This window comes from Drosophila novamexicana, unplaced genomic scaffold, assembly GCF_003285875.2.
Source record: "Drosophila novamexicana strain 15010-1031.04,08,12 unplaced genomic scaffold, DnovRS2.1 tig00000009-arrow-pilon, whole genome shotgun sequence".
Lineage (NCBI taxonomy): Eukaryota > Metazoa > Arthropoda > Insecta > Diptera > Drosophilidae > Drosophila > Drosophila novamexicana.
Genome location: NW_020824766.1, coordinates 889,603 through 959,929, shown reverse-complemented (window position 1 = coordinate 959,929; position 70,327 = coordinate 889,603). Strand labels below are relative to the sequence as shown.

Below are 70,327 nucleotides of genomic sequence, written 5' to 3'. Positions count from 1 at the left end.
CATACCCTTTGTTAAGCATTTTCCACATGCATCGGGTATATATGTATAAGGGTTAATTGCATTTGTGGAATACCAGCACCTGAACTGTATGAATGTGGCTTAATGCGGAAGCATTCGAGGCGTTCGTGGCGATAAAGCAATAAATTTCCGATTCGTCGAGTAGCCGACGCCCGATCTCTCCCACCCGCGACTATATGCATATAAATACATTTTGAATGTCGCACAACTGTGCAAAATAAGTAATGTGGGTGAGGTCAATGCGGCCAATGTGAATGTAAAATGAGGTGTGGGCGTGGGGGGGAGGGACAGGAGCTACGTCAGCTGGCAGCACAGTGGGCAGACTGCCAAGTGTGCCCAAATGCGCGGAAGTGAGCCAAGTGGCAAGACTGTCGGCCAACCAATTATAATTGTGCGCCAATGGCAAAGAAATTTCATCATAAGCCCAGCCGATGATGCCTCTGGCTGACCCTGTGCACGGGGCAGGCAGCTTTTTAGTTTAAAAATAGCCCCAAAAAAATAATTGTGGGAGCTGTGGGACAAAGCGAAAGTGAAAAGCTGGCCTCGAATTGGGTCGAATTGGGTTAGTTGGGCCAAACTAGCAGAGGGCCCCAAATAGCCAAATCGATATTTAACTGTTATTCATGCAGCGCTACTGACGTCTATTGCATTATATAAATACGCATACGCCCCGTGAGCCTATTATGCCACCTAGATTGGGCGAATCTCAGACGCAGGACCGCGAATTGATAACAACTTTATCCTTTGCCTGCCTCACATTCTGGCCTAGACGTCATTTCTATTACATGTTGTACTTCTCCCATCCGCATAAGCATACGCATACGTATACGGATACGTCCCCGCTTCCTTGTCCGTGCCCCTGAACAGGAACTTGTCAATTGCAGAAGGTCCTTATGAACAAAGACGCTTACCCAGAATGCACATGTAAGACGCACCTATGTTAACCTCTCCTTACCTCTGCCTTAGCGCGTTTCGCTGGAAGGAGCCGCCTACGTTGGCTGATTATGTCTTGTAAGAAATGCAAAACCCCTACGGAGCAAAAGGAACTGCGAGCTTAAATCAAGCAAATTATGTCTTAAAAGTTAGGTGAAATGAACTAGATATACTTTTTCGATACGAAGCAACTCGATTCAAGTTTGCTTTAAGATTTGTAAGCCTAATTAAGCTTAATCAGAACTAAATTTAGAAAGCACCAGGCAATGCACTTAAGTTTTCGATCTCTTGCAGTAAGAGATCTAGCATGAGCATACTTGTTCTAAGTAATTTTCAACTTAAATTGTATTTTACAAAATTAATCAATTTTAGCTTAAATTAAATGAACTTGGGTTTATCTTAAGTTCTTATGAATACCTGTGGTACGTTATTTAAAAAAACTCTTATTTTTTGTTGTTGATTGAAGAACTTAGCTAAAATTAAGTTTGCATTATGCTAGCTTTAAGAACTTTTAGCTTGGATTATTTACGAATATTTTTCTTTAGACCGACTTTTTTTCACTCTAAAGAAAGTTTTTTGAAGATTATGAGTACGTTTGAACTTTAAACTAAAGATAAACTTTAAACTTAATTTGAACTTCAAACTAAAGCTAAACTTAAGATTTGAGGCTTGCGATGATTGGGCAGCTTGATTTAGTCTGAAGGGCAGCTAATCCAACAAGACGTACTCCCAACTACCAACACCCTTGCATACTGGATGCCACTTTATAGTATACCTATGACCTTGAAGTAAAGCACAAGTCAGCCCCCCGCAGCTGCCGCATCCGCAAACTGCATTTGCATTTCAGCTGTCGTGCATGAACCTGACATTGAACGTGAATGTGTGTTGGCAATGAAATTTTCCCAGCGACTTCCGTGTGGCATAGTTGCCACCCCCTCTGGATGTGGGTGGGTTGGCATTTGTTGGCAGCTGGGTTGTTGGCTGGTGTAAATTGGAGGTCAGGTCAGGGCCAAGCCACTTGACATTTTTCCGATAGCAGCACATAAATAACTGAACAGCTGTTCGTGGGTTAAACTTTGGGTCACTGGGAGGCGCTTGTAGGTTAATGTGCCACAAGACAAGCCTCGCTAGCGAAGCAGGGGGATCACAAGTCGCATACGAGCCAAGTTATTGACCCAAGTCAAGGGCGCAGGCGCAGCCAGGCCAGGGCGTTCTTTCCTTTTAGGCGCGAAAAAATCCTCCTCAAGCTAAACAAAAATAGCTTCGTATAAATAGCGCCCTTGTCTCCCTCTCTTACTCGCTCTCCCTTACTCACTCTCTCTCACTCGCTCTCCCTCTCTGTCTCTCTGTACCTGTTCCTGCTGCGCCCGCCGCCTGATTTGTATTTTTATACTTGCAGCGCGTTGACAATATCAAGGTCTTTGCGTTGTTTTATTGCCCGCCTCAAGCCTCAAGCAGCCCCGCCCACCGCCCTAGTCCCTGACTGCGCGCTGCAGCTGCAGTCGCAGTCGCAGTCAGATCCCTGCGCGAGAAGCCAACGACTTTTGCTTGTGGGTCAATGGCACTTGCAGTCAAGAGTCTGGCGCTCGCGCTCGCTCTCGTACACGCTGGCGCTCTCTCGCGCTCGCTCTCTCTCTCGCTCGCTTAACCAGTTCTGTTTTGCTGATCCAGCTAATCGGCAGACATCCTCTCTTCGCCCTGCCCTAGATTGCGCTCTTGGGCCGCGACGGCTTGATTCAGCGCTTCTTCAGTTTGATTTTATGCTCGCTGCTTCTTGTGCATGTTATCTACTCCATCCCTTCCCTTCCCTTCCCTTCCCTTCGCCACTCCGCAGCAGACACTCTTTGGCTGCTCTGCATGCTGCTTTGCCAAAGTTCAAGGTCTTTGCTGCGCAGTTCATCGTCTCCGTCTTCGTCTTCTTCTTCTTCTTCTTCTTCGGCGTCGTCGTCGTCTGCGCAGATTTCGCTTCAATTTGCTTTTGTTTTTGATTTCAGACCTTTGTCTGCCCATTCTTTGCGCTTTGATTTCGTTTTCCCCTACTCTCTCCTTGCCAATATAGAATTCAAAACAAAACGAAGAAAAAAAACTTCCCTTTCTGTTCGCTTGTTCTGCTCTGCTGCCCGGATTAATTATTTGACTCGATTCCAGCTTTATATACATATGTATGCATCCTCCTCTGCCTCCGTCCCCTGCAATTTGACTTTCGAGCCTCACTTATTCTCTGGGTAATTAAGACGTTTCCGGTTCATGACCTAAATGTGGTCTATAGGTCCGCAAGGGTGACGGCAATAATCAATGAATATGCAAACTCCCTTGGGCGGACTGCGATCGTTGAGAAATGTTTGTCCGCTCAAGAGGGGTGATCGCCTAATAGAGAGGGAACGCGCATGACCTGATTTATTATGGCATGAGCGAAAATGTCCGTCCTATAGAGGTGTTCGCCTGACAAGAGTGTCCGTTAGAAGAGTTTTCATTGAATATACATATATGTATATAGTCAACATGTTTCAGTTAGCCGAGATTTGAATACCCTTACATATACAATATTGTCATTTGGGTTATGGGTTATGAATACTCTGAACATTCAAAACTCGGGTAATTAATGATCTCAACATTCAAAAATTTGGTTATAGACGTTTAAGTAGCACACGAGTGTTACAAAGTCTAGTATATGATATAATACAGTGATGCGAGTCTATTGATATATGTATATGGGTTGATTATATTATTTTCCGGTTCTATTCTAGTTATGATTTTTAAAAAATGCGGAAATTGTTTACAGAAATGAGAGGGATTATAACCAGGCAAATTTCAAAGAAATGCATATTTCTAATTGCAATTTATATATGTATAAAATGTATAAAATGTTAACCTTTACATTTATTAAATACTTCATCCTTTACAATTCGTGTGATACTTTCCTTGCTGATATCATGTAATATTAATAGCAAGCTACATCAATCAAAAGGCAATTAGTGGGCTTTTACCTCATACATATATATGTAAACACCTATATATATATGTATGTCAATGAATAGGTATGAATATTTCAGCAGTAAATTTGAAACCTCAGCCCACAATTTGCCTGACAGCCTTCGAGAGGGGGGTGGCACATCAAATATTGCGGTCGCATAGAGGGAACATTTCTGTATCGTATTTAATATGAAATGTGAAATGGAAATTCAAGAGCATCTGTTGAATGTAATTAAATATGTATACACAAGTACTTGAATAGTTCCTGTGCACTTTCAAGCTAACGGATAATATTCCATTCAACTTTTCGACCTTCTCTGTTATCTGTAAGCCATATTGCGAGTGTCTCTGCGGCTTACGTAGAACACTGCGTGACCATTTGGGGGCTATCACCCGAACTCGGATGACTCAATGGGTTGAGAAGAAATTTTAAACTTTTGCCCAATGACTCAGAAGCGACCTTCAGACGCTCGAGGCAAAAAAAAAAAACAAAACTAAACAAATAAAAGAATAAGAGAGAGAGAGACAGAGAGAGGGGGTGAGGGGAAGGGCGAGAACTTAGCGCGTATTATATTTGTAGTTGGCAATTGTAATACAGTTGCCGTTATTCAAATCATAAAATCAAATGAAATTATATAGCGCCTGGGATTACAGAAGACCTCGTCGCGTAATCACAACGCTCGCTTGGCCTAGTCGCAAGGCCCGTTACTCAGCCTCGGTAATTGCAAGCGGCTGCAACTGTTTAAAAAACTAACAAAACTAACGGTTAACAGCCGACTGAGTTAGCTGAGCAGCACGCGGGGTAAATGGGCAGAGGGGGGGGGGGGGGGGGGAGGGTGAAGCGAGCTTGAAGATTTCAAGTACAGCACGTCACACTTTGTAACTGTATCATGTAACTGTAATTGTCATCAAATTCGATTTTCGCTAATTGTCACAGTTTGTCACAGCGCTCAGTCTCCAACCCCCCCCACCCCCCCGCACATACCCGTGCCCACAAGCTGAGCGGCGCGGCCTTGCAGGAAGTGTGCTAGATTTTTACGTTACGTTACGTTACGCCTGCACTTGTCGTCTAATGTGCACGCCCGCGCGCTCTCTCCGCTCCCGCTACCTTCTATTTAAAAGCAGATAAATTTGTATCTCGCTCTCTCTCTCTCTCTCTCTCTCTCTCTGCCTGTCTGTGTGTGTGTCTGTGCTCGTGTGCTTTCAGTGTGTCACATTTTTGTTGCCGCCTTTTGCTTTTATTATTACTCGTATTATTATTTGTTGCTATTTCTCTTCCGCTTCTAATGCCGCTTGGCCGCGTCAGACGCTAAATGACCTTGTGCTTCGTTTTGTTTTTGTTGTTCTTTTATATTTACTGCTTTTGTTCTTATTGTTGTTGTTGTTGTGCTCCCACTTGTAATTCGCATATTTATACAGCACACATTATATAATTGTTTTTTTATTTCGATTTTTGTTGCTATTCTAAACTGGTTTTGTATCTGGTCTGTTTATCCGTCAGATACACCTTGCACCTTTTTAGCGTTTGGCTAACTGTTTCCCCAACAATAAGGCTAAGTAGCTAGTTAGCCAGTTAGTTAAGTAACTTCAATTGGCGTTTCTAACGCCTGGCGTGACTTTGTTTTGATTGTTTCGTAATTGTCGCTAAATAGATTAAGTATCTATCTATCTATATACATACATATGTTAGAACGTTTTTTATTTGTTTAACACAAAAGTGAAATGACATTTTTTGTTGTTGCTGTCCAAATCGAATGCATTCCATTCCAATTGTCATCAGATCTGTAGATCTATAGCTATTGTGCACATAGTTGCATTCCGTTTGCATAACCCCAAGGCCTCTGGACATTGTGATTACTAATTTAGTTGCATAATAGGTCATAATCAATTACTTTCATTAGTATTTGGCAGATGCAATCCTCCGATTTAAATACGATTATTACCTATTCGGGGCCAGGGCTATATAAACAACTGTTATACAATCGCTCGAATAGATTAAATAATAGCTAAATATTATTATTAAGCAATATTTTGAACAGGGTTGTCACCCGCCTGGCGACTGATGTGAATCTTATAAGCCGCAAAATGGGTTTCATTGTTGCCAACGAATCAAATGAAAATTAATTAGAACGCAGTATGCGAAATCTCTATATAAATATGTATGTCTATCAAGTATGTGCCTATATATACATATATGAACAGTACTAGGGCAACAGTTTTCCAAGTGCGCATTTTTGTTATAAATTGTTTATTATTGCCCACTGTGCAGCAGAACAGAAGAGACAACCTGAGCGTATGACCCATAAATTAACACCTGTACACAAATGTGGGCTATTTTAGTTATTGGAAAAGTTTTAAAAAATGCTCTGCATTTGAGAATCGCATAGAAGAGTCCTCAGCATTTCTCTCTACGCCTGTCTATGCAAGGGAATTATTGTTGGTCACTTTAAAGGCGGAACTAAACTTAACTAAGGTTAAGAAGAATAGTTAAATTTAATCCCAATATACATTTTTACTCTTAAATTTGTAAATAACAATTTGCTGGCCTATATCAGGACTGAAAATATGTGCTTATATAGAATTGTTTAAGAAATAAAAGGCTTGTAAATATTTATATTGTGTAATTCACTTTTTCAACAATAACAAATGCATTAAATATATAACACTGGAGTAGGTGGGCAAGTCGATGTTATTTAATTCATTCACATGTATATATATTATTTTTTGTTATGATTGAGCTTTTCTTTGAATGCGACTGCGTGGACAATTGCTGGCATTCGTTCGAATAACAAGAGTGAAAACAAAATGCTTTTGATTGGAGCACATATATAGTATACGTATTCAGATACATTCAGCGGAATTAAGTATACGCACACACACATAGAGAGAAAGAAAGAGCGAGAGAGAGAGGGGGTGCGAGAGTGAGTGGGGGCCACAGCTGATAGACGAGTGTTTGAGATCTATCAGAGAGACGACATAGTGTGTGCGTGACATTGACATTGAAAATATGCTACGCTTCGATTGCATTGAGGGGCTCTTGACTATGGCTGAGATGCTGCCTGGCCGCCAGGTAAGAGATGCCAAAGCTGAGCAAACACAATTTCAGAGCGACCGGCGACCCATTTAGAAGCCCGAACATAAATCTCGAGCTGCCAAAGGCTCAGGCACACTTGGCCTTGACTTTTATTTACTTAACTTTTAATAAGCGGCCAGCAACAGCGCCCAGACTTGTTTATTTATTAGCCAAGCGACAGTATGCCAGATAAAAGCGAATCAAAATAAAACAAAATCAAATAAATAAATAAAAATCAGTTGTCCGACGGGCCATATATGCATATTGTCGTATAGTCGAGACATTTGCCAAAAAGGCGAAACCCAACCAAATGATATCATTACGCTGCCCCACTCCCAGCTCTCGCTCTTAACAGGGCCTCTCTCCGCGCTTCTGTTCGGCCACGAACAGGTTTCCAGTGTAGCTCAAACAAAAACACAACCGAAATGAAACAACACACGAATTAATCACAGCCAAATCAAACTTAATTTGAGCGAAATTAAATGAAATTAAAAACAAAAAATTGAATTCAATTTAATTTCAACAAATTTTGAATGCATTTTGATTGGACGAAAACGTTTTCCTGATTCCCCCGGATCATGTATTCAAGACAACGCAGACAGAGCGGATATTCCACGTTGAATCAACAATGCAAATTTTGTGCTCGCTTTTTGAAACAAACAAAAAGTATATTAAACAAATTACACGCATTCGATATATATATGTATATATATACGAGGAGCACGGCATTAATCTATATGTTTATATATATAAATATATATTTATTATTAAATAATAAATTTATATTAATTGCAATTTAACACGAGAAAATCTATGCATAATTTGTCAAAAGTTATTTAAATAAATATAAGCAATTATTAATTAATGCACATTAAATATATATTTATAATATATTTTAATGCAATATAAATATAAAAAAAATTTAAATAAATATATATAATATATTTTGAGAAAATTCAACTTTTATTGTATTATTTTTATAAAATATTTGGCAACAAGGAAACCTGAAGTTGGGCGAGTGGCAAAGGCCTTGCCTAGAGCCTCTGGAGAATGTGTTTCCCACAAAAAAGTATAAGACAATGCCAGAAGAGCTTAACTAAATATTAGGGTATTCCCGCTTCGAGCAAACGCATTCTATTTTTAGCTGGACAAGAATTGAGAATTAAAAGCTGAGCGCGCCAAGTTTATTCCAGTTGAAGTTCAAGGTAAGAGCGGCAGTCAAAACAACAAAAAAACAACAACAACAACAAAAACAACAACAATAAAAAACAGACACGCAAAAGAATTATCGTATATACAAAATTAACACACAAACAAAAAATGCGCAGCCTTGACAAAAAAAAAACCAACAAAAAAAAAATAAATAAAAATTGGAACGAAAATCGAGTTGAATGTATGTATATGGACAGTTTGTGGACGCTGGGGGCTGATGGGCGTGGCGCAGAATAAAAACAATTTAAAATTTAAATTGATAATTAAATTGAAATCAAATTCGAGGCGCAGTTCGGCAACGTTCTAATACACGATTATATATATATATATATATGCATATATATATTATAATGTCATTAGAATAAATGTATATAAACAAAATCTGGGCGTGATGTAATGCGAATTAAGCGCTAATTTGAAGCCTATTCAAAATTCTGACTGAATGCGAAATGTGTACAAAATATTTATGCGCTAGAGGGAGGGTTTGAAGAGAAACAGATTTAAATGCTACGCGCTTCCGTTTGTATCTAATACTTGAATACATACATATCTATGTATCTCTATTAGATTTTATGACCTTTTGTAACTGTAAAACTAACTGTTATTTGCCATATAAAACAACACGTTTGTAAGCTGATATTTCTAGTTTCCACACACATGCATCGAGATATGTTTCAATAATATATATGTATAAACAATAAATGTGAAAGCAACTCAACTTTGGCCAAGTAACTGCTCTGCAGCTCCATAAACTGGCGATTCACTTGGCTGTCGAACGCTTCAGATTGCGCTACATAATACACAATTATAGATTTACACTGTGCTACAGGGTGTTTCAAGCATTCACAGTAAATTAACAGTCATATTTTGACATGCACATAAATTGACATAATAAATGATAAATGATAATAAATGATAGTGTTAAGAGTCCGAAAGAATTTTTGAAAAACCTCCAAACTTTCTCAGAAATACAGTTAACATCCACTTGATATTAACTTATTTTAAGAAATAAGTTTCCTTCCAAAAATTAATTACTTAATATTCAGATGCTCAAGCAGCCACTCGACTAATTTAAACAAGTAAAAGGTTCTAGTCGGAAGATCCCGACTAGGGGATACCCTGAACCCTCATCTTCCAACATCAAATGCATATATATATATTCTATTTTAGAAGCTATATGTCAAGTTTGGTGACTCTAGCTCTTATTATTTACCAAAATTGCCCAAAAAATAGGATATCGATATAGATATCGATTGCTTGGAAACGGAGTAAGTTATCGATTATCGGAAACTCGATCTGCGTGGGAACTAGGAGCATCTACATCTAAAATTTCAAGTCTCTAGCTCTTATAGGTTCTGAGATTCTTGCGTTTATACATACAGACAGACGGACAGTCGGACATGGCTAGATCGACTCGGCTTTTGGATTTGGATTTTGGTTAATTAGGGCCCTATATATATAGATTATACTATGTAAATGCTTCGTAACTGAATAACTTTGTAGGGCAGTTTTTTTCAGAACAAGTCGAGCTATCGACTTGCCGAGACAAGTCGCGTCCAGGGTCAACGGGTTACAGTTATATTTGTATGTATGTATGTATGTATATAGTATATAGTATATAGCGTGTATTTGCGGTCAGCTATTGGTAAATCGAGCACTTACCCAGATCAGGAATGGAGCTGGACGGCTCTTCGCCATTGCTGCTGTTATTGTTGTTGTTGCTGTTGTTGTTGACGTTGTTGTTGTTGTTGTTGTTGTTGTTGTTGCCGTTGCCCAGGCTGGAGGCATGCTTCACCTTGGGCGGCGGCGGCGGCGGTGGCGGTCGCATTGCCGAGCTGCCGCTCAAATTGTTGTTGTTACTATTGTTGTTGTTGTTGTTGTTGCTGTGAAGATGGTGTGTCGGCAACTGTTGCTGACAACCATTGCTGTTGCTGCTGCTGCTGCTGCTGCTGCTGGAGACAATGGGCGTGCGAAAGATGTGCGAGGACGTTGACGACGCGGATGTTGCTGGGCAGGTGGAGGAGGCTGAGGCGGAGGCGGCGCTGCTGGAGCTGACATTGGTAATGACATGATGTTGTTGTTGTTGCTGCTGCTGTTGTTGTTGTTGTTGCTGTTGTTGCTGCTGAAAGTGGTTGGCCGCGATGACGTTGACATGACGCGTGCTTGTGCTGACCACAAACTTGCGAGCAGCAGCTGTGGGCGGCGTTCCACCAATAAATTGCTGCTGCTGCTGCTGTTGTTGTTGTTGTTGGTTTGGTGGCGGCGGCGGAGTCTGACGCTGCTGCTGCTGCTGCGATTGCGGCTGATATTGCACATGTGCCGACTGCTCCACATAGGCGCGCCTGGGTATTACGGGCGAGACGGGCGCGGAACGCGAATGATGATGCAAGGGCGGCGGCGATACGGAAAGACGACGCGCACCGGTGGAGCAGCCGCTGCCGGACAAGGACTCCTCATACAGACGGCCATCGCGTATGACGCGCACATGCTGCTGGCCAGTCGATCTCTGCTGCTGCTGCGTCTGTTCCTGCTGCTGCTGCTGCTGCTCCTGCTGCTGTTGATGATGCAGTGGCGGCGGCGAGTGGGCGTGGCTGGCGCTCAGACGTGGCTGCGGCTGATAGTGGCTGGCGGAGGGGCTGGCGGAATGGCGGCGCGAGAGATGCCCATGATGCGACTGCGTCGCGGGCAGCGTGCGCGTTATTATGATCTGCGGCGCGGCTGCATTTTCCGTGGGGCTGCCCACGCTCTGCGTGTAGATGTGCTTGATGGAGCTGCCGGCGGCAGTTGCCGAGACACGCCCCTGCTGCTGCTGCTGCTGCTGCTGCACATACTCGACACGTGGCGTCAGTATCACCTTCTGTGTGCCGCCAGGCGTGGTCAGGCCAGTGGGCTGGCGCGGCGGCACCGTCTGCACCTGGACGTGCGTGTAGCGCTGCGGCGCTGTGACACCTGCTGCCCCTCCGCCTGCCACACTCCCACTACCGCTGCTGCCACTTCCGCTGCTGCTGCTGCTGCTGCTGGGCTCTGTGTGGCGCCGCTCCTGCTCCTCGAGATGCAGCATCTCAAAATCTATGGGCTCTGTTTTGATTATCTTTGCGCTGGGCGCGCTGCCAGCTGCTGCAGCCGCGGCGGCAGCGGCAGCTGCTTCCATGCACTTGAGTTTCTTAAGCATGTTGCAAATTAATCAATCTGCGACTCGTACAAATATATAATATCTATATATATATATCTATATCTCAATCTATACGTATGTGTGTGTGTATTTCGTTTGGAAAGTTGCGCTTGTTGGATTTGATCCTGAATCACCTTCACCTTCGGATTTGCCTCTGCTGTTCTGCCTCTAAGTATTATTTCTGCTGCTGCTCCTGCTGCTCTGCTTGTAAAAATCAGTCTCTTCTTCTTTACACTTGTTGCAAATATATATATCCACTAGGTTTCTTGGTATTTTTGTATTGTTTGGATTATCAAAATGTTATCAGCCTTCAAGTTGCAAAGTTGTTTTCATTTACAATAAAGATTCGTAGTTCGTTTTATGGTATCCTAGAATTTTGTTCTTACTTTTCTAGCGTTGTCCTTAAACCTGCCCAGAGCTAGATGTATATATACGTATATATATGTGTGTGAGTGTGTATATATATATTTAAATATCGTGAGGCCTTGTTGTGATTGAGAATGTTTTTTTGGATGTTCCAATATATTAATTACTAATAATACTTGTTCTTCGTTTCCTTTCGACTCCCCAGCAGCTTTTTGTGTTGATGTTGAGTATGTTCTAGGTATTTTAAGTAGCTTGATTAACAAAGAGGAAGAAGAAGAGGAAGAAGCATAGTTAGTATGAATAAGTTGCAGGCATATGCCTTGATTTTAAATAAATATTTTTACGTATTTAGCTGTTGCCTGATTCAAAGATATTCTTTAATTCTTTTAAATTGATTTTCATATTTTTTAGGCAATTATTTCAAATTTAAATATAAGTATAAATAACACATGTATAAATTGAAATATTTTGCCGTTAGATTAATTCATTGATTCTTCAAAATTTAGTTTAATTTTTGTTTAAATATATATTTTAAATTTAATAGTAATATATTTAGTTTATTAATAAGAAATAAAAGATTTGGTTTAATTCTTTCAAATTTATTTCAATTTTTCTTTAAATATATATTTTAAGTTTTATTTAAATATATTTCGTTATATTTATAATAATTAAATATATTTAAATATTTTGCTGTTGATTGAATCAAAGATTTTCTTGAATTTTTGCAAATTAACTTTTATATTTCCTTAAATATATATATACATATATATACTAATTATCTGCCAAGGCAAGCACACTTACTTTTATAAATAATTTAAAGACCTGATTGATTGTTAGCTTGATTGATGAGTTGTTGATTGTTGAAAATTGTTGAATAATATGCAAAATGATGCAGTTAATTATATTTATGCTCCGATATTTATTGTTGAATACTTGTATTATTATAATTAATTAATTATAGATACGTATAAATTAGAGTGTCGAGATTACGAGTATGTTGAAATTATGACAATTTGTCAGCGCTTGTTAACATTTTAGTTAAATTCATTCACTTAATTTATCGATTAATATGTATTTAATATATGTTTGATTTATCTCCAAAAATATATATAAATATATATATATTTTATGTATGTATGTATATGTTGTACAGGTATATATTAATATTTTGCACATGAAACACAACGCAATAGTTGCCTTTTAATTAATATTATTTAAATTTCTTTTGTTTTTGTTTTTTTTTTTTTTTAGTATTTTTTCACCTGAGCATTAAATGTATTAATATTGTTGTTGTCAAACTCTGCTTGTACACCTTTATAAAAATATATATATATACATATACGTATATACATATAAGTGTGTGCATGTGTGTGTGTGTGTGATCATTCATTAACTTGCAATGGATTTTCTTGTTGCATTGCAATTTCTTGCTCCTTGGCTCTCTTCAGAAAGAAGGAGAGAGCGAGAGAGAGAGAGGGCGAGAGAGCGCGGCTTTTAGTTAATTATGTCACTTTGTATATTAATCATTTGCATATCGCGTCGTTCTTGTGCAACCGTTAGATTTGCACTGTTGTGTTTAGCACTTATGTTTGACATTTGACCTGCGCACCTGGCGTAGAACTCACGCATTTATTTAATAGGTACAGCTTATTGAAACACATTGCTATTTGGCCAGATACTTTTACAGAAAATCTGCAGCTGTTTCGTTCAGCAGCATATTCCAATCAGAATCTGATTTAGTTTTGCAGCAACAGCTGGCCGCAGCTGCGGCCGCGGCGGGGCGGGGCGGTGCGGGGCGGTACGGTTCACAAATTATGAAAAGTGAGTATTTAATTTTGCGAAAAGTCAATACGTTGACAACGGCAACACTGGCAATGGGGCAATGGGGCTGACACTGACATTGAGGGCCTAGGCGTCGTTCAAGAGCAAGGTGAGAAGCAACAGCGGCAAGGACGAGGACGCTGGCGAGGACGAGGACGAGCACGAGGACTTGAACTGGCAACCAACAGCTGTTCGGCTGGGCGGCTTACTGCGACCGTTGGGCGCTGCACAAGGACAAGGACACAGCGCGACGCGAACACGGACACGGGCACAGGCACAGGCACATAGACAGAGACGCGGACATAGACAGAGACAGATCCAATGTTAAGAGCTTGAAACACTTTTGCATTTACAGCTATTTATTTGCTTGCATGAGAGAGATTATTGGAATTTGCATTAATTTGCATGCATTTGTTGCACTCTTTGTCAGCTTTAAGTTGGGCAGCAATCAATTAATTATAATTTCAATAAGCGACGGCGATTTTTTGGTGTTTTTTAGCTTGATTGATGGACGCGCCTCGAATTCGCGACCGCTGCGTGCGCCGTACTTTCTCTGACTGAAATTGAAAATCGCAAATGCCTGCAAAGGCGCGAGAGAAGAACGGAACAGAACAGAACAGAACAGAGCAGAGCAGAGCAAAGCAGAGCAGAACGAAAAAAAAAAAACCTGCTGAGCGCAAGTGTGCGTGTGTGTGTGTGTGCGTGTGAGAGTCTGTGTGAGTGGGCGAATAAGCTGCACAATGAAAGTGAAAACCGTTCGTTGTCGTTGTGTGTGGCTGCAAAGTGGGCACGTCTGTAAGAGCGAGGAAGCGTCGATAGCCGAACGTAATGAGCAGGAGAGAGCGAGAAAGAGAGCGAATGCGAGAGTGCGCGCGTGTACGTGTGTGTGCGTGTGTGAGAGAGCGTGAACTTGCGCTAACAAATGAGGAAGCAAAGCTGTAAAGAATACAAAAAGCAAAACATAAATAAACAAAAATAAACGCGAATGAGCAGACGAACGTCAAAACACGCACAAACCAAGTTTGGGGTTAACAAATTATGGAATGAGTAGGGTCCACAAATTTGACGGAGTTACGCCAACCAACAGGGGGTTGCTTACAAAAACAAAAAAAAAAAAACAAGAATATTTTAATCATGAACAGGGGTAGTTCTCTGGGTTGTTGTGTATTTCAGGCGAAGTTTGAGTGGGCGGCAACTTCCGCCCAAAAACAACAAAACAACAGTGCGTATGAGTAATGTGCGTAAGAAGCTACTATAACAGACAGACAGAGTTACGCATTGAGGTAGGTTCGTGTTTTGGCGACTTAAGGGAAGTTGATTTGGCCAAAATTGGCACATTCTATTTTAGGCTGCAGTCGAAAGGCTTTCCATATGAGAATTTTTGAAAGAGTGCAAATTTAACTCTTTTTTTGTACAACGAGAATTTCAAACACTTTCTCAATTGGCATTGTCAACACCTTTCGGAGCACGTTTCGCATGTGATGCATTCGCATTAGTCAACTCATAAATCATACAAAAGCAACAAACAAGGGCGGCATGAAAAGCTTCCGTAAACGTCAGTTTGTCAAGAGTCACAATTTAACCCCAAACACAAAAAACCGCAACGACAAATGAGCAATAAAATAACACATGTGCATGTTCAAGTTGTATGTGTGTGCGCGTTAACAAGCGCCAGTGACAAAATTCAATAGCAAAGTAATCAGCGAGCAAAATGCAATCTCATAGATGCAGTCTCATTGCAGCCATGTGGGGAAACAGACATAAATACATGCGTGTGTGTCTGTGTGTGTAAATAATGCAAACACAACAAACGTATTGACCTTAACACTGAATGCTCATTGCTGACAACGCCGCTCCACATACATAGCGTGAAGAAGAACTTGAAATAGAAATGCAAAAGCCAGAGAGCGTGAGAGAGAGAGAGAGAGCGTGAGAGAGTGAGAGCGCGTGCGAGCACAACTATAAAGCGCAAAGCTGCGAGAGAACGGGAGAGCAGCTGGCGCGTGTTTAGTCAAGTTCACCAATACCAAGGCAAGGTTAACAGCGGCTGCCGCTGTGTGTGTCACTGGCGCACTTAACAGCGCGTCTACAGCGGCGCTACAGTTGAGCGAACAGCGCCCTGTTAAGAACCAGACGGAAAGAGATTCAATGCTTGGTTGCCCGGAGATGGTTATGCGGGGGTAATTGGAGTTGCAGCCCGCCCCATTCGGGCCAGACATTGAAGGTATGGGGGCCTAATGAGGGTTGCAATGTCTGGAGTTCTGAAGTTGTGCAAAGTGGGCGCCATTTGTGGGCTGGCCTGGAATGAGTCAGACATTTTGGGCAGACAATCTAAACGAGAAACGTCCTTTCGGAACGTCATCTTAATAACTCAATTGAAATGATCTTGATATTGAAAGGTCAGCTTGATCGACAGCGTTCAGGGTCACTGATTGATTGTATCAAAAGCTATGCTTATCCCTAAACATAATCACTCCGTTGGATTTGAATAGCACAGTTGAAAATACTTCTATATACATATCTAGTTTATATACTTTTACTTAGTTTTAAATTTTATGTTTGGCGGAATCCTTTTTTTATTTTGCAATCTCTTTTATTATCCATTCTTCGCAGTACATATTCCAATTGCAAGCACAGTTTTTAACGGTGCTCGTTTTGATCAGACGATCAACACACACACACACATACACAGACGCACGCGTAAATACAGTTCGACCGATATGCAATTAAGTATAGATTTGCCACTCACAACAAATGAAAGTTAATCTCACATTTATATGCCGTCAGACTAGAGAAGGCAACAACAATAACATTCGGAGCGCATCTGTAGTTAAGAATTGGCTGGGAGAACTTGAAGCTGCTCGCAGAGAACCAAATGCAGAACAAACGTGCGACATGACGTCGTTAACGCGACTGAAACGAGACAGAAATTTGCAAAAGTGAAAAATTCTACTTTCAATATGAAAACTGAACTGCGAATTTGTGCAGCAGCGTCGACTGCGGCGGCAGCAGCAGCAGACACCATCAGCAACAACAGCAACAGCAGCAACAACAACGGCCTCTGCTGGGCGGGAGTTGTGCACGGAAGAATGGCCAAAGCCCAAAGCAGAAAGCTGAAAGCGCACTGTGGGTGTGGGTAAGGTAGGTCGTGGTATGGGAATGTCGCTCAGCAAGAGAACGAGAACGTTAACGAGAGCGCGAGCATGAGCGTGAGAGAGCGAGTGTGAGAGCGCATTGTTGCGACGCTGCCGTCGGCGAATGCAGAAAACAAAGCGTAGCCCAGAGAAGTCAATGTACAATACGTTGGGGGTGCAATGAACAAGGGACCGATGATGATGACGGCGACGAGGACGGAAGTGTTGGGCTGCAGATTTGCGCTGTTATTATACCCTAAGGCAAACAAGCTAAACGGGTATATTGAAAATAAACAACTTAAGTTTATTTTTACTGTTTCTCTTTTTTATATTTGACCAATGAATATTTCATGTGAATATGCTGTGAATTTATAAGTAGGGCATCTCGTAGTTGGTCAATATTAACAGTAAAATACATATTAAAGCGATTAGAGGAAATCTCACAGTTGCTCAATAGTTATAATAGAGTTCATTTAGAGATAAAAATAAATTTAAAATTATGCATTCTTCGAAGGCTAGAAACCGTATTTTGGTCCAGGGAATCTCGCAGTTGGTACGCATAGATCTTAAAATGCGCAGTTGGGTTTGGTTGAGTCTGGAACCGTTGTTTTTGCCGTTGCCCCTTTATGTGTGCTTTTTTTTTTGGGGTTGCAAAGTTTGGCATAGAATTCCTGGAGTTGGCGTAGCACAGAAATTACAAATATACGTATAATTGCAAAAATCTAAGGTGGGTGGGGCATTGTCTGTCTGGAGTTGCAACCCTCGAGCAAAGCCTTTTCAACGCGCGTCTTCCAGCTGTGAGTGCAGGCAGGTCTGCCCTAAGACGCAACCCCTGCTCCAAACTTGTTTAGTTAAGAGTTTGCCTTGTAGCGAAGAGTTTGTCCTTAAGCTTACGGTCTATGAGATGGGCTTCATATCCTTGCGCCAAATTTGGAAACCTCCAAAGAAATAGGCGAGGCCAGTGCAGCTAAATGCTGCAATCGTAAGGCTATCCGACTTTTGCCTCCATTCACTGACATTGGCTTAATATCATGGTCAATGGCAATGACAAAACCATGAAATACGCCCAGCGCGTGGCAGGGGCAGCCAGACGACACCCCAAATAGTTGTGGGCTAGGTTTGGTGGCAAGCTCGCTGCTCCAAAATGCAACTTGCGCGCTGTCTCTCTCTCTCTCTCTCTCTCTCTCGCGCGCGCTCTCCCATTCTCAGCTTTGAGAACTGCAGTGCAAGGCGCATGTTCCTAGCCGCACGTTGCACATTGCAAAATCCACGAAGGTTAACAGTTTTCAGGGGCACTCGCTACAACTATGCAAAGGACTCACTACCAAGGGCAAGGACACGCAAGCATGCGCATTTCCGCATGCACAGAACTCGTTGCATACATACAGGCGACGCACCGCGCCGCGTCGATGCCGGCCTCCAGTAAGGACTGGGCCAGCTCCTCTTTGGGACTGGCTTCCCCCCGCTCTCAATGCCAAGGTCTGTGTTCACTGGGCGCTGCCTGAACCGGGCTGCCGGCTCTTCTGCAGCTGGTGCATGCTGCAAATGACATTGAGTGGGCGTGGGCGTGGGCGTGCGTTTGGTAGGGCTGAGCTGCGGTCTGGCTGCTGGGCAGGCGGCATTAATCTATTGTGACCATCAACGAACCCCTTTGTCCTTAAACTATATTTTATTGACAATTGCTTAACATTTTACCCTTGGCAATTCACGGCAATTGATAAACATTTCATTGTTTGTCAATGTATCCTTTTTCTGTATACCAATAAATTGGTATGTTAGACTATTACATTACTAAAAGTATCAGAAAATGTTACCCATACCTACATTTATGAGAATCGTATAGAAAAGCGATGTTTAAGAGAGAGAGAGAGAGAGAGAGAGAGAGTGAGAGAGGGATATGGAGATGTTTTTATAAGAAGCCTATGGCATATTTCTCATTCTTCCACACTCTTTTCATTTATATCTCTTTTCTTCTAGCTGGCTCTCTTTCTTAAGAAAGCTTATGATACGTTGGTAGAGAGTCTCGAGTCTCCTTCTAGCTACCCCACTCTCCTTGTTTTCTATTTTCTTAATACTTATGAATAATACTATGTGAATTTCATAAAGTATCTTTGGGCTTGTACCATTTGAATAATACTGATTGGTATCCTATGTACAACATAATTTGTTGTATAATTGGCATTATGTGAATCGAATAGAAAGGCGTTGCTTAAGTGTGAGATATAAAAATGCTAAGCTGATAGACAGTGTCGAAACATTTATCATTCTCTCTCACTCGATCCTTTTGACATACAAAAAATAGGTTTGTCTTAAGGATTCAAATTATTTAAACAATCCCTGTGAGGTACTTAACGTATATGCAATATTCTAGCAAGTGTCAAAGGCCAAAGGCCTTAAAGATTATCCACTTTCTTTTTGGGTTTCCCTTGGGAATCGTCCACATTACATTACGATATATTTATAAACTATTTACCAATGTCGCACAACTTTTACGAGGCAATCGACGTTCCCCGGTGGGCTCTAATCAACAGATACAGACAATGGCCTGCGAGGGATACCCCAAAGCGAAAAGAATCGTAGCCAATTATTAGGTCAATGTGCGTGCAGTGAACCGATTTTTGGGGCTAATTCAGCTCAGCCCCAAAATGTATGCTATAACTCAGTCGCCGCAGCAGTTCAATGAAACAAGGCGACGCCACTTTGTTTTATTTATGCACAACCCCCAAAAGGAGCCTAGCCGCAGATATAGGAGCAGCGCCCGGTCAGTGACTCATTAGGAGCCGCTGGGAGCCAGAGGCGTCAGCCAGTCCTGGTGTTTGCCAGGACACGTTCGGGCTGTGCTTTATTCACATGCGACAGGCGCACACAGAAAAGGTGCGCACACCGTGAATCATTCGCATTCGGCTTGAATGAGTAATCTCTTGTGGCTTACGCCGAGCCGTCGTCGACAACCTGTGTCCATTGCACCTGATGCCCATATGGATGGCGATGTGGGGTACAGGTTAAACACAAGTTCAAAGTTCGTCATGGCTCTGCCGCTGTGTACATTAGTCATGAGCATGTGTTCCGTTCGACATGCTATGACAACAATAAAATAATAAAAAAGGGATAATCCGTTTGTTTCAACCTCAACGAGAGAGTTCCAGACAGCTTTTATGGGGCATATGTCTAACATTGCAGATTATGACAGTACTTATTATTTAATATAATTATCCTTCAAAGCGAACAAATCAAATTTTCTGATTTTGATCTTTGTCAAGCATTTTGTGGAAACGTATCAAGAATTTAGAAAACCACTTTGAATCAAAAAGAAAAAAAAGAGTTTGAAGTAAGAAGAAAAATTATCTTGACGATGAAATACCCTGGATATACAAATACTTTGAATAAATACTTTGGACATAACATACTTCAATTCGTTAACATTATTTCCGACCAATTATGTCCATGGGTGTTAAATAATTTTAAATATTACGAAAAACACTTCGAATCAACCGAAACAATACAATACAAAATTTTAGGAAAATGAAATTGCCTAGTAGATGAAATACCTTTGTCAAATACCCTGGAAAGCCTTCCTTGATTAATATGTACTTGAAGAGGCTTAAAAACTGAGATACAAATCAAGAGAAGCTTGTAAATTGATATATATAGATGAAGAATATATATTCCTTATTTAGTCGGAGAGCTCTCTTTCGTAAGCCTCAATGATTAACAACAGTTAATTGGGAGCAGCAGTCACATCCATTTGCAACAAAGAGCTGGTCACACCCCGCGACTTCTTGCCGTCAAGTGCGGGGCAAGCTTCATTTGTCTGTGCCACAAATTCATGGTTTATTGACCTTCATGCTGCACATTGCGTCACCATATGCTGTCTCGTCTGTTATCTCACAAAATCCATCAAATTGTCAGCAGGCCGGCGGTGCATGCCCCACCAGCCTGGCCCCTTGGCTGCCACGACATTGCATTAAAATTAGCGAAAGTTTATGGCTTGGTCGGAAATTGGGGGTTCGAGTTGGGCTGTCGCGACCGTTTTGTTTTCTGGTTTTTTGTTGCACAATTTCAGTTAGTAGGTGGACGGGGCAGGGGGCTTATCGCGATGACTGCCTCGAAAAGAGGGCTGACCGGGGGTTGCACAGTTTGTTGGCGTCGCGTTGCTTATTGTTGCCATTAAGGGGTTATAGAGCACAGCCCTACTCTGTGTGTGTGTGTGAGTTTGAGAGGTTAAAACTGTGCAGAAGTAACATTCAAAGAGCGAACGGTGGCCTTAGCGATAAATTTAAATAACAGCAACTGACAAGGTTACCCACCTGATCTAATGTAGGAATACATTTGGAATACATTAATGAAACAGTTTTGAATACCCCTTTTCCAGTGTTGGAAATGTGCCAATAAGTGTGAAGCATGTCTCCAAAAAACTTTTCAACACATTTTCAATTCACAATTGTTTTTCACCCATTTTTCATAATAGCAAAGAGAATTCTATTCAGGATTCTCAGACTAACAATGGCAATACGTTGATTCCAACTTTTAGTACTTTATTAGATATTCACAAATAAGTTGAATATTTCACTGGGTTACATTTTTAAGCTCAACGTGCCACGGGCAAGTCGGGGGAATACTCGCTGGTTATTTTTAAGTTGTCAATCAGTTTATATAGAACCTAATTCATTTACAGCTTTTTTTTAACCTTTTTATCAATCAATATGTACAGACACATAGCCCAGCAAAAAAGGAATCAAATGCTCTGGCATGGGTTTAAGGCAAGTCGTGGGTGTTTTTCCTTTTTTATTCCTATGTCACACGTACTGACAGCTTAAATTATATATTCCAAACCGTCAATTGCCAAAGATTTAGCGCACCGCGTCCCCTCTAGCCAATGTGTACACGGTGTCCCGGAAACTCTGGATCGCAGCACCTGGGACTTTGCCGTTTTGTGTCAAAAGCACAACAAACCGACAAGCTGCACGATATGCATATGTGGCGTCTGCAGGGTAATTTGTCATTCGTGCCACTCGCCGCTGTTGGCAATGGGTAAACAACAACAGTTACAACAGCAACAGCAACAGCAGCAAATTGCCAGCCAGCGTTACCTGAAGAGGGTTGCAACTGTAACTCACCTTACCTAGTTCCAATTGGCATTACACATGACAATTGCAGCGATTACAGTACTTTCCTCCATTACCGAGAGTACTTTCTCCCATGGAATCGCTTAGGAGCCAACATTACGACACACACAAATACACACACACACACACAGAAAGAACTTTCTCTATTACGACAGGTAAACATAGAACTTAGAACTTGCTTAGCAAGTCGCCGTTGCCTTTGAAGAAAATATTAATAACTGGCTTTTGTCTTCCAGTTGAATGGTGAAAAACTTGTTTTTCCTCAGTTGCATTCAAATGCGAAAATGCATTGATAGAACCGGAAAATAGGTGGGCATACCCATTGCTTAAATACCCTGTCAATGTTCAATAATACAAATTTACAATGAGAACAAACAAGAGATAAGGGTTCCATTAAAACTTGCAGGTGACTTTTGGGATTAAACCAGAAAAAACTCCGATGGGAAAAGATGAGATTATGGTAAAAAGGTCTTAGAAGCGGAAAAATAATTATAACAATAGAAAGAATAACAAAGATAAAAGAATCATAATAATAAAAATAATAAATGTAACAACAATGAAAGTTCTAATGCTAATGCTAATGCTAATGCTAATGATAATGATAATGATAATGATAATGCGAATGGTAATGATACTGATAACGATATTGATGATGATATTAATAATAAAAATAATAATAATAGTAATAATAATAATAATAATAACAAAAATATCAAGTGTAAATAAATCGATTTATTATGAAATAATCCGTACACAAAACCTTGCCCATCTAACCCCATTTGAATTGTATTGTACAGGGTATATGTTAGCAGCGACGTGCAGCATGGCAATGACCTTAGCCTGAGACATGCAGCCTTAGCCTTGAATCTTCTAATAGTTTCCAGTGTGGTTTGTTGGCTTTTCTTGCACCAGGTGAGGCCCCTTTGTGGAAAACTGGCCAAGCGAGTGAAATTACAAGTGGAAAACCAGTTGGATAACGTGCACGAAAAGCGCTGCAATCGAATGCAAAGCTTTGCCGTCTTCTTGGCAGCCATGCCCTCGGTCAAGGGTAGAGCTCTTGATGCAACCATGCCGGGAAGCCGCAGATCAGCCAAACCAACTATCAAGTCCACATTTTGATGAGCAATTGTCTGGACAATGACAACAACAACGTTGTGTAATTTCAGTGGCCGCACAACTAATGCCAACCAACCCAGCCACCCCCCAGCACAAGAGAACAAAAATATATCGAGGAGCTCCCAACTAACTCAGTTGCACAACTTTTACTTTGGAGACGACAGACGCCAACATTGTACAATTTTTCTATATTTTTTTCGTTAGTTTTCACTTGCCACACAATCAACTGAGGGGGAGTGGGTGGTACGAAATGAGTCAACGGCAAATGTGCAAAATGCAGCAGCAAAAGCAGCAGCAGCAGCAACGTGCCGCTGAAAATCTGGTACGGGTAGGTCAACCACCAGACATTGAACCCAGCGCCAGCAACAACAGCAACAACAACAACAACAACAACGCTTAAAAGAGCGCATAGAGTCAACAACAACCCACGTTCCAGCGACAAAAGCATGCAGAAACAGAGGACTGAAGCAGCAGCAGCAGCAGCAGAGTCGCGCAAAATATGTTGCATGCAACAACGGCAGGCGCATGGAGCTGGAGAAGGCAGCAAACACGAGTTCGAGTCGTCGTCATCGTCGTCATCAGCGCCGCATTGTGTGCGAGTTTAGTGGGTTGAGTGACACAGACACAGTTTGCTTTTGGCACGGGAGCGGAACGGGTCGAGCCGAGCTGAACGAGTTTTTTTCCCTCTATGTTGCGTTTGCTTTTTTGGTCTGACTCTTCTTTGCTGTAGTATGTTGTAATATGCGCGGCAAGTGTTGCCAGTGCACACAGTTCTTCAGTTCTAGCTCGCTTTGCGTTGTTACGCTGTACAAAAAGAAACAGTCTGGCAACGCTGTGCGAGCCCTTGCTCCGCATTGCATGTGCGGATGTGCGAATGTAGTAGTCGACGTCGTTGCCAACGATTAAATGCAGAAATGCGCACACAAGCACACACACACACGCTCACAGACGGCATGTGCTATGTGTGTGTGTGTGCTTTGGTGTATTTGCTCTGGTGTGCAGCGCGGCGAATGAGAATGCGAGTCGAATTGAGTCGAGAGTAGAGTAGGACAAAAGGGAGACACAATTTTGGTAGCAATGACCTTCACCGCGTTGTTCAAGTTGTGGCGTGGCGCATGCTGTTCTTGTTGTTGCTGCCGCTGCCGCTGTTGCTGCACAGGAAAAAGATAAAAAGATATAATAATAAAGTGGTGGGGGAGGGGGAGGGGGGCAATAAATGATGCATAAGGCGTCGCAGTTGGCATCGCTGTCGTTGGCTTGGTGTGGGCAGGCCAAGTGGGAGGTGATAGTTAGGTGTAGCATTCGCTTTTTACTCGTTCTCTCGTTTTGCTCTCTCTCCCCCCCTCTGCCACCGTCGCACCGCAAACGCTTTTCAGAGTGCACAAATTAAACATGCGATAGATAAAAGAGCTTTTGTGCTAGGGTTCTGCGGGGACTCCTATGGCTGCCATTGAAAATGGAGAATGGAGTTCATGACCAGATCTGCTTGCTTGCTTGCATGCATGTGTGCGTGTGTGTGCATGTCTGTGTGTGTGTGTGTGTGTGTGTACATGTGGCGTAAACTTGACACTGGCGCTGACTCTGAAGTTGGCTCTGGCTGTGGGTGTGCATGTGGGTGGCTTTGCCCAAAGGGTGCGGCCTGGCAGCACTGCGAACAGTTCTGGTTGTTGTTTTCACGTTTTTTGTTGTTGTTTATTTTTCGTTGTTGTGTGTTGTTTTTTTGTTGTTTTTTTTTTGTGAAAATTGCTCAAGTGCGACGCTGCAGACGTTGTTGGTGTGGGTTAACTTTTGGTATCATTGACCTGCTCCGCTCTGCACTCACAATGCCACTGGCTGCGGCTCCGGCCGTGGCAGTGGCAGTGGCTCCGTTTTTCTGTTTTGCTGCCTTTTCTGCTGCTGCAGACAAAAAAAAAACACACACACACACACTCTGATACTCCACCCGGGTTAAACATGTATTTGGTTGCATGGTTCGCCGGCTTGTTGGGGCCTGAGCGGGCGCTGGGCGGCGGGAGGCATTGGCAAGATAGTCACGCTGAGACGCCATTTTGGAAATTGTTGCCAACACAACAGTAAAATTTTGTATGTACGTCAAATGTGCATAGCTTGGCTCTGTCTATGTGTGCGTATTTATGTATTCACCACTTTACAATAGGTTAGTCTGTTATTGTTCTATTGTGCATGCATGTGTGTGTGTGTGTGTGTGTGTGCTTGCGACTTTGTATATCCCTGCAGACTTATGTATGTGTTGAAAGTTTTCGCTTTTCGTTGCTTTTCATTTTAATTGTGATGCACTTTTCATCATTAAGTGAAAATCTCTATGGCTGCATTCAGTTGAGATGAGTCTCTGGCGTGGGTGGCAACTCTTACAAGCCTTTATAGTGTTTACTAACGGCAAAATTCGTTTTTGAATAAATTTGTTTTTCTCCACCTAATTAAAAGATTACAAACTTTTATCTGGAAGTTAGTTTATTTGCTTTCTCTCGATTCCAGCAAAGGATCTACCCTAACACTGTGGCGTACTTAGTAAAAAACATATTCCTTGAATTCTTGTTCCTCAAACATGTTCTCCAATGTCTTAGCCAGAAGATAACCCGTATTCAGTTGCGAATTTCCTCAACATATATTCTCAAAGATATATAAATATATTTGCAACTATGAACTTACCCAAAATGCATCTATAAGTGGGAGGGAGCAGTCTTTTATGTATTTACACCCCTAATTAGTAAAAGAAGTAATAAAAAACTAGAGAAATTTAATAAGAGCTAGAGAAAGAAATCAAGATAACTTCTTTAAATAATCTGAATATGAAATACTATAAATCGTATCTAAATTCATGAGAATCGCATAGTAAGGCACACATAAATAAAAGCTTCGTTGAATTTGATGGTAGGGGGCGGAAGCGTGTGTTGTCAGAACAGAGTTGATCCTGCTGGCTCGTCTTAGTAGACATTGCCTCTAACATAGATTTGTTGTGTTTATAGATCAAACCTCGTCAGAGATCATAAATTCTACATCCGTAGAGCTGTAAACATCTCAAAACATTAAATACATAAGCTTTCTATCGTATCGGGATAAAAAACCGCACAAAATGGACAACTTCAACGTTCCTAAAAAAATAAATCGAAACGTGATGAAGGCTCTATCTGTCCTTGAGGGCAAATATTCCATATCGGCATTCGTGCCCGCCCACAGCATTGTCCGTCAGGTGGAGTTCCAGATGCGTCGGAGCAAGAAGATGAAAAACATGGAGAACTATGTCATGAGATCGCTGTGCACCCTAACGCATCTGGGCATCTTGGCTCGCACAGGCACCTCGGATTATGCACTGCGTCAATCTCTGCGCTTCCCAAACGGAGCTAGCGCAATTCCATGGCAAACGCCGCCTAGTCCGGAAAAGGTAAGCGTTGTTCATGCATAAATACGTATATTTATTTAAGCGATTGCATCTTCGCATCAAATAGCGTTCTAGGCGCAATATTAAGAGCTCCAAAAGTGAGCCCGTGAGCCGCATCGCTAAGGCCAGATGCAAGCCGAGAGCTGTAATTAAGCCAGTTCGACGCTCCTCGCGGCAGGCCGCCTCGAAAGCCAAGGCTAGTGAAGCTCTACTAAAACAAAACGCCGACCTCTGTGCCGAGCCAAGGAGTTCTGTTGACATTGCCCAAGACGCTGGTATGTTGCGAAACGAAGCAACATTTGAAGCACAAAATGACTGTACAACAGGGACATCACCCAATTCATTAATACGTAACGAACGGTGGGACTTCAACTCCCCGCTACCTATAACCTATTCGAGCTACTTTTAAATGACAAGCTTTGGTAAGGGAAATCAAGTATTTTCGTAATTTTTCTGCAGAAATTTATTTATTATATGAAAGATCTGCGAAACAATACTTGGAATTTCTCAGCTTTCCAAAATTTTGAATAAACCAAATTTGAAATTACGAAGAGAATATTTTTTTCAAATTCTAAAAATACAAAGTAATTGCTAGCCGGAGCACTTTTAGCTAAAACTCCAAATAGTTGGGTCAGGCTAGGTGTGTCCGTGTGCTGCAAGTCTGTGTGGCAAAAAACGAACGCACGAGAAGCTTATAGAGTGCCATGGCCATTGCCATTGCCATTGCCACACGAATGCAGGCGCGGAGGCGCAGTCAGTGTCAATGCCTGCAGCGCCGCCAAGTGAGAGTGGGGGGCTGTGTGGGGGGGTCGACGACGACGACGACGAGGGCTCTTTTGTGTTATGCCTCGTTGGGAGCAACGACGCCAACGATTATAACATCAACGAGCGTTTCCAGGGGCCATTATCCTATGTTTATGCTAGGGAGCATTCCCGACGACGCATGCGCTTTGTCGCAACTCGAAATGTTGCAGCAACTGCATTGAGCGCGTACTTTTGAACTACAGCAACTGGCATATTCTGCAAAGGTGACAAATCCTCAAGTTTATAAAATCTAAATCGTTTACTTTTATATTCAACTAACATGATTAGCTAAGAACAGATACTTACTTCAGACACTGATTACGACTGATTGATAGCGTTGGCGTTGCCAGACAATTTAGAATTTGATTATGAACTAAAGAATAATGGTCAGAAATCTCAAAACCCATAAAACATACAAAAAAATTTATTAATATATTTATAAGTAATATACTTCCTGAATGTAAGCAAACAGCAAGATTTGCCGGAACCAGCATTGGCGTTGCCAGACAATTGAAAATTTGATTATGAACTACCCAATACGAAATTTACGTATCGAATGGGAAAATTAACGTCCTAATTGCATTCAATACGGAAATTTAACCTGGGAGCAGACACTTCAATCACTTGATATGATAGCAGCATAAGCGTTGCCAGACCTTATACCTAATAAATGCATGTAATATGGTAATTCCATCTAGGAACAGATACTTCAATCGCTGGCTATGATTGATGGTAGCATTGGAGTTGCCAGAGAATTGAAAATTTTACTCTACATTGATTGATATTAAATGCATTTTAAATAGCACCCAGTTGTGCAGATCTTTCAATCACTTATGATGATTGATTGTCAGCATTGGCGTTGCCAGACAATTGTGAACTTAAGGCACAAATTGTGCGTGGTTTGCGCAGAGCACGAAAACTTGTTTGGCTAGAAACGCTAGATATTAACTGCGCTTTAGTTGCAGATTCTCCAGCGACTGCAACTGCAACTGCAACTGTAACAGCGTTCAACGACCTTGCAACTCGTTTGCAACATTGGCTGCGGCAACGAGAATTTTCTCGTAGTCACATTAGAGCTCTGCGTTTGCCGCGATTTGGGAAGGTGCGGACCTACTCACGATAGCATCGGCGGCATTTGGTCATTGAACCGCACCGGGCCAGCAGACGCCTTCTCCATGCGCTTTTTCCCAGCTTTTTTGTTTTTCCATTTTTTTTTTTGTTTTTTGTTGTTTTCCAGTTATTTTAATTCCCTTATTCCGGCCAGAGTGCAACCCTCGAAATAAATGCTGACAGCTACGACTTTGGCAAACATATCCTGGGCTATAAGTCGCAGTTGGTTTCTCTTTCTACCACTGTCTGGGCCAGTTCGGGCCGGGCCGGGCCTGGCTTGGTCTGGTCTGGTCTGGTCTAGTGGTCGCCCGGCTGCCCGTCGTGTTCCCTTGGCGCATTTCTGTGCGCACTTTTGGTACAGTTTGTGCCCAACACGACATAAACGACGCGGCCCACTCGCCGGCTGCTCCACTACCCCAAAGCTAAAAACGAATTTGTTATCATCGCCACTCTCCGGCACAGCACTCTCTTTGCCCTCGTCCCCGTCGTCGTCCTCGTTCTCGTCTTCGTCGTCGTCGCCCCCAGCGTTTGTTTGCCCAACACGGAAACCGTGTGACAAGGAAGCGAGTGCAATGGCGACTGGGGCAGACGCTTTTGGCTTGGCTCTTTGTCAGAAATGGTGGTTGAATCGGCACAACTATATGCATATATCATATTTTAGCTTACCAGTAGGAATATTTATGATATGCTGAAGCATACGAAGCTTTAGAATGTAAATTCAAAGAAATCTATGAAGAACTCAATGTAATTAAATAAGAAGCCGAATTTTTTATAAATATATGAATTTGTAAAGTCTACATTTTGTGATGTTCCGTAATCAACAATTAATTATTCCTTTTATAGAACTTAATTTTTGATATATACATAGCTCTATATATATCTGATTTCTAGTGTTGTAAAACATTTTGAAATAAGCTGAGTATTACGAAAGTTATGCAGAAAGTATCAGTTTTAGCAAGATGAGTAACATGGTCATCAGATCCTAATATCCTTATATTCAGATATTGGGAAATAAGTTTATCCAATTCCGTTTTCTGGAACGACTCCAAAAGACTTCACTGAACACAAGCTGCACAAGCTGTCGAGTGGCTGACACAATCTACTCCATGCCGCTTCCCGGTTCAGTGCATGATGATTCGGTGCTCGGCCCACTCTCAAGCCAGGCAAAACGAGAAGCATTTCGTAGCGAAAAAAAGGCACGAGCAGATCAATGACCTGTATTTCACAGGCTGAGACACATTTCAATCGATAAAAGTGAAGAGTTGGGGCACCGGCACAGCGCACAGCACAGACAGATGCCCGCACAGACAAGGCAACAACAACAACAACCACATGCAGCACGTAAAATATGCAAGCTTCCTGCAGGAAAAGCCAAAATGGCAGACGCTGCCATAGAGCGTGCGGCTTGCGGCGTGTGGCATGCGGCAAACGTGACGCCAGTGGCAGTGAAACCAACAGGGAAGCAGGCCTTAGATCCACTCAGAAAAGAGGGTGGCTGCCGCACTAGAACTTTCTAACAAAAACACGATGGGGCAGGGAACTGAGCAAATATATAATTGATATTACCAGGAAAGGAAATACAGCAGCTTTACATATAAATTGTAGCAAGGTGAGGAACTAACAAATGTCGTGCACTGAGTACGATATATAAACAACAACAGTCTTAACAATGGGGAGCAACGGCTGGGACAACCCTTAGAGAGCGCACAACTTAGAGGGTGTTGTCTGAGTGCCCCAACAGAAATTTTAAGCATACCAATTGACCGTGGCCATAAATGCTCGATGGGAAAGTACTTGATATATGTAGCCATAAGTATTCAAGGCGGATATATGTTATTAGGAAAAAAGTAATACAAGGCTAACTCCAATCCGGAAATTATATGAACCGTTGGTCGTTACGTTAGCGCTCTTTAAGTTATTATTACTAAATATAATACTTTCCCATAAATGAAAAACAAATTCCATAAAATAATTCGATTCAAATTCCTAAAATTTAAAAATACACAATTGAAAGTGAAAATTTGATATGCGATGGATATAAACGCTTTGAAGCTAGAAAAAATCATTGCAATATCTGATATTTAGGGACTGAATAATTTTAATTATCAGCACAAAGATCAACTGGAAGCGAGAACTAGTTGGTTGCAATGCTCATAAATTATAAGAAAATAAATAATAATTGCTTGTAAAATGTGATTGCATTTTATGTTAAGTACGTGTCCATAAATAAAAAAAACTGTCCGTTTTACATCTTCATTCATTTTACAAATTTGTTCAGCCAGACGCAGCATCAAAGCCAATTAGCCTTACTAACACACTCCCACGATAAATTCTTTTTGCTTTTGTCTCTTTGGTTTGCTTTTCATGTCACATCGTAGTCTAAAATGAAAACTACAGGGAAAGTCTCTACATGGAAAAAAGCGAAATTTTGCCGGCTGCAGCGTGCAGTTTGCAGCTCTGCAAAATAGAGTTTCATTTGCAGCATTTGTGCTCTCTCTCTCTCTCATATGGGGGTTGAGTCAGCTCCCCCTTTGGTGCAACGGAGTTGGAGCATCTTCCGTCTGACAGATAATGGCCCCATGCTTCATACCAAACTCAAATGTTTGCCATGGTATCCACACAGGCGTTGGAAAATGCAAAGCTCAGGATAAGTCGTAGCAAATACCCAAAAACATATTGGGTCAGTGTAAAATATTTATTAGTTTATCTTATAAAAATATTTTGTTTACCCAATTAGACAGTCAAACTTTTTGTTGGTTTTTTAAACTAAATTAGTAAAATCTAAGCGTTTTTTTCATATATACTAGGAAATAATCCCTGTCCAGCTACACACATACATATAAATATATGTGTATTATATATAAAGATTGGTACTTACCCAAAAATGCACATGAACAGCCCCCATAGCTGTATCTCCATCTATTAGATGGACAAATACAGACTTTAATTTATCCATATCACTGAAAAAAAAAAGATGTCGAAAGTAAGTAAGAGTATGAGAAACAAGAAACGACAAAGTGAACTATTGAGAATGAGGATACGAAGATAATTTTAATAATACTCAACGCAACTAATTTTAAATATTTAAGATTGATGCATGAAAGCTGTCCTACTTGAATTCATGAGAATCGTGGAGAAGGGCGACATTTAAAATGATACACATTTTTTAAATATTTATTTAGCTGGCTAGCTAATTTTTCTAAAATGAAAAACAATTTTGTTTTAATGTGTAATTCGCCGACATATATCGGTTGCACTTCGTCAACGCTTTTTTTTTTTTAATTTTTAGCACAGCACAAAAAAGTTTGTCTGTGTTTCATATATACGAACAAACATAAACACCTCAATATTTACATGCATACATACACATATAGATGCATAAATTTTGCTAAATATAAAACTTTGAATCAAAGCTTAAAGCCGGGAGACTTATATTTATGAGAATCGAACAGGCATAGGCAATATTTAAAATAACTTTCATTACATATCCGGCCTTGCCGGATTAAATTACATGTCATATGACATTTTAGTTAGGTGTCTGAAAAGGGATTGTATATATATATATTTGAGCTAGTAAAATATGTAAATTAAATTAATTGAAAAGATTTACATACAGTACAATTTTTAATTGTGTTAATATATGCAAAAAAAATATGCCTAATTAAATTAACGCGCCAAAGTCTTAAAATAAATAAAGCAGTGCAAATCGTGCAGTGTGTGAAGCGCAAGAAGCACTGCATTTCAACAGACTGCTTGAATAAACTGCTTGGCAAACACCATACCACTGCTTTATGCATGTGGAGCACTATTGTGAACACCTTTCAGGGCCTGCTTTCCTTTGAGTAAACTGACGTTTTTCAAATATTGCGGGCATTGTTTCCCAGCAATGGATAATTATATAAAAAACAAATGATTTACATGTACTAAATGCTTAATTCGAATGAATTGATGTCAATACTTGTAGGAGTTTATTTAAAAAACCCAGTTATTGGGATCGTATTTGTCTTTATCAGAGCTGCAGCTACCGTATTCCTTTTTCTCAGCTGTACATGTTTGAGTCGCTACATCGAAATACATATTGTTGTCGCATTTAAATGGTGTTTTTTCCACACCATTCTCGCACTCAAAATAATTCTGGCAACCCTCAATCTGGGCCAGCTCGAAGCCAGAGTCACGTCCGTCGCAACGATCCTCCGAGCACTTGCGATCCGCCCTGGGCTGACAGAGTTGGATATCCTCGTTGAAAAAGGTTTCAACGGGGCACTGGTGCCACTGCGGTTCCGGATCCGGCACACCTGAGCCCAGATCACGGCAATGGAAATAACCGCGACAGGTGGCACCGTCGGCCACAAATTTATCTCGTATGGCCAGCTTCTTTGTGCCGCAGACATTCTCCGGATACGGATGCTTTTCACAGTCCACCAAGGCCTTCTTGATGCACGTTGCTGTCGTCACATCATAGTAGAGTCCATCGTCACACACGATCGTGGTGTTCGTACCCGCCTTGCAAGTAAGATACTTATTGCAATAGAGCTCGTCCTTAATCGTGATACCGGCGGGCACCACATTGCACAGATCATACTTGGCATTGCACGTCACGAACTTGGGATAATCGCAGACCTGTCTCTCCTGGTCAAACCACATGTCGAAGCCACAAACTCCACTAGTCACAAGTTTGGTCTTCTCGCAATAGTACCAGTTGGCACAGTTAAAAGTGTCGCCCACATAGCCAGTAGTTTTCGAGGTGCACGGCGATTTGCAGTAATTATCCGATGTTTCCAGTGATTTATAGCAGGTGCCCTTGGCCAGATTAAAGTATGATGTGCTGCCACTGCATATTTCGTCGTCTATGCTCACATGATTCTGACACACAACCGTTCGATCGCAGTAGCCGGGCTTGCGTATCTTCGTGCCATCGGGAAAGAGGCGACATATGTCCTTGCCGCTGCTGATATATTCCGTTTGACTGCTGTGCTGCAGCTGGACAGCCAATGCCAGCAGCAGGAGCAGCACACTTGCAGCTCTGACAGTTCCCTGCATCGTTTCTGTTGGGTAAACAAAACCGACTAACTGCCGGCAAACGGGAATGCGGCATTATATAGACAATAAATTGTAAGTTCTTACTCTCCGATTTGAAGCAGCGAGGCTATATATTTGGAAACCAATTACTATTTCAGCTCAGATAAGATTTGGCATGTCACATTGCATCGCTATCAGCTGAACCGCCGGCATCCACCTGCCGATATCTGACAATTGCCGTCTGATTGCTGCCATGTTGAAAACGAATTTGCAAAAAACTTAAAGAGGATGTTTATTTTCGGCGCAACGTGACCTTGACAAGTTTCAATAAAAAGGGCCTGGAAATCCCAGGAACTGCATCAGCTTTTCGCAGAATTTCGATACTGGCGCCAAATGTGGAACATGTTTACGTCTTGAGTTTTTGGTATGATTAATGCTTTGCGTTAATTTATTGTTAGCCAAAGAAGATTTATGACGCAAGATATTTGATAAGTATGTACAGTAATTGTTTCTTAACTGGAGGTGCGTTTCAAAACAGGTGTAAATATATCAATTTTAAGTAAATACATGTGTTTCTAGGTCTGATAAGGGATGACTGACGTCTCAGGTCCCACAAAGGTAAACGAACAGCTGAACAGCAATTATTGACTATCTCGCATTATTTTTTTGCTTTATTTCATTTATTAACATTCCTATTAAAAGTATACATGCATTGAATATTACATTTGCAAATGCTAAAATTTAACTTTTAGCTTTAAATCAATTTTAAAGAATTATTAAAATAAAATTTAAATTGAATTGGATTTGTAACGATTTATATAGAAATGAATTTGAAATTTAAATTGAAACTCATTTTTAACGCTTTCCTAATTTTCCAGCTGTACTTTTTCTTTGCCCGACGCTTGCAATTCTCAACAAGTTAAAGGCGTTTGAGTTCCGTGAGTCGAAGGCAAAGCTGGATGAGGCAAAGCGGGGGCTTCTTGAAATAGCTATACAGATAAGCTGCTAATGTTCTGGATATTTATAAGTTATAAAAAAACAATATTAATCTCGAGCCGGTTAGCGGAAATAATTTCTAATATTTTATGAGTCCAATGTTATTGTTTAATTGTAATTTTCTCAAGCAAAATATTTAAAGTTTTTTTTGTAATTTACTTTCAGAAAGCAAACGTGATTTTGAGCTCCGTTTCAAACTAAATCGATAATTAATAAAATTTTCACAAAGGAAAAATTTCTAATCAAATTTAGTTAAGCGTAATTGTGGGTTTTGTCTATTTGGCTATATTTAAGTTATGTGACGCATATTGCAGGTATTTCTGTTCAAGTCAATAAACGGCAGCACGTCGAGAATGAGAGAAACCTTCGTTGAACTTGAAGGGCTTCCGAGCTGATCGCGGTCGTCACTTGCAGCGAATACTTACAAAAAGTCATGTAAATGACTGAATATAGACAAATTTATCTGTGTGCTGCAATACTTTTGTATCGATTTAGGTTTGATTTCAATATTTGCTGTAATTCACGCGAAACACTTGTTTTGATGCGCCGCTGATCGGTTCGAATAAAAAGCACTGATTTCGAATGGTGCTAGAATTGAAATGAATTACTTTTTGGGCGATATCTATGCACCAATCGATCTCAGTTCTTCAATTTGAACTGGCTGGTGCATAGTTGTGTTTCGTATTAGTCTATATATATATATTGGAGCACTTCTTGTCACATTCATTCATTCCCATCGCGATCACGACTGATAACGAGGCGAGCGAACGAGTCACAGTTGACGACTGTGTGGGGCACAGGCGCAACCTCTGCTTAAATCTGAGAAACCTGTTACACCTGAGAAGATTTTTACAATAGACCTCAGTGCTTGCTCGTCTGCCCTGCTACGTATGTGAGCGATTGTCGATATCAACTCGCATTTCTGTCTTTTGGCTTTTACCTAGCCATCACAACTGGGCCAGGCGGGGTCCGACCCTGCACTAACGCTTACAATGTAATGTACACCCATAAGCCCAACTTTGCCCAGCATGAATCAATCTCATGATGCGTCTAGGCCCAAAGACCAAAAGCTTTACATTTGTTGCTCTTCCTTTCTTTCTTCGTTTAAGTGTTAGTTAGTTTGTTTGTCTTACTTGGCCTGGTAATTTAATTCAAGCGTACCCCGGCGTGTGTTTCCATAAAAAATAATTAGAATTGTCTCGGTTTCAGTTTCCAGCGGATCCCATCTAACTAGACCCAAAGCAGGAAGCCTGTCACCGCACTCGCTGTGCATCAAGGTGCACAAATATATTTCAATCTAACAGTACATGTCATACCTCCAACTACATGGCATGCAAATACATATGTATTTAATCTAACGATTTCTTTTCTACATCTGATCTGTGCATGTGTGCGTTTTGTGTCTTAATTGTGGAAATATCGCTTACTGCCAAACTGTTGTTCAAGTTACTCAATGGTATCAGATTTAATATGTGTCATGCCGCATTCTTAATACCCTTTAAACAGGCTAAGACTGGAAGTGTATGTAATATTTCTATGAATTAGAAACCTTGATATTCATATTGTTTAAAAAGATTCTCGGTTTCTTACTTGAATCAATTAAGCTGTGTCAAATAGTATAGGATCTAGTTTTAATGATTAAACTATGTAAAACATAAGATAAAGTTGGGACCATAAATTCTTAAATGATCATCATGTTAACCATGAAAAAAATACTAATATAGTCTTAAATTGTGCTCAATCTGTTCTTGAAGTAATCCCTGTTTGAGCTAGAAATATGTTTTTATTGAACTTAATTTAAATGATTTATAAATCATACATTTATGACTTAATTATTTATATTAATTCCATTTAGACCACATTAACCAAGTCAAATTTTTCTTATTATACTTCAAGAATATTGAATTAGTAATCAGAGATAAAGCTATTCTTAAAACAAGCTTCGATCAGTCTTGAATCTAAAACTCTTAGAAGAATCACAGTTAAGAAATTATATTTCATAGCAACTGACAGACGAACTCGACTCAGCTTTTGCTACTGATGAAGAATATATATATACACTGACCCTATTTAGTGTATATATATATTCTTATATATATATATTCTCGGAGATGCACATATCCTGACCAAACTTATAATACTCTCTACAGGGTATGATAAGTATGCTTCAAAAAAAAAGAAATAATTAATAATGGATTGAAGACATATTCAAGACAAAATGCATTCTATTGCATACTTTTGGTCAATAATAGATTTTTTTTTTATAAAAGATTTATTTATATTTAAGGGAAATACCCCAAAACATGCTCGTATCATAAACAGTAGAAAGAGGCTTAGCTTAAACTCTTTTTATTTGAAATAGCTCGAATAGCTTTAATAAAATGCGTACTTCTGTAGCTGATAACTGGTATTGGCGAATGAATGAACCATTCATTGGCTGATATCAATTGTGGGCTACCAGAAAGATGCTTTATCGGCATAGGAAGAACATAAGTAAACTACTGAAATTGTCGTGAGTGTCGGGAATATCAAGCATGGCTCGAAGTCGAAAACTTTCTGTGCTATTGATAGCGATAAGAGAGCCCGAATCCAGAAACAAGTACGTAATTACACACACGATGCACGCAGCCCAAGCGCCTGTGAGATAACAGGTCGGGAGAATTAATCAACAGATAAATACGGTTATTGGTCTAATCAAAGGCGATTGACTACTGATTTGATATACACACTTGTATATATGGTTGTTGCCAAAAAACAAAAGAAATAAAACTTGTATTTTCCACCTCCATAAATGCCTCAGAGCTGCCAAGAACGCGAATTAGTTCGTCTCGCGTTTCAGGTGAGGCAAGAATTGGTTTAGTTTGCGAAGAAAATGTGCAAAATAAAAGGAGGAATTGGTAAGTACACGGACCCAACTCCGAGACATGACTTACAAATATCGCATCCATTCCAGCCTTGATTGGGTGCCTCTTGCTGATGGGTGCTCAGCGCACAGTCGCTCAATGGTCGGATATTTGCGACGATCAAGCGGACGGAACGCGTTTGCCTGTGGCCCTGGACTGTGCACGATTTTTGGTGTGCCAGGAGCGTGAGGTGGCCGAAATTCGCCGTTGTCCACGTGGCCTACATTTCAATGCGCAGCTGGGCGAGTGCGACTTCCAGTGGCGGGCCGACTGCAGGGGTCTTTCGTTATTTGGCAAGGTTGCCGGCGAAGAGGAATGCGTGTGCACATGCTGTGCCGAGGAATGTCCAGACGACGAGCTGGATCAACCGACCACGCCTTGCCCGTCAGAGGCGGAGAAGACCACCCCAAAAGATGAGGACGAAACGGACAGCGTGACGGACAATACAGAGACTGTACCCAGTGAGGGCACCCCCAGTGAGGGCACCACCAAGCAAACCACCCCCAGTGATGGCACCACCAAGCAGAGCACCACCAGTGAGGGCACTACCGGGGAGAGTACCTTCGACCCGGATCCGACAGAAGCTCCCGGCAGCTCAACCGATCCCCCAACTGGTGGCGCGTTGCCCGCCTACTGCGTCGACAAGCGTCCGGATTGCGTCAGCCAGCCGGACGGAGTCATGCTCGAGTTACCAGGCGTCTGCACGAAGTTTATTCAATGCAGTCACGGCTGCGTCACGGAGCAAATCTGTCCCAGTGGCTTGTACTTCGATCCCAGTCAGTATGCGTGCAATCATCCCTGGAACGTGGACTGCACCCCAACGGACACCGATGATGTGGACGGCGAGCTGGCTGGTCCCTCGGGCACCAGCTGTAGCGATCAGGGCGTTTGCGCTGGACAACGGGACGGCAAAATGTTCGCCAATCCCGATACCAATGGCTACTTTGTGTGCCAATGCCAGTGTCCAGTTGCCATGCCCTGCGATGCGAACACCAAGTTCAACGAGACGGCACAGGTGTGCGATTGGGACCTCACATCCGGTACAATCGGCGGCAGCAGCAGTGTGATTTGTCCCAATGGCCTGGTCTACAATGCTACCTCGGATCAGTGCGACTATCCCGACGGCTATGTGCCGGAAGTCGTATGCGAAAACACCAGCACCGTTTGCCAGGGCCAGCCGGAGGGCACGCTCTTTCCCATAGAGGGCATTTGCAATAAGTTCTACAAGTGCAATTTCAACTGTGCCGTGGAGAAGACATGTCCCAACAATCTGCTCTACGACTCGGAGACCGAAATCTGTGATTATCCACAGAATGTGGACTGTCCCTGGGAGCACACCCCACCCTCTGGTCCGAATGCCGGTCCCTCCGGCATATCCTGTGAGAGCAACGGTCGCTGTCTGGGACAACGCGAGGGCATACTGTTTCCATCCCTGACCAGCTGCAGTGGCTATGTGGTCTGCCAGTGCGAGTGTGAGGTTCCAATGGAATGCGGACAGGGCTTATACTGGGATCAAAAACTGTCCACTTGCAACTATGCGGATAAGGTTGACTGTTCTCTTTAGGATAATCGAGTTACATAAATAAAGGAAAATCAGAAAATGTTGTTCCTTTAAACTCTTGTTCGACTCAGCATTTCGGTATGATTTAAATGGTTGTGAGGAATGTTTGTACCCTGATTAATACAAACAAACAAAGTTTCCACCCTTGCTAAGCCCCAATCACTCAGTAGCTTATACATTTGTAGATTAAGTTAGTCCGCTGTTGAGAAAGATCAAGTACCCTATCCGGCATCCCTTATCAGCTAACAAAAAGCTCAAAGTACGCTACGATAAGACATGTAAGACTTGTCCACTAGAGATATTAAACGTATTAGCTTTTGGACATATAAGTCTTTACTGGCCCGGCGCAATTCAATTTAATTATAATGGGATATACCAAAAACTTAGCCAAGTTCTGGAGCAACCAGTTAGGTTTGCTCATAAAATCACAACAATAATTAATAGAAACAGGAAGTGAGTATGACAAGCGAGTGAGATTGGAGAAAATATGAAAGCGTTTTGGACTAATTATTCTTGTAGTGGGAATATGAACAGGACTTTTAAATCAAGAGAAAACTAATATTTTCGTGATTGTGCATTTAAGAAAAATACTTTTAAGTAGAGGAATTGCCTTAACATATATTCTAGCTAATAAGCAAACATTATTGTGATTACAGACTTACCCAAAAATGCACAGCTCTACGAATGATAGGCTTAATGTCATCTATATGTTTAAAGCAGCTGTCTTTTATTTACACACATTCCTGGAAATAAAGAATTAGACATTATTTAGGGCAAGGGAAAGAAGATCCACATAATGGGGTGGATTTTTCCGAAAAGTGTAAAACACGTCTTAATTGAATTTAGAGTTTGCCAGGAAATCAAAAAATTAAATTAAATATTTCTATATTTAGATGAGCAGCACTGTAGCTCTGTAAGTGCACTGCAGCATTCCTTATTTTCAGTGAAACCATTTTTGTAATAAAATGATTAATAATTTACAATATCTTGTAACATCTTAGATATTGTCAAAATGTTATCAGGCTCCGTTATCAGAGAGGAATCTCATTATGATGATTGGCGAATAATATAAAAGGTGTAATAAAATGCGTAGCTGTTTAGTAAACGTTCGTGTACCAAGGAAATTACACTCTAAAATGTATCTCGCACGGTTAAAAATACGTCATCAATACGGTAAAAAAGGAATATAATGTAAAAGATAACAAGGATTACAAGTAAAATTTATTATACAGTGCTCCTGATATGCCTTCTATTTTGGCTAAGCGCCGAATCGTTGGCTTCAAGTTGTTGCAAAGAAGGCGAAACCCAGGAAGATCCCATTGATTGCCTCAGCTACTATGTCTGCTGCAGCGGAGTCTTTGTTCACAAGACTTGCGGAAGCGGAAACTATTGGAATTCGACAGTAGAATCATGTCAACCGAATAACGGCCAGTGTTGCCCCGGTGCAGGCGAGTGCACGGAAAACGAACTACATGTCGATCCGCAAGATTGTGCCGCCTATTACCTGTGTGTTATGGGTCAATTTGTGAGACAAAAGTGTGCAAGCGGTGCTTACTTTGATACCACAATCAAGGCTTGTGTTGTCGATACCGAAGGTTATTGCCCTTCATAATAATGAAAGTAATATATATCGAATTATATCTCATATAAATATAATTCAAAGAAATAAACATTTATGCACATGCAAAAGAACTGCTGTTAAATTTATTTTAGAGTATATGCCATCGGTTAGATTTATAGACTTGAAAAAGACTTAGGGGTTAGTGCTTGGTGAAAGTAAATGAAAACAAGGTCTTAAACTTGCTGCGTACGGAATAAATTCTTGAAAATTAAATTGGCAAAGTTCAATCCAAAACAATAAGAAATCTGTTTAAATTCAATGTGTAGTATTTCATTAATTTGTGTGTGCTTCAATCTAGATTGAAAGTATAATTTTAAAATAAAGCAACATATTTTAGGAAACAATTTCAAAAATTTTTTGTCCAAGCCGGATTACAGCAATATTTTACATAGAAAAGGCTGACTAAAAGATCCCTCTTGTTCCGGGTAAAGCTGGGGTAATGCTTGTTAGCATATTTTATAGTTGTTTTAATATTTATTATATTTGGATTTCATCTCTTACCCTTCTCCCTACCCTGTTAATTAGACATTAGTGAATTTTCAGCAATTATTCCTTATCGATTGGCTCGAATAGTAGCACATTTCTATATATTCTTGTACCTCTTTCTAGGTCAATGTTATTGTTGCTGTTGTTATATAAATTCACATTTCCTGAAGGAGCTTGGTAATTGACAATCTTGCAATTTATACTTTCTCAGTTTCACTTCTTAACATCACGATAAAAAGAAACATTTTTTTGTTTAACTACTGCATATGACTGATACGATCAACAATGATTTCTCTTTATCATCGGCACAAGCATCCGACCCGAAACAGAAACATTTAATTATTTTAATTGTCGGAAAATATAAAAGCGCAGGCAAGGCGTTCAAGGCTTCAGTAGGAAAAAGTCGTTTAGCAAGTAGAGTGCAAAAATGAGTTACAATCGAAAATTAAACTACGGTAAGATATATCTCTCATAACACCAATATTAGAAGTATTCCACTAGCTACTGCTTGTGAACTTCCAGGGTATCACCTTTTAATTGCAATGGCACTTGTCATTGGAGCTCTGGCTGACGATTGCTGTCAAAGTGGAGACACCAAGGCGGATGAAGATGACTGCACCAAGTATTATGCCTGCTGTACTGGCCAATTCGTTCACAAGTCTTGCCCCAGCGGAGAATACTGGAACTCACAGAGCGCCAGTTGTGAAACAGACAATGGCCAGTGCGTTCCCTGCACATGTACCGAGGGAGAGACCCAGTCAGACCCAGAAGACTGCACCAAATATCTGATCTGCAAGAACGGAGAGTTCGTATCCGCCTCCTGCGATAGCGGTGACTACTGGAACTCCGATAGCGACAAGTGTGAGAAGGATAACGGCCAATGCATTCCCTGCACATGCACCGAGGGAGAGACCCAGTCAGACCCAGAAGACTGCACTAAATATCTGATCTGCAAGAACGGCGCGTTTGTATCCGCTTCCTGTGATAGCGGAGACTACTGGAACTCCCAGAGCGGCAAGTGTGAGAAGGATAACGGCCAATGCATTCCCTGCACATGCACAGAGGGAGAGACTCAGTCGGACTCCACAGACTGCACTAAATATCTAATCTGCAAGAACGGCGCGTTTGTATCCGCTTCCTGCGATAGTGGAGACTACTGGAACTCCCAGATCGGCAAGTGTGAGAAGGATAACGGCCAGTGCGTTCCTCAAACATGTACAGATGGAGAGACTAAAGCGAACCCAACAGACTGCACTAAATATCAGGTGTGCAAGGACGGAGTATTTGTGTCGGCGTCCTGCGATAGCGGAGACTATTGGAACTCCGATAGCGGCAAGTGTGAGAAGGATAATGGCCAATGCGTTCCAACCACATGCACAGATGGCGAAATTGAAGTTAATCCTGCTGATTGTGCCGGATACTTTGAGTGTGTGGGTGGCACGATGGTCAGAAGGAAGTGCGCGAGCCAGACCTATTTCGATACGAACCTAAAGGCTTGTGTTATCGACACTGAGGGCGTGTGCATTCCCAAGGTTTGCGATCCCGAGTGCTGTGATGTTCCCAATGATTGGATCGGTCCCGTCGATAAGAACTGCTCCGCATTCATTTACTGCCTCTACGGCCACATGATCCTGCAAACCTGTCCAAATAATCTGCAGTTCAATAATCTAACAAAGCAATGCGACTATCCCGATGTAGTCCAATGCGACGATGGCAGTCCCCCACCCAGCGGACCCACAGCCGGCCCCTCAGGCACCTACTGCGAGAGCGGAGGTCGCTGTGTTGGTCAACGCGATGGTACCATGTTCGCCGTTGACAACAGCGGAGGCTACATTGTTTGCCAGTGCGAGTGTGAGATTAACTTTACGTGCTCGCCTGGCCTGGTTTTCAACGAGCAGATCCGTTCGTGCGACTGGCCTGCTAAACGCTAAATTCATTAATAAAACCATTTAAAGCTGCATTATCGTGCTTCACTTTGTAGTTTTATCAGACGATGATTAAAAGATCGTTTCAATTGCAGCTATATCATAGCGAAAGCTCAGAGAAGTCTCCACATACAATCATATATTTTAGGTAAAAAGGGTTTCCGCGTATTTTCCGAACTGGGAAGTTTTGCCAAATTCGCACATTATAAATTAAATAGGAAACTGAACGGATGAATGTCGAACTTTCAGCCGTGCAACCTTGGAACCATCCAAGGCATAGATTTGCCGAATAGCTGTAATTTCTTTTATCACAAAGATCCACAAAGGGATCTAAGCTTTAGATTATGATCTTCCCATAGTACACCAAGAACACCTCGAAAGGTAGACCAAAAGAAGTCACAGCTATTAAAATTGCATCACTTGTATTATTATATGTGTATTTAGAAGGGGTTTCCTTTCGGCTTGCTCTTTTTTGACAGTTTTTTCTTATTTCTCTTAGTTGGCTTCTTTGGTGCCTCACACTGTGCGATCTTTGGATAGTCGCATCGCCTCACCTTGGCATTAAAATGCAATCCTGGTGGACAATCCATTACCAGGAACATCATATTGCTGCACAGCAAGAACTTGCTACAGTCATTACGATGGGGCACAAGAGCATCTTGCTTCTCATCGGAGCAAAGACCAGCGGTTACGGCGGGGCTAGACTTGGGCTCTTCCGTTGTCGACACCTGCACCTGCACCTGGCTTATGGAACACTTGGCTTCCGATGCTTTCATGCAAAGTTTTCGAGTTGGACTGAAGTGTTGTCGGCCTGGGCAGTGGCGTAGGTGGGCCAGTTTTGATTTACACATATAATACTCAGTGCAGGATCCTGCTTTGGGCAAGGCTACTCCATTTTTTTTGTGAAAGCACAAATTAGCAATGTGATGTTTATTAGGATTAGACAGTTGCTTAGGCGGCTTCGTATTGACAGGAGGCTCTTCGATCTCGTCACTGTCGAATTCCGATGTATCGGCTTCTGACGTATCCATGTCCGCGTCTTCGTCATGATCAGGTGTTTCGTATGGACAGATCACATTGTCTGCATCATCGCAATGGAGGGTTAGGGGGTTGAATCGGCTGTCCTCATCGCATGATCCAGCAACAGCCTTGCCTTCATTACAAATATAATATCCTCGACATTTGCCAAACATGGGCAACAGGACGCCGTTTTTACCTTTACAGATAGAGGTGTGAAACATGAAACCATCCTGTAAGATTTAATTAATACCGATGAGTCCGCCAACAAAGATTACTTTAATATTTTACTTTAAACTGTGCGACAGCTGTTTTATTTAGGATCAGAATTATCCAGAGGGCCACAAGAGACTTCATGTCTCTAGTCACGGTCAAATTCTCGTTTAAACTGTACGAACGCGCCATCGAGACTTGTTTTTATAGACTGAACAGTTGTGGAAAATGAATGAATGAATGTAGTGCCAATATGTAAATTGTACCGATAGATAATATAATCTTCACTTCCCATGTGACTGATACGTAGGTAACTTTTTCCCCTATCATTTTTACAGGGAATCGATAAAATCAATCATGCGTTTGAAATGAAAAAACTGGAATCAAAATGGTGAACAGCCTACGCTCAACCTATGTTTCATTGCGATTTCACAGTTTAAAGGGATCTATTACATATACAAACTAGTTGATAAGCTATGCTAAGGTCTGAATTGTCATGAAATAGAATTATTTTAATTTATTTACATAAATTATAGCCTACCTCCTCACGCAACTTTATTTGACTGCTCTTTTATCACATTTCTGACAAACACAAAAGGGATGGAGAGTTGGTTAATTAGGATAAGAGCAGGAAAGGAAGTAGGGGTAGGGAGGCAGAGAGAACACGGTAGACTGCAAGAGAGTAAAAGGTAAAATAAATTTGATTTATTTCACAATTTTAAACAACTTGGTCAGAAAATAAAACTCGTTATCAAAGCACGAAAACGTACAAGGCTCATTTCACTACATGAGAATTGCATAGAAGGGCGATATGTAAAATTATGTTTCTTAAACTATCAATAGAGCGCGGGGGCTGCCAAAAAAGTGAAGTATACTTATTTTGTGTATGGTATACGAGAACATAGTCAAGTCTTTCTGCAAACCTTAAATTTTGACTGTGTGTGAAACGCTTCACAAATGAATGTTTATAAAGTTCCTTAAAATCAAGTTTGAAGGCGATCGAATGGTAAAGAAATTTTACCAAATGAAGGGTGGCATTTTCCAAACCCTCTTTTTTTACATCCCATAACTACAACTACAGGAATAAATATATTGAGTAGTTTTTGGAATATCCTCAGAACCTTGTGCGGCATGGTCTTATATCAAATGCATTTAAATGGTGTCACAGAAATCACTATAGTTTTTTCTGTACCCTTGATTTGTATATTTCTGAAAAGAATCGGACACAGTATCTTAAGAGATTTAATTTTTTGAAGTTCTGTTTCCAAAAGTGCTTGATTGTTTTATACAATGCTGACGCAATGACCTCTTTGCCAATTTTAAAAATTTAATAAGTATTTAATACATACATATATATACATATATAAATAATATTAATTTCCAGTTGTTAGGAAAGGTTTTGACATCTAATATCTTACTACAAATTTTGAAAAATACAAATTTGCCAAAAAATTCATTTAATAGAATACTCTCAACATCCACGTACATTTCATTCAAAAAATATTAGAGGTTTTAAATGAAACCATTAGAATTGGCTTGAAAAAGAATTCTGTGTTACCCCAAACAAGAAATTTACATTTATTTGAGAAATATTCCTAAAAGTATGTAATTCGCCATACATGAAAAAAAACACCAACGCCCGCAATTATGCAGGGAGATAGTTATCGCCTATAGAAGCTACTAGAAAACTGAGTATATTTTTCTGCAAATGTTAAAAAAAAAAAAAATTTTTTTTATTTTCTTTGGTCTATAATATCACTGCCATAACTTGAAAGGAGAGATGGACGAAGGGGTCAATAGGTACTCAGCTCCAAGTGGACGTGTCTTCCTTATTATACACACTTTCCTAACACAGTAGCCTATCGCAAAATTTCAAGGCTAGGCAGTGCAAATGATTAGTTGCTAGTAAATAAACAAATACAAGAAAAAAATAAACATAAACCCCATGCTGTTCTTGACCAGAATGTTATTTCATTAATTAATGCTACAATTTGAAATGAAATTCCACCAAAATCTTATCCAAGCGTATTTATTATCACTAAAGTGGGTTATATCTTGATATGATTAACGTCTGTCTATCAGTTTCCTTCTTTTACTGGCTCTATTGCTGAAATAACTTTTCAAATACCATTAGTCACTTTAGTGTCTTCCAAGTCGTGGAGCTACAAACAACACAATAAATTAAAGCGAAACAAATATTAAGAAATAATTCAAAACAATATCGTGCGAGCTGCCAGGAAGGAAATAAGAACAATAATAAAACTTAACGCAAATATCAAAACAATTTGAAAGCCCTTTACCTTTAAAATTTGATTCAAAATGTGTACTAAGATTGTGCGTAAGTGTAAAATTAATATTTAAGTATGTAAACAGCGTGATGTACTAGAGACATTAACTTAGTTAAGAATATATATTTTGGATGCCTAATGTGAACCAAAAACTGGAACAATTTCATATACAATTTGATGTATGAATAGCCGTATAGAATATATATGGATTTGGTGTACTTTATAGACGGTTAAGTTGGTATAAAATGATGCAAGATCAGATGTTAAGACAAATGTCAATTCGTTTGTGAAGCGCGTGTCTTATTATGAAACTAATCAATTCAATAGTGCACAATTAGTATATTAACTATCTAATAGGCCAATGCATTTCTTTTTTTTTCTTCTTTTTTCTTCTTTTGATTTAATGATGATGAAAAACGTGGCGCCTTGAGGCGTATGCTTTTCATAATCATAATTAAATGCTATGATATAAATAACACAAAATAATTGTGCAATCGAGACGCTCGACTGCGATATACCCTAGCAAAGACACACGCAAGCAAAGACCGCTATAGACTTTGTGCATTTCATAAATTCGTATATTCATTTTATTATATTTATTTAGCTTATGATAATATTAATTGTTTGTAAGTATACAAAAAACGTTTATCGGGAACCGTTAATCTCCTAGCAATTATTTGGATACAATTATGCTTGATTTTTATTCAGACAGCCTGCTAGAGTATGTGTTTGCCCTCTTCAGACTGATATCTATTATTGGGTTTAAAGAAGAAATAACCTTCAAAAATAAAAGAACAGGGTACACGAAATCCGTAGACATAAATGGACCAGCTGCGGGTGCAACAAGCACGATAAAGATCTCGATATCAATATTTGATAAGGAATGAGCCAGGAACTTACTTTGCTAATGAGGCAGCCACACGAAAATTACTATTTTTGGCACATTGGTTATTATTGCAATGTGTATAAAAGGTTATTGAGAGCAGGCAGTCTCTCAGTACTGCCGAGGCTGTGAAAAGCTGTTAAATAGAAATTTTTAACGTCAGCAACTAAAAGCAGCCATGCGCAACTTATATGGTAAACGGCCAGAATCCAAAATACCGGAATTATTGACCTAACGCTTTGCCATTTTGCAGCTTTAACCTTACTGCTTATAGCAGTTTCTGCAAGCAGCACACTTGGTGCCAACTTGGATAGTCGGCAATATGTTCCTCTATCAGTTTTAGCTAGGGATGCGGGAACTCCTTGCCTGACAACAACTCCGCCATGTGTTACCACTCGCCCGCCGTGCTCCGGAAATGCTCAGCCTACAACTACCCCTTCTGTTACCACAAAGCCGCCATGCACCGAAGAGGAGGATATAACAACAACAACACCTTGCAGCACAACAACAACAACGACGACCACAACTACAACGACAACTACCAAAACAACAACGACTACAACAACGACAACAACCACAACTACGACAACAACGACAACAACGACAACAAAGACAACAACTACAACGACAACAACCACAACTACGAAACCAACGACTACAACTACAACGACTTGTAGCACAACGACAAAAACCACAACTACGACAACAACGACAACAACTACAACGACAACAACTACAACGACAACAACTACAACGACAACAACTACAACGACAACAACCACAACTACGAAAACAACGACAACAACCACAACTACGACAACAACCACAACTACGAAGCCAACGACTACAACTACAACGACTTGTAGCACAACGACAACAACCACAACAACGACAACAACTACAACGACAACAACCACAACTACGAAAACAACGACAACAACTACAACGACAACAACCACAACTACGAAGCCAACGACTACAACTACAACGACTTGTAGCACAACGACAACAACCACAACTACAACAACTACAACGACAACAACCACAACTACGACAACAACGACAACAACGACAACAACTACAACGACAACAACGACAACAACTACAACGACAACAACCACAACTACGAAACCAACGACTACAACTACAACGACTTGTAGCACAACGACAACAACCACAACTACAACAACTACAACGACAACAACCACAACTACGACAACAACGACAACTACGACAACAACGACAACAACGACAACAACGACAACAACGACAACAACTACAACGACAACAACTACAACGACAACAACCACAACTACGAAACCAACGACTACAACTACAACGACTTGTAGCACAACGACAACAACCACAACTACAACAACTACAACGACAACAACCACAACTACGACAACAACGACAACAACGACAACAACGACAACAACCACAACTACGAAAACAACGACTACAACTACAACGACTTGTAGCACAACGACAACAACCACAACTACGACAACAACGACAACAACGAAAACAACTACAACGACAACAACCACAACTACAACGACAACAACCACAACTACGAAACCAACGACTACAACTACAACGACTTGTAGCACAACGACAACAACCACAACTACAACAACTACAACGACAACAACCACAACTACGACAACAACGACAACAACTACAACAACGACAACTACAACGACAACAACCACAACCAAGACTACAACTACAACGACTTGTAGCACAACGACATCGACCACAACCACGACAACAACGACAACAACTACAACAACGACAACTACAACGACAACAACCACAACCAAGACTACAACTACAACGACTTGTAGCACAACGACATCGACCACAACTACGACAACAACTACAACGACAACAACCACAACCACGACAACAACCACAACTAAGACAACAACGACTACAACTACAACGACTTGTAGCACAACGACATCGACCACAACTACGACAACAACCACAACTACGAAAACAACGACTACAACTACAACGACTTGTAGCACAACGACATCAACCACAACTACGACCACTACCACAACTTCGACAACAACGACTACAACTACAACGACTTGCAGCACTACGACAACAACCACAACTACGACAACAACTACTACAACTTGTAGCACAACGACATCAACCACAACTGCGACTACTACGACAAAAACGACAACAACTACAACTACAACAACCACAACTACAACTACAACGACTTGCAGCACAACTACATCAACTACAACCACGACAACAACGACTAAAACTACAACGACAACAACTACAACTACAACAACTTGCAGCACAACGACAACAAAAACAACTACGACAACAACGACTAAAACTACAACGACAACAACCAAAACAACAACTTCAACTACAACGACTTGCAGCACAACGACAACAACAACCGAGTGTATTACAACAACAACCCCGTGCACAACCACAACAAAGTGTCCAGGAGGAGCAGCAGCGACAAAAGCTAAGCAACCTTTCCGTGCCCGTCCTAGCTTCCGCCCACTCAAAGAAGTTACTCAATTTATGACTGGAGTCTCATCAACGGACGACCAAATTCAATTCATATGCGTTGGAAAGCCCAACGGCTTTCTACTGGCCTCCCCAACCCGCTGCAACGACTACTATATCTGCCGCCACCAACAGGCACTTAAGGTCAGCTGTGGTGACAAGTACTTCAATGGCCAGAAGGGCACTTGTGATCTTCCAGAGAATACAGGATGTGTTCAGCACTAGATGACAAGAATATATCCTGATCGCAAGCACAGTATTATACGAAAACAACTGAAACGAAAGCTCTAATATGAATGTTATTTTATCAATAAAATATGCAATTGCTTAAAAAAGGCAACTTAATATATGAACATATTTCCATTATATTTGTTTGGATCAGCTATGCATATATATTTCTATATACTTGTTTAACCTGCCGAATTCCTCATTGGGAATTACAACCATGGGGCTCTTGTATACACACGCTATAGCTAGAAGCATCAAGGAAACAAGCTCCTCAAGAAAACCTTCACAGTCTTGTAATTTTGTATTAGGATAATAGTGTATAAGTAGGCTGGACAGGGTGTTACTATTCGCTCGTATCTACTACGCACTCTCGACTTATTTCTTATGATATACATATTTTGCTCTTTTCTTTTAGCCTACGCCTACAAATGGCTCCTGATTTCGTTGTTGGTCGTGTTTGCAGCTCGTTGGATTTCAGCCAGAAATATCAAAGTAAACATGCTATTCGGGTCTACTCCACTATTTGATTCAACGTTTTGTGAACACCTGCCGACTGGCTTTTATGAATACCCATATGATTGTGCTGCCTATATTTCATGCAGCGATTCACGCACGGAGTTAGAACACTGCGCTACGGGTAAACTCTTCAATAAGGATCTGCAGATATGTGACACTCCCGATGCAGTTGATTGTATTGAATCACAACAACCGACAACAACTACACCCGATGAGTGCATGGGTGTTTCTAACGGAACTGTGATGCCCTCTGTTGAGCACTGCGACGAGTTTATCGTGTGCATCAATCAGCAAGCTGTGCGCCAAAAGTGTTCCGAGCCCTTTCTTTTCAATCCGGCTTTACATATATGTGACGATCCAAATGAGGTTGTGTGCTATGACGGCCAGAGTACTGCCAAGACAACGACGGAAGCACCGAAGCTAACCACTGAAGCACACAACGAATGTCAGGGCCATGAACTTGGCACCTCATTTCCCTATGTTGAGGACTGTCAAGAGTATATTCTATGCCTGGGCGATGATCAGTCTGTTAAGGCCAAATGTCCAGTAAATTCTTGGTACGATCCAAAGAGCGGCAATTGTGGACCTGATGTGCCGCCAACAGCTTGTCTGGAAGTTGAGACAACAAGCACCACATCAAGCACAACTCTAAGTCCACATGAACTCTGTGCAGATCAAGAGTTTGGCATCTCCTATCCCTTAGTTACCAACTGTAAGCAGTATATTGTGTGCTTGGGCAACGGAGAATCCGCTGTAGTTAACTGCATTTATAATGCTTGGTATAATCCTGTGACGGGCGACTGTGGACAGGATGTCTCACCCACAGCGTGCCAGGAAGGCTCCATACCTACTACCACAACAGCACCGACTACTCCAGCTACAACGCAAGCACCTACAACCCCAACGCCAACAACAGATAAGCCTATAACCGAACTTTGTTCTGGACTACTCCACGGGCAGTACGTGAGCTATCCCGACAACTGTAGTAAATATGTCGTGTGCTCGGAGCCAGTGCCAATAGCATTTCACTGCACTCCCGGATATTACTTCAGCGAGGCTCTGCAGCAGTGTGTAGACTGGGACGAGAGTGACTGCGAAACAACGGGCAGCACCGTGTGGCCTCCGTTACCGACGCCTGCCCCTGGCATTTGCTTGAATAACGCAGGCAGCACATTTCCATATCCCGAAAACTGTCAATGGTATTTCCGTTGTGTTAACGATAATGTCTACATGATGGGCGTTTGCATCAGCGGTGAGTTCTACGATCCCTACAGCGGCGAGTGTGGTGCCAACGTATCGCCCGATGCTTGTCTAGAAAATTACTCGACAGCCACAACCGATTTGAGCACAACTACTACAGAAATGACAACCATCTCTACCACCATAAGCACAACCGCTTTGACAACAACTACTGCACCAATAACAACAATTTCTACTACAACTGCTCCGCAGTCTGACCCTTGTGAGGGCGTGGCGGTGGGCGACCTGGTACCCTACCCCAACGACTGCGCCAAGTTCATTCAGTGCAATAGCCCCAACCCTGTGATATTCGATTGTGTCGAGGGTCAAGAATTTAGTGCTCAACTTAAGCGCTGCATGGCACCCTGGTTTGCAAATTGCACGATAACACCGACAACTGAAGCCCCTTTGACATCAACAACTGAGCTACCTGACATCAAGACAACAGGGGCCAGTCCATCACCCCATGATTTCTGTGAAGGTAAAACGGACGGCTCACTTGTGCCTTATCCGAACAACTGCTCAAAATACATTGTGTGCCAAGAGCCCATTGCGGTGGGCTATGCCTGCCCAGATGATGAGGAATTCAGTCCGACAGAATTGCGCTGCATGGATGCCCAGCTTGCCAATTGCACTGCACAAGCATTGCAAACTGTTCTGACTGCAATATAGAGTCTGAAGACCGACAACTTTAATATATAGTAGGACAAAAAAGAATATCTGCCTTGGCAGTACAAGGATTTGGGCCGCAAGCGAAGTTGTTCAATTCTTGTCAAATAAAAAGTAGGGCTTTGATAGCTAAGATTGCTATGTTCAAACACTAAAAATTAAAAATTATTTTGATAAGAATAATTATATTGACAAAGCTGTTCATTATATTGGTACCCTTGATACCACAACGCATTGAAAGAATCATTTACAACCATATATAAATTATATATAATTGTTACTTAAAATTGTTTGGGATTTTTAAATAATAGACTAGCGGGTAATTCACGGCAAGTTTTTATACCCTGAACTCATTGAAAATGGGTAAAAAAGGTATAATGTTTTTATACCGTTGCAGAGGGTATTATAATTTTGTCGTGAAATGTGTAACGCATAGAAGGAGACATCTCCGACCCCATAAAGTATATATATTCTTGATTAGCATCAACAGCCGAGTCGGTAGAGCCATGTCCGTCTGTCGTCTGTTCGTCTGTCCGTCTGTCTGTTTCTATGCGAACTAGTCTCTCAGTTTTAAAGCTATCTTAATGACATTTTGCAGAAGTCCATCTTTCTGTTGCACGCAGCACATATGTGAAAACCAGCTGGATCGGACCACTATATCATATAGCTGCCATAGGAACGAACCAATTGTTAGACCCCATTCCAAGCAAAGAAGGATGTATTTGTCGGAAAGTGAAGTCGAACTAACATCTTTGCAAGGGAGTTTGAAACCGATTGGATGGTAAACAAAAAAGTTGTACAAATCCGTTTGGAATTTCTCAAAACCCCGTCTGAGCATGAATCTTTATCAAATAAGGTAATTTGTGAGTTGATCAGCTGTCAGTCCGTCAGTGAGGACAAACTGCGACTGATCGAATGTCTATCCACTCTAGCTGCATTGGTAAGATTGTTAGAAAAATGAGATTAGTTTGTGATAGTTTGCCTAAGCTCTCAAATATGGCAAATGCCGAACACACTATATTGCATGGCAAAAGGGAGCAATCGAAAGTTAGTCTGATTTAAAACAATTTTATTGTTAATTGCGTAGAAAATAAAATGATTTGATTGATCAATAAAGGATTACGATTTGATTACCAGATACTTGGTAGATTTACAATAGAATCAATTTTCTCAATATGTTTGCAAAGCAGATAAAAGGATCCTACATCGTACAGCCCAGGTTGGTTGAGCCACAAGACTGTGTATTGCGATTCCAGTACAAGCCGGTGGGACATGTGAGCACAGATGGAGTTGGGCCGCAGTAGATAAACTTTTGGCAATCTCCAGGATATGGCAGATATGGCATATTAACAGAATTTTTGCAGAGATATTCCGGGTCGAAAGGTTTATTGTAGTCCGGTTGCGTTATTGGCTGGGATGTAGGCGGCGCCGTAGCAGCAGTTGGCACCAAAGGAGCAGGCGAGCTACTTGGTGGCAAGGTTACAGGGTATCCCGAACAGCCCGCAAATTGTGGCAGATCGCAGCGCTCATAGTGCTCATTCCAATGATAGTTGTGGGGACAGCGTAGAGTACGCGTCTCATAGTAGCGGGTGCAATCTCCCGGATATGCGCTATACCTAACAGCCTGACTACTATCTGGAAAATCGGTAGTTCCACAACTGGAGTACTGCCTGTAGTCACAGCGATAGGTCAGCTGGCTCCAATAATAGTTATCAGGACACTGATTCAGATATGCCAGGCCATTCATGCATATGTAGTACTTGCGGCAGTCGTTGGGGTAGGCAAACATCACAATATGATTGGGATCGTCGTAGGCTGGACACTGGCCTAGTTGAGTATGCGGTTCAGTCGGTATCAGCTGTATGTTAGATGTTGTTATTCAAAGGTTCTGCTAACCATTCCTTGCCTCGACTTACCGATCCATTGCCAATACCGTTGCCATAGTTAGCCGATACTATAGCTAACCCAAGCAAGCAAATGAGGATCGTGAATTTCATCGCTTCAAAAGAAATTTAATACTCAACTCCTGTTTTTCTTTCTGTTTCGATTAATGAACACTTACTGTTGATTGTACCAGCAGAGTCCAGAGAAAGTACTCAATTTCTACTCACGCTTTTTATATGATTGCTTATCAGTTTTATCGCTCATATCTTTAAGTCTTGATCAGCGTAAGAAATGCGCGGCTACTAAGAATTAATACTGGTAAATATTAAAATACCAAAGAAATTGTTGTGTCGAGAGCTATCCAAATATGTGTCTTGATTTAATATTTATATTGTAGGTGAAGGACACTTAAACGTTCAATATCATAGACATATGCAAAAAGTACATGCATTTTATATGCCTAGATTATCTATATTGTTTTAGATATTCTTATTGACCTTGTGTCAAGTATTGTTGATAACACACTGCGATATTATATAAAGCCAAGTAACAGCTTTGCCAAGCTGCCATTTTGACTGCGTGAGACAAAAGTGAGTAAGTCATAAAATAGCTTTAAAGCAAATTTCTAAACTTGTAAACTCGTCTTTTATTTGCTTGCAGTGTTACATCAAATTTGGTTAATTTTTGCACTGTCTGCTCTGAACAGCTGCTCGACATCACAAACTCTTCCATCGGCTGCCATAACTCATATGCCCTACCCAGGCGATTGTAATCGCTACTACGAGACGCGAACTCTAAGCTGTCCACCTAATTCCTACTGGAGTGAGCAATTTCAGCGTTGCAAAACTATGGAATTGAACAACTGTCCTATATCTTCTTACACCTCGAATCTCCCGGAAAATCATCATGATAATAGCCTCGCTGCGTTATGCGCTGCTCAAAAGGGTGTTTTTATACCCTACCCCGGTGACTGCACTCGCTTCATTCTGTGCGACTATCTGCCCTTTGTGAAGACTTGTCCTCAGCACTTGTTTTGGAATTCCAGGCTGCTCACTTGCGATAAAATATGTGTGTAGCTTCTTCTATTCAAATTCCCGGGATAAATATCGGTGTACAAAGAATATTAAAAAAAACCAGTTCCGTTCTGTTCATTGCTAAAGCTTGTGTGTTTTTGTTTTTATTAAATTTATTGCTGATCTGAAGACTTAGTTACTCTTGCAGATGCCGAGCCTGCAGTTGGAGCTCTCTCTGTCAAATCCATAGCCATCGGCGCATTTGCCCTCGAAGACTTGGGCCTGTATGCAAACGTAAAACTTGGTACAGTCGCTGTGACTGAAGTAGGCATTGGCATTGGCGGGATTTAGGCAGTCCGGCTTGGCGTCTGTGACACAGCTGTGGCTCAAATCCTTAATACACGCTGCACTCTCTGCGCTGTAAGCCTCACCATAGGGGCAGCTGCGCTTCATTAGCTTATTGTTAGTGCATCCGTAGTATTCACTGCAGGTCTCGGCCGCATATGTGCTATAGTTGGATTCGCACAGCTTCTCTGGGGCGGCGCATTTGGCCAGTGCCGGCGATACGCATTCGTGTTCGGAGCGTGAGTAGTGTTTGCCCTGTGGGCAGGCCACATAGACGGGCTCCATTTCGGTCAAACAGATCCAGAAGTGGGAGCAATCCACTGATGGTATTTTTTCTCCTCCTTTTAATTCTGTGCAGAACGTAATTGCAATGTCCTTGTCACTGGGAGTAGTTGGAGTGCAGGCAGAATCGCTGCAGCCCTTCAAGATGGGATCAAAACAAGTACCCTGTATGCAGCTACGCACCTCTGGCACTTCATAGGCGCACACAATGAATTGGTCATTCTTGTCTGGATAAGGCAACAAATCATACTGAATGCCCTTGCATTGCTGAAGGGTAAACCAAACAACAAACAACTGATTTAACTGTCGCTCAAAGATCAGGACATTCGCTTACCTCTTTCAGACTCTGGGCTCTGGCTCCCAAAACAACCATTAAACCCACAAGTGCAAGTGCTATAAATCAAATATTTCATTGAAGCAAGTAAATTGTTGACCTCTCAAAACTTCACTTACTAAACGCTTTCATTTCTTCTCTGTCCACAAATTATTTCGACTGCCTTAGTGGGCCAAAATTCGAAGACTTTTATACGGTTTCAACCAAAGGTGGCAAAGAGAATCATTTTTTAATTACAATTGCTCTGAATGTAATTGCTTTGTTATGATTTGTTGGAATATATCTTATATGGGTAAATGCTTTTGTATCTTTTTGCCTATTCCCTTGTTGATTATTTTTTGAAAGCTTTTGCCTAAGAAGAACAAAACAAAAACTGTCTCTGCTTCATGGCGAAGACTTAATACCCTTGCAGACATACAAATCAGTTTTTTCACTATATAATACAAATATTTGATGTTAACTAAGTTCAGGCAAAAAGAAAAATAATTTAGGCCAGTTTCGAATGAAATTTATTAACTGAAAGACTGTCAATAACCCTTTGTGAGGATACACAAAAAAAAAAAAAAAATTAGCAAATATTTCTGAGTAATTCGAAAGAAAGCCTTATCTTTGAGTTGTTGCATTTTATCGAAAGCGTTATCATTGAGTTGTTGCTTTTTCACATCGACTTTAAGTTCAAGGGCTTTTGCTTTGCTTGTATAACATTTATTTGTCTTTTGTGCTGTCTCTTAATTTCTTCATTGCTTTTATTCCTAATTTCAAGTTAACGTTTGTTAGAATTTAGTTTTTTTTTTCTCGTGTGGAAACACAATGAATTACTTGCTGCACTTCTTATCAAATTTTTGCGTAACTAAATGGTTAGCAATAGATAACGATTACAATATGTCACAGACATAAAACAGTAGGGCTGCAAGCGAGTTGTTTTCGTTGATTGAAGCCCTCAAAAGATGAACGTATTATATTTATCATAATTGCTTTGATAAGCTGTCTATTAAGCTATATTCAAAGTTGAACGGCTTGCAAAGCCTTTTTTCCAGCAGCAAAATCTAGATTTCAGTATAAAGCTAATCAACAATTGTTTTCAATTCCCGTAGAAATAACATCGATTTGTTGCTCTTTTGACAGTATTGAATAATATATTTTGCAATTTTAACAAAACTGCCTCGGTTCACGGAGAAATTCTAAAACTTGCATTCGTAGTCGCATCTCTGAAGTGGTTGGTTCCAGAATAGGCCGGGTGGGCAGCTCATTTGAATTCCAATATTATAAACGCACTGAATGTACTTGGTGCAATCAGATTCATCGGGCACAAATTGATTTCCCGTGGAGCAATCAGATTCCGGCGATTCAGGGACGGCCGGATCGCTTTCGCAATTATCTGAGCCCCAGTTGCAAACGTCTAGCGAGGGATCCCAATAGAGTCCGTTGGGACATGTTTTTAGAATTCCTATACCATATGCGCACAAGTAGAATTGATCACAATTTGGCGCTGGCAGAAATTGGACACCATCATCACAAAGAACAGGTGGTTCAAAGGTGGTTTCTATTTCTGTTGTTACAGTTGTTGGTGTCTCGGTTGTGTCCGTTTCGGCAGTTGTTGTCTCAATAGTTGAAATTTCCAATATGGTTGACTCATCGAGTGGCAGAGCAAAGGCAGTTATCGCATAGCAAAGTATTATTCCAATTAAGCACACTAATTTGTGGAATACTTTGTACTTATTGATATTTTAAGTTGGGTAATTTTTCGATTTCTAATTTACCTTTCATGTTTACGGTTAGTTCCTATTGGTCTGCCTGCTCGTGAAGGTATGAGTGGAATAATACTGAACTATCGGACCTTATATACTTAGTAATATAATCCCTGTTTCTTGTGGGACTTACAACAATCAGTCGATTTGAACGTGTTTACAGCCGTCAATAGACGGAAATAGATAAGTTCGATTTGTTTGATTTATGACAACATTTCACTTCCCAACAAGATCATGCCTAAGTTGAATGAGCTATCAATCAATTTCAATTATATATTTCAAATTAATTTCAAATTTTGTAATAGATTTATGTACTGTCTGCTCATAGGAGCTGCACATTGCAATCAAAATATAGACTGACTAGCGGGTATTGCAAGTTTTGTGCTTAAAATTGTATAATATACAATTTAAATCTGCCCGTACTATCTTTAAGTCCACATCTATTTGCTTTGAAAACATCGAAGAAAAGTTTAAGCTCTGCCCAAAAAATCTTTGAATCGTTTTTTTACAGGGGAAGCTTGGATCCTTGGAAATGAATTTGAACTCTAAACTTCAACCTCCAAATCTTTGATACCCATTTCCACCAAGGAGAAATGGATTTTTTAAAATGTGTGAAATAGCCCTCAAAAAAATTTGAGCAAAGGCCTTTGAAAACCAATTTGAGGCCGGGTGGTAAATAAAGTGTTTTCCTACATTTACCTCACCTCCGTCGCAGGTAACTAATATGAAAATTTCGGTTTCCTGTCACCCAGGACAAACTCTTATATATATATAGAGACCGATAGATAAATAGTTATAAAGTCAAAGCAGTTGATCAAGATTAAGAATTTATATATTTTGTTAGAGATGCCTTTGCAAGTTAATAAACCCTCTGTAAGTGTGTAAAATGTTAACAATAAAATATAATAAATAAACTTTTTCACATATAATTGCAGCTTTAACACAATTAAAGATGGTAATGAGCTACTCCCAAACTACTAACTACTAACTTCTCAATTCTACTCCCAATTTCAATGAATTCTGCTAATAAACTAAGAAATTGTCACCAGACCTGTTGCCTACTTTTAGGCAGCATTAAAAGAAAAGAATACATATTTCATACAAAAGATTTACTCTGCAATGTGGACACAATTAAATATATTTAGTAACAATTTCAATGTGGCTTTAATATATAACCCAAAAATATGACACTATACGTATTTCCGGCCATGGTTCAACTATATCGAGTTGTTGTTTACAACCCTCACTTGATTCTGGCCAATAACAATGTCAATTTGATTGAAATATGTAACTTTATGCAAATCGTGTTCCCACTGAGATAAGATAAATACTTAAGTGCCATGTTATATACTAATTAGGTATTGATAAGGTGACCATAGACGATGCATTTCCAATTGATATAAATATAAAGAGAACAGCATGCACTTGCTCTAGTACAGATAAATACTTGATCCCAGAACAAAATGAGATGTGAGTTTTGTAAAAAATTGAAGTGTTCTTAATTACCCCAACCCAAGCACTATATCAAGGGAAATGTGTATTTGTTTCAGTGGTCTCCTGGATATTTATATCGTTGCAGCTGCTGCTCCTGACAACAGCACTCAATGCAAGACGATGTGTTAAGCCAAGTCCAGCAACAACGACTCCCACAGCACCGTCCTCCACTCAACCGACCTCCACCCAATCGACACCCACTGACAGCGGCTCAACTGGGACGCGGAGTACCTCAACAACCGAATTATCCACAGACGCATCACCGACTCCAAGTGATCCTACCGTGTCAACCGAGGACCCGGGCACACCAACAGATGTTGGACCCACCGAAGTACCGAAAACGTCAACCCAGGGCACACCAACAGAGTTGCCACAGACTCCAACAGATGTTGGACCCACCGAAGTGCCAAAAACTTCTACACAGGGCACACCAACAGATTTAACACAGACTCCAACAGATGTTGGACCCACCGAAGTGCCAAGAACTTCCACCAAGGGCACACCAACAGAGCTGCCACTAACTCCAACAGAAGATCGACCCACCGAAGTGCCAAGAACTTCCACACAGGGCACACCAACAGAGCTGCCACTAACTCCAACAGATGTGGGACCCACCGAAGTGCCAAGAACTTCAACCCAAAGCACACCAACAGATTTAACACAGACTCCAACAGGTGAAACAGATACGGCAGAGACATCAACCAAAGCAACAACATTGTCTACCCTCTTAACGCCAACAACCACGGAGATCTATGTGGATGCCAACTCCATGTGCAAAATGCATCCCGGTGTGGAGTACCTGCCCCATCCCTATGACTGCCACCAGTTTATACACTGCGATGGGGACCGGGGCTTTATTAAAACATGCGGCGATCTCTACTGGGACTCTAAAAACTTAACTTGCGATCGTGAATGCGCCTAATACTAATATAGCACGAAAATATTTATATACATATGCATATATATCTAGAACGAAAATTGTAAATGTGCTTTTAAATACTTTGGGAGCAGGAGTATTGCCATTCCATGGTTCCATAATGAACTTCATTCATAAGCAATTAAATACTGATTATATTGATATGAGGGGTGTGGCTGAACAGAGTCTACGACAATATAGATTTGTTGTCTTCCCGGAATTGATGCAAAATTCTTGAACTCAATTAAAAAATACTTCATGGGCGCATGTTTAACAGAAACTACAATACTGATAAGGAACGCGCTGATCGATCGATGCTGATAAGCAGAAATCAATGTTAACTGCGATATCTTAATATGTGTATATAAAGGGTCTGAAATTTTGGTAATTGGGCGGAGTACAATTATAGCAATAGACGTGGAATATTAGTGCATAGAAATGAAAGGTCAGCAAAGGACACCGATTGTCTCTCGTAGAGAGTTGACAAAAGTTAACCATTTGCTCAACTTTTTCTAACTCTTCCCAATAGTTACTCTGCTTACTGTGGTTACATTGACCGCAGTGGCATCCCTTGCCGGCGCTGCTGATCCTGAATGCGTTTACCGCAAGCTTCGTGGCCTGTCACCACATTGGCCGAATCCCAGCAGCTGTTCCAGCTATTATCGTTGCTCCACCAAGAATACTGTGCGCTCCATAAATTGCCCCACCGGCAAGGAGTATAATTCGAAAACTGGCAAATGCTCAACAGCAGGACGTGGTCTATGCAAACTGAGCCTGGCTGCGCCCCTGGCGGATGTAAGTCGGCGCCTCTAACTGATTCCGGAGATTTACTGCTCCTATATTTTCAGTATTTATTTATTTATATACTTCTAGGCCGCCAACATTTGTGCCGACGAGGTTAATGGCGCTTATTTGTTGAAGTCTGGCTATTGCAAGGATTTCTATATATGTGATCAGCAGCTGGCGTATGCCCAGACATGCGATGCTGGCAGCTACTTTGATATCCAGACAAATGGTTGCGCTCCAGACCCAGATGCGGAGTGCTGGCAAAATAAATGCATGGACAAAGAAAACGGCGAGTTTTTGCCAAGCAACACATCCTGCGCCAGCTTTTACGTCTGCCGGGATCAGGAGGCAACGCTGCAATCCTGCGCCAGTGGCACCTACTTTGACTCCGCCCTGTCGGCTTGCGTCGTTGATGAGAATAACTCGCAATGCTGGGAGAACTTCTGCATTGGCAAGCCCGATGGCTCTGCGGTGGCTGATGAGGACAACTGCACTATCTTCTACATGTGCTCAGGGCAAAAGGCAACCGCTCAAGAGTGTCCAACTGGCAGCTACTTCGATGTATCGGGTCCGCACTGCATACCCGGCACATGCCCCGACAAGAATGGCACAACAACCACCACCCAGGCTCCACCCTCAGAGTGTGACTGCGCCGATGGCTCTAGTCATGGCGAGCTAGTTCCCAATCCGGACAACTGCCGTTTATATTTTACTTGCTTAAATGGTGAACTGGTGCCCGGAGATTGCCATCGGGGCAACTACTTTGATCCTGAGATCAGAGTATGCGTGATAGACAGCAATAACTGCTGCCCTGACAGCTCAACTTCGGACTGCGTGGATGGCGATGTGACTGACAATGCAGAGAATTGCAATCAGTATTATAAGTGCGAAGATGGCAACTGGCAGTCAAAGACCTGTCCAAGCGGATCCTATTTCGATACTGATCTTTCCACTTGCGTAATAGATGTGGACAATGTGTGTCCACAATGCGATACTGGCAGTGATTCCGACTCTGGCTCTGGCTCTGGCTCTGGCTCCGACTCCGGCTCTGGCTCTGGCTCTGGCTCCGGCTCAGGTAACGACACCGTCATCGTTACTCCATCTGTGCCTGGTCGAGAGACTCCTATTGTTGTGGGTGGTGCGTGCAAGGATATCAAGGCAGCTGTTGCTGCAGATAACTGTTGGAGCTATATTGCCTGCATCAGTGGCATCTGGAAGAAGGAATCCTGCATTGGTGGCTTCTACTTCGATGCCTCCGTGGGCATCTGTCGCACGGATGAAAACAATCTATGCCCCGAGAACAAGCTGTTGCAGCCGAATTCGCGCAGCAAGCGCGCAGCAGACAGTGACTGCACCTGTCCCAATGGTATGGCTGAGGGAAGCATGGTTGCGCATCCAACGGACTGTGACAAGTATCAACTCTGTCATGATGGCGAACTGATCGACGGCACCTGTGGTCAGGGCAATATATTCAGCAATAGCGAGGGCGCTTGTGTACCCGACACCGATGCCACCTGCTGGATATGTCGCAACCGGCCGAACGGTTACCAGATGATCGACCCTGCTGATTGTACCTCCTACGTGACCTGCTCTGATGGATTGGCTGTGCCTGCCACTTGCCCAAGCGGGGAGTGGTTTGATGGTAGTGCCTGCAGAATCGATGTCACTGGACAGTGCATAAATCCCTGCAGCTGTGGATCCGGTAATGTGGCACATCCCATCTGCTCCAAATACTATCATTGCACCGACGGAGTTCCACAAGTGGTTGATTGCGCTGTGGGCGAGGGTTTCGACTCAGCGACTGGCAAATGCTCCAGCAAAGTGTCGTGCAGTGCTAATCTGTGCGCCACAGCTGACAATAACGCCGCCTTCCCTGTCGCCGACGATGACACAAAGTTCTACTTGTGTCTTGACAATGTCGCCACCATTCGTTCCTGCCCTGCGGACGCAATATTTGACACAACCTTGTTGATTTGTCTGGCCCAGCCTAGTGTAAGTGGAATATTACACTATATCTGGATATGGATAAGTTAAAGAAATCTCTTTATGAATTGTAGAGCTCCTGTGATCAATCGGTATGCACGAAAAACACACTGAACCAGGCTTACCCGTCGCTAACTTGTGATAACAGCACGTTCTGTCTCTGCGAAAGCGATGGCGCCTACTTGCAGAAGTGCGAATCTGGTTATACGTTCGATGAAACGCTAGAAATATGCACATTTGTAAGTACTCGATATGGAGTGTAGAAGTCTTTACGCTTCTATTATATGGTAACATTTCAGACGGGTCCTTGCGATCCTCTAGCGTGTCAGGGCAAAGATGAATACTCCGTTTCGGTAAACTATGATGATCCGGATAGTTTTTGTTTATGTCGCGTCAACGAACCCATACCAGTACCCTGCCCGATTGGATATAGCTTCGATGGAACACTACTCCTATGCGTGCTAGCCCCACAGCCAGATGTATGTTGATTGCTTAATAATAATTGAAATACTTATGATCTTCCATGCTAATACTCCGAAAATTATAGCCCAGATGCTGTCGCAACTATTGTGTTAATAAGACAGATGGTGACACATTCCCAGCCCTTAATTCAGAAACTGGATTCTGTTACTGCTTATCAGAGGTGCCCACGTTTAGTGAATGCCCGCCCGGTAAAACATACGATGACTCTTTAGGCATTTGCTTGGACTCAGCTGTAAATACTCTCCTTCCCATCTCTGCTTTCCGAAAGTTATTTTCATTATATGTTCCGCAGGCGGATACCTCATGCATCTGCAATGAGTGCGACTCAACAACGTGTGCTGTTAATATAATACCGAATATAGTTTTCCCAGCTAAAAGTACCGTAGATGGCTTCTGCACCTGTAAGGACTTCTGCGCTGAATATACCTTGTGTCCTTCGGGCAAGGAATTCGATACAGAACTACTGATTTGCTTGGAGGTGGTAAGCGTGCGACTGAGCCTTCCGTATCCATTGATATTGATGATAAATATTAATTCATTTGAAATGTAGGGCCCAGAAGTCTGTGATGCGACACAATGTGATACTCTTGCCGAAAATCAGCCATATGAGGCAAGCAATGGCACTTTGGGCTTCTGTTACTGTCAGGGAGGAATACCGAATTACAGTCTTTGCCCAGATGGTAAGGTGTTTGATGCCATCCTGGAAATATGCCTGGAATCAGTAAGTCACTTAATTCTACTCTAATCCAATACAATAAATCATATGTCGGGTATCTTCAACAGAATTGCTTATCAAGCCAATATTGTGACTCGGAGAAGTGTTCTTGCCTTGAGGAATATGACACTTTCCCCTCATCGAACGAAGAGGACGGCACAAGCTTTTGTGTATGTATTAACGGCACGGCAAACTACAGAAACTGCGATAACGGAAAAGTTTACAATGCCACCGAAGGAATCTGCGAACTAATGGAGGTGGGTTTAAATGAAGTCGTAATCATTGTGGATTCTTAACGACTGTATTTATGATAGGCACCTAGCACCGTTTGTACCAAAGGAAAATGTGCAAAACTGGCTGATCACTCCACCTACGCTGCTCTTAACACAACTATAGGCTTTTGTTTGTGTATCGAAGGTATCGCCATCTTTGAGTCCTGTCCAGTGGGCAAGGAATACAATGCCACATTGGAATTATGCCTGGAACCAGATACCAAAGCCAATCTAAAAACGGCTTGTGATGCCTCTCAGTGCAACAACCTCGCTGAATTAACCACTTTTGCAGCCAGGGATTCCGTTAATGGTTTCTGTACATGCCAGGCTGTAGGCGTTGCCACCTATCAGAGCTGTGGTGAATTCCACATCTTTGATCAGACCTTTAACGTTTGTGTGGTCGATGCTTGCGATCCGGCGCTATGCAGAACTCGTTCCAAATTTGACACATTCGCAGCAAAGAATACGACCAAGGGCTTCTGCTCCTGTGATATTGTGCCCACATATTATCATTGCACCGCTGGACACGTCTTTGACGTCAACATGGGTGTCTGCGTGGATGAAGTGACGGCCACTGTTGCTGCCTGTGATCCTCGTGATTGCTTGAATCGGGCACAATTCGAGGCATTTGCAGCAAAGAATACTTCCGAAGGATTTTGCTCGTGCGATGGAAAGGCGGAAGTTGTCACGTATCACAAATGCGCAGGCGGTAAACTCTTTGATCGCACCTTAAACATGTGCCTGATCAAGGAACATGACATACGAAAGAGATCTGTGGAGCCGGAGGAAAAAGTAAGATCACTATCATTCCTTAAAAAATTCTTCCAGAAGCTTGCATAAGCTAACCATATAAAATGCGACCCTAAACGAATGACTTGAACCCATGTAGAGCTTAGACGATGTCTTAAATTACACACTTATATAATTACTTTTGTTATTTATGAGTTACTATATATTATGAGAAATTCCGCTTGATCCAAATTTTATACCTATCCAAATATATATACATATATGTTTATTTACCCGAGCTGAACTTTTATTTCGGTCTTTTATTTAGTTGGCTTCTAATTGTAGATGGCAATCAAGGGGTAAAGGAAAGGACTTTGGCTATTAGCCCCTTAGTTCCACACTTTCAAATATCAACGGACTTTCGACCTTAAATTTTCTTACTCAGCTTTTGTCCGCTTCTTGAAAGTTCGAACCCTAATCCTCGTGATCTGCGGTTAGCTGGAAATAATAGCTCCAATTTAATTGCGTAAATCGTATATCTGATTATATGTCAACCATTTCATTGCAGTTTGTCTGCGAGGTGAATATGAAGCGTTCCGTGCCAGCAAACTGTTCCCAATACGAGATTTGCCTGGACGGCAATTGGCGCAGACGTACTTGCTCCGAGGCGCGGTATTACAATCCTGAGCAACAGCTTTGCTTGGAGCCGCGTGATGACATGGTCTGCAGCTATGCACGAGTGCCGGGCTTGCCGCCCTGCGGCCTGAGCACCGAATCCGAGACGATACCGACCACAGATGGCAAGGGCAACTGTCTGCAATATTTTCGTTGTGCGGCAGGCAAATGGCGGCTGCGCAGCTGCCCCAGGCGCCACTACTATGCAGTGCACTTAAGCACCTGTCTGCCCATGCCGGAATTTGAGGGCGAGGATTTTTGCGGCTGGTTCAATCGTAGCGCGACCAAAGTGAAAGTTGAGTGCCAGCATCTGACAGTGCGACCGTATCCAAATGGCTGTGATAAGTTTTTAATGTGCATGGAAAACTCCTGGTGGATTCAGCAGTGTCCGCTCGGCATGTACTTCAGCCGTGTGGCCAACTACTGCCTGCCGAATGATGCCAATCAGTGCCGACTGAACGTTAGTCAAGTGGAATCCGCTGGCTGCTTGCATGGACAAAAACGCGCCTTGGCCACCAGTTGCCGCTCATACGAACAGTGCGTCAATGGGCGATGGATTGGTAAGTCGTGTGGCCAATCGGATCAGTTCGAGCCCTTGCTCGGCTGTGTGGCCAACGACGGCAGCTGCCAGGGCAGCGGCTTGCGCCGCTCCTGCCAGCAGGGCGAGCTGCGTGCTTTGCCGCTGCCCGATGTCAATTGCACCCAGTTCTTTTACCACTGCGATGCGGACGAGTGGCATCTGGGCAGCTGTTTGCGTGGCCAGAGCTACGCTCGGCAGCTAAACAAATGCCAGCCTTTGGCGAAATGCCAAGCTCAGACCACGAGTAGCAGCAGCAGCTGTGTGGGCCAGCCGGATGGCCAGAGCGTTGCGCATGCGGAGGACTGCACGCGTTTCTATCTGTGCCTGCAGGAGCAGCCCGCCTTGCTGCAAAGCTGCACCTCCGGCAGCTTTTTCGATGCCAGCCTGGGCTACTGTCGACCCAACGATGGCAGCTGTCCGCAAATAGAATCGCTGTGCGTTAATAATACGTCTGGCGGTCTGATAGCGCATGATCACAACTGCCGCGCCTATTACAATTGCTCCAGCTACACTCCCAATGCCAACTCCAGCTCCAGCTCCTATCAGAGTGCCGCCCAGTTGCTATACTGTCCGACGGGAGAGTACTTTAACAAGCATCTGGCGCAGTGCCGCCCTGATCAGGGTCAGTGTCTACAGAAATCTCTGGCAGATTCTCTGGCGAGCCTAGATCTGTGCAAGAAAACAGCTCATGGCACGCGGCTGCCTCACCAGCTTTACTGTAACCAGTACTACGCCTGTGTGCATGGACTCGCCATTCTGGCTGAGTGTGAGTCCAAAATGCGCTTCAATGCAACTCTGGGACGCTGCGAGCCTCTTTCGACTTCCGAATCGGATGTGGGCGCCCCGCAGCTCTGTCAGCGTGGTAAGCTGGGAGAAAGTGGAAACAATAGTGCGCTCTTCAGCTGCGACAGTCTGCAGGATGGCAGCTACGTGGCCGACTATAGGGACTGTACCAGGTACTATATTTGCGCGGGGGGTGTGCCCCTTGTCCAACGCTGCAGCGCAGGTGCCTACTTTGATGCGGAGCAGCTGCTGTGCACGCCAGACGACGGCTCCTGTCCGTATGTAATCACTGAGGGGAATCAGAATGTGACCAATACAATTTTGAGCAGCGATCATGAGCCACCAAATCCAGTACTGTGCGAGGGCAAACATGGACACCTACTGCCGGATTTAGCTAATTGCAACAACTTTTATATTTGCGTCTCAAACAAACTGCGCTGCGAGCGCTGCTACGCGGGCTACTTCTTCAACGCCACACTCCAGCAGTGCCAGTCTTTCGAGCTGACCACAGACGAGGAGCTCGATGTACAGGCGAAAAGTCCAGAGCTGAAGACGGAGCTCGTGGAATTTGAATTGGCTGAGCCACAGCCGGCAGAGAAATGCAGTGATGCACCCACCGACTTCGCCAATCTCTGCGAGGTGATCGGTGAGGGCGCCTCCATAGCCGAACCAGGCGACTGTCGGCGTTACATCAGCTGCGACGAGGACGAGCCCATATCGCAACGTTGCCGCAATGGTGAAAGCTATGACAGCCTGCTGGGCATCTGCCGGCAGAATGACGGCACCTGCCTCATGGAGAACGGCGAGCGTGTGGGCGTCTGCAATGGCAGACATGGCCAACTAGCGCGGGACACACAGAATTGTCGCGGCTACTTTGTGTGCCTGCATGGCCAGAAGATCGAGGCCGAGTGCGAGGCAGGCCAATTTTTCAACAAGGCTACAAGTACTTGCGAATTAGATATTCTTCAGCAGTGCAGCAACAATTCTAACGAGTTGGGCAAATCAAAGTCCGAAGAGTGACCACTGGGCTAAGTCTCTTATCAAACCAACTAAATACCCTATTTACGAGTACATGTCTACTAGAATTCGGATTTATATATCTATGTTCATATTTATGGTGTTGGGTTAAATAAAATTATCTATGGTTAAACAGATTTGTTTTTTGACAAGTGCAATGTTGAAAAAAAACGAGACTTTTTCTTTTTAGAAAAAAGTCAATCATTATGAAGGTATACATATATAAAATAGAACAAACATAAAATAAAATGGAAACATCTATAAACTAATCGAAATATATATTTTCATTGGATAAAAGCTTCATTAAAGGTGTGAAGACACAATTATGTCATTATGTTTTTTAGAAATTTATGAATATATTTATATTTGTAAAAGCATATGAACTTACCCCGAAATCACATACAAACGCAGAATTACTTTTATTGTCATATCCTTTAATATTCCTTAATATACATATATGACTGAAAGAACAAAAAAAGAAGAAAAGGGGTTTAATTAAGCGCAAGAGAGAGAGAGAGAGAGAGAGAAATGTACATACATACATAAATCGTTAACTAGTGCATACATACATATATTCATACCTACGTTCAAAAAAAAAAGTTTATTTAACAAAAACAATCTGATTAAACTTATATTCAACGCCTGAAAATCTAAAATACTTACTTGAATTCATGAGAATCGCATAGTAGGGCAATATTTTCTTTAAACATGCATCCTTGCATGCATACCTATGCACATGCCTCTATCATTTGCACCTAGCAATCGGTAAAACATATTTCAAATAACATTTAACATATTTGTTTAAAAATGGGCCTAGACGTAACTCTCTACATTGGCAAAACACGGATCCATTTTCTGTGTACACAATGCCAAATGTCATTATGGAGAATTTGTTCCGTCGGTTAATGCACACGAGTTTTAGCCCCGCAGGGAGAACTAATTTATTTGTATAGGTTTATTTTTAAGAACGCTAGACTTATGCTTTTACTCATTAAATATTTAGTAAAAATAAAAATAGGTATTGGCGTGGGAGAGCGGTTCATGTTTAGATTTTATGTGTATTAAAACATGTGTGTCAAATTATACATGTAATTTTGATTATAGATACGTATGCATTTTGAAATTTGATCAAATTCAATCGAAAGAAATGGATAAAAAAGGCATAAGATCATATTAGGGCATGCGAATGTCAAGTCTCTTGCAAATTATTGATAGCTTAGCACCCACGCCGAAGGGCGCTTGTGCTTATCATGTTGAGGGCATCATCTAACCAGGCACTCCCAAGCACATCAACTTGATTTATTTCCAACTTAATAAAAAATTCAGCTTCCCAGCTCCTGCGCTTAGGTCTATGCCTTGATCAACAGCCAGTCAGTCAGTTAGTCAGCCCATCAGTCGGGACACACAGTTGTGTATACAATAACCTTTTGTTTACCAGAAACAAGCAATTTAATATTCTTAGAGCTGTAAATTCAAATAGGAACGACACAACAACTATCACATATCACGCATTGCCTTTTCCTGAAGGTGGTAAACGACGCACTTGGCCGATTGTTTGACGCAAGTACATATAGTTTCTCAAAATAGACGAATTGCCGTACAATAATAGTAGCATATAAAAATTTTTGATTGGGGATTCTATTTTTAAAGTTACGTTACGATTGTAATAGGGCAATTAATAGTGAGGTCATGATTTAACACTGTAAAACTCTTCAGAAACGACCAATGGTAGGGGTACATTTATCAAGGCTTATAGGGTCCCTTCTAACATATGTCCGTCTGAGAGTATAATATTCTCTTGGGTCTGTGGTAACTAATCAAATTGAGCATTTGTTTCGTTCGTAATAATACTTGAAATTTTTTGATATACTAGAGTCTAGTGTGCTACCATTTCGAATTCAGCTGTGTCAATTGACCAT

The 70,327-nt window shown here is 41.7% G+C and overlaps 12 protein-coding genes across 13 annotated transcripts; 7 read left to right on the top strand and 5 right to left on the bottom strand.

The window, feature by feature from the left end:
* Window positions 1-25,953: 25,953 nt before the first annotated feature.
* On the top strand, window positions 25,954-26,874 carry LOC115767081. Its single transcript, XM_030711231.1, has 2 exons — window positions 25,954-26,344; window positions 26,409-26,874. Exons 1-2 carry the CDS (start codon window positions 26,036-26,038, stop codon window positions 26,748-26,750), a joined length of 651 nt encoding a protein of 216 aa, XP_030567091.1. The 5' UTR covers window positions 25,954-26,035; the 3' UTR covers window positions 26,751-26,874.
* Window positions 26,875-31,985: 5,111 nt separating this feature from the next.
* LOC115766062 (peritrophin-44) lies at window positions 31,986-33,898 on the bottom strand. Its single transcript, XM_030709863.1, has one exon. It carries the CDS (start codon window positions 33,293-33,295, stop codon window positions 32,228-32,230), a length of 1,068 nt encoding a protein of 355 aa, XP_030565723.1. The 5' UTR covers window positions 33,296-33,898; the 3' UTR covers window positions 31,986-32,227.
* A 3,244-nt stretch (window positions 33,899-37,142) lies between these two features.
* LOC115768687 (chitin-binding domain protein cbd-1) lies at window positions 37,143-38,737 on the top strand. The gene is made up of 3 exons (XM_030713376.1): window positions 37,143-37,167; window positions 37,224-37,557; window positions 37,636-38,737. Exons 1-3 carry the CDS (start codon window positions 37,143-37,145, stop codon window positions 38,735-38,737), a joined length of 1,461 nt encoding a protein of 486 aa, XP_030569236.1.
* A 1,133-nt stretch (window positions 38,738-39,870) lies between these two features.
* Window positions 39,871-42,772, top strand: LOC115768677 (proprotein convertase subtilisin/kexin type 5). Its single transcript, XM_030713364.1, has 3 exons — window positions 39,871-39,907; window positions 39,967-40,329; window positions 41,364-42,772. The coding sequence occupies exons 1-3, from the start codon at window positions 39,871-39,873 to the stop codon at window positions 42,770-42,772; spliced, it is 1,809 nt and encodes a 602-aa protein (XP_030569224.1).
* Window positions 42,773-43,206: 434 nt separating this feature from the next.
* LOC115768669 (probable chitinase 10) lies at window positions 43,207-44,188 on the bottom strand. Its single transcript, XM_030713354.1, has 2 exons — window positions 44,075-44,188; window positions 43,207-44,016 (listed from the first exon to the last, which is right to left on the bottom strand). The coding sequence occupies exons 1-2, from the start codon at window positions 44,186-44,188 to the stop codon at window positions 43,207-43,209; spliced, it is 924 nt and encodes a 307-aa protein (XP_030569214.1).
* Window positions 44,189-46,201: 2,013 nt separating this feature from the next.
* LOC115766059 (chitin-binding domain protein cbd-1) lies at window positions 46,202-52,501 on the top strand. The gene is made up of 2 exons (XM_030709848.1): window positions 46,202-46,334; window positions 50,361-52,501. Exons 1-2 carry the CDS (start codon window positions 46,316-46,318, stop codon window positions 52,370-52,372), a joined length of 2,031 nt encoding a protein of 676 aa, XP_030565708.1. The 5' UTR covers window positions 46,202-46,315; the 3' UTR covers window positions 52,373-52,501.
* Window positions 47,346-49,942, top strand: LOC115766609 (mucin-5AC-like). The gene is made up of 2 exons (XM_030710601.1): window positions 47,346-47,361; window positions 47,421-49,942. The coding sequence occupies exons 1-2, from the start codon at window positions 47,346-47,348 to the stop codon at window positions 49,940-49,942; spliced, it is 2,538 nt and encodes an 845-aa protein (XP_030566461.1).
* Window positions 52,502-53,570: 1,069 nt separating the features above from the next.
* On the bottom strand, window positions 53,571-54,188 carry LOC115768660 (peritrophin-1). Its single transcript, XM_030713344.1, has one exon. The coding sequence runs from the start codon at window positions 54,156-54,158 to the stop codon at window positions 53,571-53,573; it is 588 nt and encodes a 195-aa protein (XP_030569204.1). The 5' UTR covers window positions 54,159-54,188.
* A 1,270-nt stretch (window positions 54,189-55,458) lies between these two features.
* LOC115768657 lies at window positions 55,459-56,369 on the bottom strand. Its single transcript, XM_030713339.1, has 3 exons — window positions 56,347-56,369; window positions 56,228-56,286; window positions 55,459-56,160 (listed from the first exon to the last, which is right to left on the bottom strand). Exons 1-3 carry the CDS (start codon window positions 56,357-56,359, stop codon window positions 55,459-55,461), a joined length of 774 nt encoding a protein of 257 aa, XP_030569199.1. The 5' UTR covers window positions 56,360-56,369.
* A 968-nt stretch (window positions 56,370-57,337) lies between these two features.
* Window positions 57,338-58,059, bottom strand: LOC115766079 (peritrophin-1). 2 transcript variants are annotated; one of them, XM_030709895.1, is made up of 2 exons: window positions 57,988-58,059; window positions 57,338-57,920 (listed from the first exon to the last, which is right to left on the bottom strand). In XM_030709895.1, the coding sequence occupies exons 1-2, from the start codon at window positions 57,992-57,994 to the stop codon at window positions 57,409-57,411; spliced, it is 519 nt and encodes a 172-aa protein (XP_030565755.1). In that variant the 5' UTR covers window positions 57,995-58,059; the 3' UTR covers window positions 57,338-57,408. The 2 variants fall into 2 exon arrangements, with proteins under 2 accessions (XP_030565755.1, XP_030565747.1); XM_030709887.1 differs by having other exon boundaries at window positions 57,338-57,935; window positions 57,988-58,024.
* Window positions 58,060-59,426: 1,367 nt separating this feature from the next.
* On the top strand, window positions 59,427-60,549 carry LOC115766068 (fibrous sheath CABYR-binding protein). Its single transcript, XM_030709876.1, has 2 exons — window positions 59,427-59,445; window positions 59,526-60,549. The coding sequence occupies exons 1-2, from the start codon at window positions 59,439-59,441 to the stop codon at window positions 60,389-60,391; spliced, it is 873 nt and encodes a 290-aa protein (XP_030565736.1). The 5' UTR covers window positions 59,427-59,438; the 3' UTR covers window positions 60,392-60,549.
* Window positions 60,550-60,757: 208 nt separating this feature from the next.
* Window positions 60,758-68,411, top strand: LOC115768653. The gene is made up of 11 exons (XM_030713330.1): window positions 60,758-60,830; window positions 60,915-61,180; window positions 61,259-63,163; window positions 63,229-63,393; window positions 63,454-63,633; window positions 63,702-63,869; window positions 63,930-64,118; window positions 64,188-64,358; window positions 64,421-64,609; window positions 64,667-65,416; window positions 65,922-68,411. Exons 1-11 carry the CDS (start codon window positions 60,824-60,826, stop codon window positions 68,409-68,411), a joined length of 6,480 nt encoding a protein of 2,159 aa, XP_030569190.1. The 5' UTR covers window positions 60,758-60,823.
* Window positions 68,412-70,327: the final 1,916 nt, after the last annotated feature.

Coding starts and splice junctions, on each gene's coding strand:
- LOC115767081 (XM_030711231.1), top strand. CDS start 26,036: ATGGACAACTTCAACGTTCCTAAAAAAATAAATCGAAACGTGATGAAG. Junction 26,345..26,408: donor CGCCGCCTAGTCCGGAAAAG/GTAAGCGTTGTT, acceptor CGCATCAAATAG/CGTTCTAGGCGCAATATTAA.
- LOC115766062 (XM_030709863.1), bottom strand. CDS start 33,295: ATGCAGGGAACTGTCAGAGCTGCAAGTGTGCTGCTCCTGCTGCTGGCA.
- LOC115768687 (XM_030713376.1), top strand. CDS start 37,143: ATGTGCAAAATAAAAGGAGGAATTG. Junction 37,168..37,223: donor CAAAATAAAAGGAGGAATTG/GTAAGTACACGG, acceptor CATCCATTCCAG/CCTTGATTGGGTGCCTCTTG. Junction 37,558..37,635: donor CAACCGACCACGCCTTGCCC/GTCAGAGGCGGA, acceptor GACTGTACCCAG/TGAGGGCACCCCCAGTGAGG.
- LOC115768677 (XM_030713364.1), top strand. CDS start 39,871: ATGTATCTCGCACGGTTAAAAATACGTCATCAATACG. Junction 39,908..39,966: donor AAAAATACGTCATCAATACG/GTAAAAAAGGAA, acceptor TTTATTATACAG/TGCTCCTGATATGCCTTCTA. Junction 40,330..41,363: donor TTGTGTTGTCGATACCGAAG/GTTATTGCCCTT, acceptor GTGAACTTCCAG/GGTATCACCTTTTAATTGCA.
- LOC115768669 (XM_030713354.1), bottom strand. CDS start 44,188: ATGGCGCGTTCGTACAGTTTAAACGAGAATTTGACCGTGACTAGAGAC. Junction 44,017..44,074: donor CAGCTGTCGCACAGTTTAAA/GTAAAATATTAA, acceptor TAAATCTTACAG/GATGGTTTCATGTTTCACAC.
- LOC115768660 (XM_030713344.1), bottom strand. CDS start 54,158: ATGTTTGCCTACCCCAACGACTGCCGCAAGTACTACATATGCATGAAT.
- LOC115768657 (XM_030713339.1), bottom strand. Junction 56,161..56,227: donor GAGCCCAGAGTCTGAAAGAG/GTAAGCGAATGT, acceptor TTTACCCTTCAG/CAATGCAAGGGCATTCAGTA.
- LOC115768653 (XM_030713330.1), top strand. Junction 63,634..63,701: donor TGCTAGCCCCACAGCCAGAT/GTATGTTGATTG, acceptor CGAAAATTATAG/CCCAGATGCTGTCGCAACTA. Junction 65,417..65,921: donor CTGTGGAGCCGGAGGAAAAA/GTAAGATCACTA, acceptor ATTTCATTGCAG/TTTGTCTGCGAGGTGAATAT.